The 72,089-nt window shown below is 42.0% G+C and overlaps 2 protein-coding genes across 4 annotated transcripts; one reads left to right on the plus strand and one right to left on the minus strand.

Moving 5' to 3' along the window:
- Positions 1–21,020: 21,020 nt before the first annotated feature.
- il17rel (interleukin 17 receptor E-like) lies at positions 21,021–43,637 on the minus strand. Of its 3 annotated transcripts, XM_042078658.1 has the most exons (18): positions 43,343–43,637; positions 41,859–41,886; positions 41,442–41,585; positions 40,902–41,008; positions 38,246–38,360; positions 37,948–37,992; positions 36,487–36,626; positions 35,604–35,675; positions 35,463–35,517; positions 35,170–35,330; positions 34,703–34,747; positions 34,529–34,586; positions 33,826–33,971; positions 33,420–33,485; positions 24,369–24,426; positions 22,084–22,227; positions 21,893–21,955; positions 21,021–21,792 (listed from the first exon to the last, which is right to left on the minus strand). In XM_042078658.1, the coding sequence occupies exons 1-18, from the start codon at positions 43,439–43,441 to the stop codon at positions 21,605–21,607; spliced, it is 1,734 nt and encodes a 577-aa protein (XP_041934592.1). In that variant the 5' UTR covers positions 43,442–43,637; the 3' UTR covers positions 21,021–21,604. The 3 variants fall into 3 exon arrangements, 2 of the variants coding, with proteins under 2 accessions (XP_041934592.1, XP_041934593.1); XM_042078659.1 differs by lacking the exon at positions 37,948–37,992; XR_006026410.1 differs by lacking the exons at positions 21,021–21,792; positions 21,893–21,955; positions 22,084–22,227 and adding exons at positions 22,595–22,658; positions 23,494–24,306 and having other exon boundaries at positions 24,339–24,426.
- Positions 43,638–51,746: 8,109 nt separating this feature from the next.
- LOC121697236 (protein phosphatase 1H-like) lies at positions 51,747–67,121 on the plus strand. Its single transcript, XM_042078660.1, has 10 exons — positions 51,747–52,427; positions 55,585–55,753; positions 58,614–58,964; positions 62,334–62,446; positions 62,940–63,024; positions 63,253–63,371; positions 65,088–65,151; positions 65,260–65,367; positions 66,060–66,211; positions 66,907–67,121. The coding sequence occupies exons 1-10, from the start codon at positions 52,195–52,197 to the stop codon at positions 67,052–67,054; spliced, it is 1,542 nt and encodes a 513-aa protein (XP_041934594.1). The 5' UTR covers positions 51,747–52,194; the 3' UTR covers positions 67,055–67,121.
- The last annotated feature ends 4,968 nt before the right edge of the window (positions 67,122–72,089 follow it).

Raw genomic sequence — 72,089 nt, forward strand, 5'->3', positions numbered from 1 at the left:
CTTTTTCCAATGCAATGAGATGGACAGAGAGAAACACAGAGAGCTAGTGTGTGAACAAGCGCGCCGTTCTTCCAGAAACACAAACATTTGTTTTTTTCCCCTTTCAGCCTCAATTCAGATCTGTGAGGACTATTGCTTATTTTAGCACTGTGCCACTCTGAACGAAACACAGTGGAGCCTAATCTGGTCAGCTGGAAACAAGGACAATCATTTGTTACATATAAAACAATTAACAAAACAGCCAGAACAGAAGATGTGATTGGTGGGGAACAGGGATCCTATTTCTGTGTTTTTTTGTAGGGATGCTTCCATCTTGATCTTCACCATCACGATAATCACCATCATATTTATCTTTTTTCATCAGAAACAAAAAGAAAACAAAAGCTCTTTAGCTTTAGGCCTTGTTTCCCCATAATCACTGTGTGTTCAAATGTGGCACAAACAGCACAGACATGGCTGCATATGCACAGTCCCAGTGATGGTGTCTTTTAATCACTGACCCCCAGATGAACTCCTCCGCCTTCTGTCTTTGCAGGATTACATTTCCTGAAATGCGCTGTGCAGGTCAAGCTGGGGACTTTTACTTACATTGCAAATGATGAGCTTTAGAAGGTTATCCGCGCCTACCACCTCAAATTCAAACATGACGTGTGTCCACTTTTAAGCTTTACCTAGCTGAGATTAAATTAACCTAATTGTTGTACATACGATTAGGAATTTTAATTAATGATATAACAAAAAGAAAGAAATATGTTTCAAAAAAGTTACATTAGAGGTCATTCCATTTTCTATTTGTTTTGCTTTTTCCATTTCAAGACCTCAGGGAGAATCACAAAGAAGAATCCAGAAGGCTGTTTTCTTTCTCATGACCACCCAGCTTCCCTGCAAAAGGTCATATGGAATTAGCCTGCATTTTACTGATGTCTGTCAGGTGTTGGCCTGCAGCTAATGTCTGGAGGTTGAGCAGGCTTTCTATACATTCCTTTGACAGGAAATTTTTTTGCAGGTAAATGTCAAACTGCACTTATCTGTGACCGCGGTAGATATTTGCATAAAGTACAGCTTTTCTGCAGAAGTAGGCCATTTGAATATAGGCAGGGGCATGACAAGGCCAGTCCATAACAATTCTCCTTGAGGCCTCTCCTAAGTGCGCTGCACTGGATTACAAGTGAAAAAAGAAGCAACTATCCAGTCTTCTCCAACTAGATTATTAGAGTAGTTGCCTTGATTCCTAGAACTGTCATGTTTTTTTTTTTTGGGGGGGGGTTAGTTAAAGAAGACTATACAATTTGTTTTAATGTTCGGATAGAATGTCTACTGTACATACAATATATACAGTCAACTTGTATGAATAGCCAGCCCATAATCAGTTTGCTAGAGAGCATATCTGTCTTTGTCCTCACACGAGATGGCCAAGCAGGCCATTATCATTCTCCTTGCATTATTGATCGGCAGTCGTGCCACCTCATGATGTGCTGTTTGACATTCTTGCCAGAAATGACCATGAGGGAACGTTCTGGCACCAGACTTGGCCTGTATCAAAACAGTGTGGAGGCTGAGGGGTGTTGAGCCCAGGCAGTGACGTTAATAATGTGTGATTGGAGTGTTGCTAATGCCGCTCTTTTCATGAGCCTCATCCATGAGAGGACGTTGGAGAGGAGTGAAGTTTAGCTGTCTGTGTGTGTGTGTGTGTAGCTGGGGGATGGGGGGTCTGCCAAGAAACACAACAGGGTTATGTGGGGGGGGGGGGGGGTTGGCTTCATCCCCTTGTCAGGCCCCACATCAGTGGAAAAGAACAATTTGTGTTTTGGAACCTGAGCGATGTTCTAGCCCTGTGTGTGTGTATGAGTGTTAGTGTGTGTGTCTGTCTTGTGCAAGTGTTGTGTAACTTTATTAATGCCTGAGTTTGGGACACAGGGATTGGCTCACATGGAGCCCTCCCTCCTCTGATGTCCTACTCCTCAAAACAAGGGATAGTCAGACGCTCAAATGGGGATCACCATGGCAACCTGCTTGCTTCACTGCGACTGTGTTCCACTGGAATTCCAAATAGAGTCTCGTTTCCCTCCACACAGCAGAAAAAAGAGCACCTGTATTAGCTCCCATCACAATTTTCGTTTTTCTCGCGTATGTCTTTGAATCTGGATAAGTGCTTGCATTTAAAAGATGTCAAATATTAATATTTTTGTGGTATTATATCACCATCTCTAATGTTTTCTGCTGTTCCTTTATATATACTGATCAGTCTCCTCAGAATTGTATTCCTGAAAGTATTTAGTATTCCTGAAACAGTAATAAACAGTGATGTTGGACCTCTTTCCTGACACAAATTAAAGTAGATATGGGTTGGGTCAATACATAGTGTCTCAAAGCTGATCGTAAAGAGCCTGACCGATAGCTTCCCGCATCCATCACCCACGTCACCAGTCATATGTGTTTCTGTAAATATGGCCTCTATCTTCTGGACCATTTCCTAGGAAACACAGTGGTGTCGGCTGTGGCTGCGTCATTTACCGGACGCGAGGGCTGGCGGCACGCTGCTGTACTCTCCTTGCTTGGCTGACCTGCAGCACAGTGACTCACTCCTTCCCCCCTTTCTCAGTGCGGCCACGGCAGCGTCACGTTTTCAGTGGCATCTCCTTCTCTATAACCCCCCCCAGCCCCAGCTGCAGAAGCCCTTTTTGAGTCTAAGAGGTGCAGTCACCCCAGCCATCATAGGCGTCTCTAAATGCCAGGAGGGCGCGCCGAGAGGGCTAGGTGTGGAGAGAGTGCGCTAGATTTGTGACGGGGAGGGGAGGGGAGGGGAGTGGAGAGAATGAGGCAGAGTAGAGCTCATAGGAGAGACAGGTTTTGTATCGCTGTAGAGTGCGGTGCGGACGAGAGAGAGAGAGAGAGAGCGGGGGTGGGGCGGTGGCCGAGAGAGAGAGAGAGAGCGGGAGAGCCCTGCTGCTGTATGCGGAGAAACTCCACGCCCCCAGAATCCCCCGCTAGAAGCAGCAGCAGCAGCAGCATACTAAACAGAGAGAACAGACATCTCCCTTACTCCATGTGACTGAGGGATGGGTGCTCTGTGTGTGGGAGGGATGCTCACGACTAAAAATGAGCATCACGTATGGGTCTCGCCGAGAGATGGCAAGAAGATAAACAGACATTTGGAAAGACGGAGAGAGAGAGGCACTGATGGTGAAATGTAGAGAGCCATGAAGAGGTAGAGAGAGGGATGCAGGGGAGGAAGGGAACAGGAGTGGGTGTGTGAGAGAGAGAGAAAGAGAGAGGGGGGAAGAGGGGGCTGCAGTGCAACACTGTCTGAATAATTCATGGCCAGTCTGAATGTGCCGTCTCAGACAGGGAGAGGCAGTGCAGCAGTCTGAACTCAATGTCCCCCGACGCCACAGTCACGTCCTCACCGTCTCCACACACACACACACACACACACAGACACACAGACGTACACAAATATACACTCTAAAAGAAACCCACACAGAGCAAACAGGCACCACCAACATGTTCCTTTGAGGAAAAGAGAAGGTTGGCATGACATTTAGCAACATTTTGTGAATATATGTTTTTGTGAACTCTGACACAAAGCATGTTATTATTGTCGGGACATCTTACTTCACATGCCAGGTTGTGTGTGTAGCCTATGTGTGTCTGTGTGGTAAATCTAGCCCACATACGTCTTGCCTTACTCTACAGATGTGTAAAAATGGCAGTTAGTTTCAAGAGTGCAGCACGCACATCCAAGTAGTTGAGTACTGGGTGCTGGACAGGAAGGCACAAGCAAGTAGAAGAACGTTGAGTCCGCACACCAGAATCTGCTCCTAGGCATTTTTTTTATTTGTAGGCTATATCACCACATGTGACGTTTTGGGCCCCAGATGTCTGATGAAGGGCTGGGGCCCGAAACATCACATGTGGTGATATAGCCTACAAACGTCACATGTGGTGAAATAGCATACAAATATGTTCTATAGCAGCTAGAGTCCTCAGGTAACTATGCCAAGATCCTTTTTTATTGATTATAGTTCTGCTTTTAACACAATTTTACCCACCAAACTGTTTAAACAACTTCAACAGATGAGTGTGCATGACTCTCTCTGTCATTGGATACTGGACTTTCTGCTGCATAGGAAACAAGTGGTTAGAGTAAACAGCAAAACCTCCAGGGTCAAATACATCAGCACTGGCGCCCCTCAGGGATGTGTCTTATCCCCCCTACTGTACTCACTGTACACAAATGATTGTGTATCACATACAGACTCTGTCAAGATGTATACATTTACAGATGACACAACATTGGTAGGGCTTATCTCTAAAGACGATGACGTGGCTTACAGGAACTAGGTCATTACACTAGTGGAATGGTGCTCCCACCACAATTTAGAACTAATTGTTTTAAAAACCAAAGAAATGGTAGTGGATTTTCGCCGCAAGGGGCTAGTGTCCCAGCCCCTGACCATCAATGGGGTAGAGGTGGAACGGGTGGGCAGCTTTAGGTTCTTAGGGACCATAGTCTCATCCTCTATGAAATGGGGAGACAACCTGAGATGTGTCATGAGCAAAGCCCACCAGAGGCTCTTTTTTCTCCGGCAGCTGAGAACATTTGGGGTGGCCTGCAAGGGGATGCGCAAATTCTATCGCGCCACTATTGAGAGTATTTTCTCCTTCTCTATTACTGTCTGGTATGGAAATGCCACTGTTCAGAACAGGCTACAGCTAGACAGAATAGTTCACACGGCCGAGAAGATCATAGGTTGCAAACTCACCCCCTTAGCAGAAATCTACAAGGCCCACATGCAACGCAAGAGCCTGAAAATCCTGCTGGATGCAACTCATCCTGCCAACCACCTCCTTAAGATCCTCCCATCAGGTAGAAGGCTTAGGGCTATTAACACAAAGACCTCCCGCTTTTTAAATAGCACATACTGTAGTGTGATCAGATTTTTAAATAACTCTCCACCCTTGCACCAATACCTTATGGAAGCAGATCAAGCCAGCATAGGTCTTGGATAGTGTGTTTTTGCTTTTTAGCAATATGTTTTAAATTGTATTCATGCTATATGCCACAGTACTATACAGTATATTTATTTTATTTATTTTATTTATTGTCATCATCACCCTATGACATTTGCACTTTTGGAAGTGAACTTAATTCCTGAACTTTGGGTAAACTTCCACTAAAATGTCAACTGCCACTTTTGACTCTTGCCTATGTAGGGACGAGCCATGGATGAATGTACTATGTCTGATGTCTATGTCTATGTCTATGTCTTTGGCTTCTTATCTCTGTTTGGTGTTGTCTTGTCTGCTGTACTGTAGAGCACACTGCAGCAAATTCCTACCAACTTCTGTTGTATGGCAATTAAAGTATCGAATCTTGAATCTCTAAAAAAAACGCTAAGGAGCAGATTCTGGTGTGCGGACTCAACGTTCTTCTACTTAAAAATTGCAGGTAAACATGATCTTTGTTGTATATCCACACAGACATACCCTCGAGTCTAATCAGTTTTAGAATTCAATCTTTCATCAATTATTCATCTCAACAGAAGATCAACAGAGCATGCTGGGGGTATGAAATGGCGAGGATCAAAAATAGCCTGACCCACTCTGCGCAGGGAAGCCCCATGGCAGCCCAAGTCCATGGAGGGTTTGAGGAAGCCTTTGGAGGTCAACAGGAGTCCTCCATCGGCCCATGTGAGGGTGGTGGTGTCACCAGTGCATGAACACAGAGAGGTGTCTGGCGTGGAACAGAGAGGGGCATCTTATCTGCGTGCAGAGCATGTGTTTCTGGAGCATGTGTTTGACTGTGACCTTAGCCCTAAAGCAGGCTTTCATAAGCCATACGCCCTCAGTGATGTGATATGTTTTGGGCCTAATGGTTAACACTCCAGTGAAGATACCAGTGAAATGAAAGGGGGGCTGATGGAAAGGAAAGGAGCGAGAGAGAGAGAGAGAGAGAGAGAGAGAGAGAGAGAGAGAGAGAGAGAGAGCGCAATCTTTCACCACTCCCAGCATTGTAACCAGTTGAGTCACAATGTCCTGGAACTTGTCCTGGAGAGTCTTGGCTGAGCCCTGGAAGGCTTGTGGTGACATTTCATGGGTGTTCAGGTCACGTTTCCATCTCTTACAACCAAGAAAGGACATCTTCCCCTCGTCTGCCTGTCTTTGGGAGAGGGGGGTAGTGAGGGGCTGAAGAGTGTCTGAGCCACAGCTGACCAAATAGGGCACTGGAGCGATAAGATGCCTTCTCACCCCAGCAAGCTCCACCAAAACAACAGATGGGACATACCACATTGTCTTTTGAAACTATGATCAGACACCCTTCATTATAAGGGAGAACAAAATGGATGCATATATTCCCCCCTTCTCCCAGTAGTTTGCCTTCTTCTATGTAACTGGCCTTTCAGACTACAAATGTCTAATGAAAGCAAAAAAGTATTAGAAGTCTAATGCTAGCACTGACTTCTTTAAGATAGCAGGGGAAGAGCGGGACCTTTTTTGCAACTGACTGCAGGCAGGCCTGATGTGGTGCATAATCTCATTAGCTGCTTGTGAGAGAATTTAATGATGTTGAAAAAGACATTTAGATAAAAGCCGCTCCCGCTCCACTCTGTACTTTGATGGACACCACTGGTGAAAGGGTGGTCTCTGAGAAAGATTCTCTTGGGGTTTTGGAGATCTGGAGATGATTGAATGGACATTTTTTAACCTGAAGCAGTTAGAGTTGTTTCTGTCTTCCTGGGTAGCTCCAGTAGAGCTCAAAGATGATCTGATGCGGTCATGAGAACTGTCTTGACCACAGCACTCCAGCTGCGTGCCCTGTGAAGTTCCTGTGGTTTCTGCAGCAGACATCTGAACCCCTAATCCATTTAGGAACGTTTAATGAGAAAACGTGAAAGCCCTTAAAGGTATCTGATATCAAGGATCCCACCTGTCTACAGCAAGCTTTCTAGTAGACTGTGCTTTGTTGAAGAGTGCTAGTAAAACAGGGCTGTTTTCAAAATGCTCAGCCTTTGTGGGCACTTTGTGTTTGTCTTTGGACAGACATCGCCTTCCTTTCTCTCCACATAACTGTATTAGGTGGACGGGGATGATGTTAATGTTGCTTGACATTTTCATAGCCGACCCCTGACCACCACACAAAAGCCACTTTGAAATTCACCAACGAAACAGTCGAGGGCAACATCTAAGGGTTGCCATGGTAACTAAGCCAAGCACTCACGTTCCTGTGTGAGCATTCAGCCCCAGCGGTTCCTGTGTGCTAACACTGACACTCAGCATGCACGCAGGCATGGGGGCCTGGCTGGTCAACAGGGAAGAGCACATGCACACACACTCAACAGCATTCACATGCTTACTGTTAACACAATGTATGTGTACAAATACAACAGATATCTCCTGGGACAGACGGAAACAAACTCTTACACTGACAGACATGACCACATAAAATCATCCCTTCCGTTTGCACTCATGTGTTCTCATTGCCAAGACTCTAGGGCTTTGCTGAAATTTATTGGGTGGGTCAGCAATTCTGCATCTCGGGCTATTGACTCGAGAGTGGTCCAATATGCTCTCTTGGGGTGTGTCTGGCCAGAGTTTGACCTTTTTTTTTTTTGTGCAAAGATGTCCTTTATGGGCTCCAATCTGGTGTTCAGCCCTGAGCAAACTGGTCCTTTTCCAGGCATTCTTCTCAGAGGGGAAAGGTCAGTACAATCTTCTCCTCTCCTGTTCTCCGGCGCTTGACCTTAATGTAACCTAAGGGACATGAATGTCAGCGTTCAGTGGCATTTACAGCACATTGTCGCTCTGGCTCCTCTGCGTTATTACTCCAGGGATGAAGGTCATCCAAATGACCCATCAGAGCACTCCAGCATCCCTAGAGCAGAGCAGCTCTGCCGGTATAATCACTCACACGCACATGCGGTTTATGCTTGTATGTTGCCATTCTGACGTGTGTGCGAGTAGCTGCAATTTATCAATGTATTGATCCTGTGTGATGGCGGCATAAGCATGCATGCGTTGATAACTTATGTATGGTGCCTGGCCCCCGAAGAGTGCTGTCCACAGGAGGGCTGGTTTAACCAGGGCTGATTGACAGCTTGTCATGCAAATCAGCATTCTCCCTCCCTGGGTTTTTAACCAGCGGCTACCCATCTGCCCATCAGCATCTGGCCCTCATCTCCTCCTCACTGATTACTGATGACTGATATTCCCTGCTAATATTTACATTACATTACAATGGTGTTCTTACATTGGTTTTAACTGCAATTGAAAGCCTTAGTTTGATGCAGGCTGTCTCATGGTCTTTATTAAGGTTATAGGCAGGTTGGGACTGAGCAGTGATTTGTGGAGCCACCTGGAATTCGGACATGAGCCAGTCTGAGCCCACCACTATGGCAGGAGCAAGGCAGCTAGAATTCCTGGCATTTGGCATTGGCTCTTGCTGCCAACCCTGTAGACTCTTTCTGGGAAGGCCTCATACTCGGGATCAGAGACCACAGCTATGAGTGTGGTCCAGGGGAGAGCCTCACATTTAAGTGCTAAATTATTTCTTCCATCTTCCTAGAGGTTGAGACACACACTCACACACACATTGATTAAAAAAAAATCCGTATTTCTCAGAAATTTCCAGTATTTCAGTTTTGTTCAGTGTATTGTAATTGTAGTATTAGTCCATTAATCTGACTCTGTTTTGGCTCTGCTGTCTGTGGTAATTATTTCCCTCGAGTAAAAACAAAATGCAATTCCTCAATCCAGGCACACTGCTGACCATTAGCCATCAATTTTAATTATGTTGTCTTCCCTCTTACTCCATTGCTCATCATGGCTTACGATGGGTGACCGTAAACACTGGCCGCATGTCAGAGATTTCGTAGAGACACACACAATGTCCATACAGTATTACATGGTGTGGGTTTGAGGAGGGAGAATTCCCAGAAACTCTTGTCGACTCATGCAAGGGTTCACCTTAGGTCCCCTGTTACTGTAACAACTCACAAAGGCCCACCACCACCACCACCCCCACCACCATCACCACCATCACCATCACCACCATCACCATCACCACCACCACCACCACCTTTCCCTCTGCCTTTGTATGCAACCTACTACTTCATCAAAGTGATTAAATGAAAATACCTCCTGCACAACAATGTGAAGAATTAAGTTGGGTAATAGGATTAAGGGCTGCTGCCTGAGGGCCCGAGTTTGAGTGTTAGAAGGGTTTATCCCCCGAAAAGACAAAAAGGCTACAGATGGCCCTGTTGTCTTCAGGATCGGAGAGATGAAGACCTCCCCTCCTCCCCTTCACTTATATGAGTGGAGATCTGGATAAATCAGCCAAGTAGAAAAAAAAGCCCATCGTTGGCGGCAGATTTGGTGACCTCTGTAATTCCTGTAAGTGTGCTGGCCGGAACATGCACTTGAGTGACCTGAGGTCAGCTCACACACACACACACGGGCCCAGCTCACACACACACACACACACGGGCCCAGACACCTGGGAGAGGTTCCCCCCGTGGTGTGTCCGGAATCACAAAACAAATCTATTCCCGCTCTGGAGCCCTGCGGAAAACAAATGAATTCAGCTCGGCCTCCGTGATGCCCCGCCGCGCTGACCTGACCCTGGGGACGCGTCACCTGTGCCCGCCAGATCAAACACTTCCAAAACAACCATGACTTTCCAGAGGAGGAGAACGTGCTCATCGTGGCCTCAAAACACCACCTGATCACCCACCAATCAGAAAGCAGTGGCAAAAATAAACACGGTCAGTTCACCTCAGATGACTGTGCTGTGTGCTATTAAAAATAAACATTGTATTTTTTAATGTCTGCCTGCCCTGTCCCTTTTGGCGCACATCCTCGTTTGACAGCACAGTGCTCCTTCATCTGTCTTTCGTCTCTTCCCCAAGATGACCCCATGCGTGGGTCCGTCTCAAACCCATCTACTGCTCCGGTGTTGGAGTTGCGCATCTGCAGGAGTGGAGCCTCCCACTCCTCCATGACCCGCTGGCCCCAGCACTCAGTCCGCATCCTGTCACATCCATCACTCCCTCTGCCCCTGGGATTGATCTGACTATTGATTTTGGCAACTCTATATGCGGCCATCTTCTCCAGAAATGGGCCTGTCAGACCGTTGTTTTATGGATTTTCAAGTCCAGCCATTTTGCCCGGTTTGAGTAAAAGGGGAAATTGTGTTTTTGCTGCACAGAGCGCTATAGATCAGTGTTAGGCGGCTCTCAGTGGATGTTGTGTGTACTTGTGACCACATAGATACGCACCGCATCCATCATAGGCATATACATTTCATACTCACAATGGTGTGGTCTGTGAGAGCCTACAGAGACATCATGTGTTTAAGAGTTTCCATTGGAGATTTGAACTGTCTTATTTGATTTGTTTCTCACAAGAACTCTGGATTAAATGGACCCATCCCATTTAACAGTTAGATGGGCATGAGTTGAAAGAGCAAACACAGGTCTAGTGGCATTAATAAACTACTTGTTTCTATTCTAGCATTGGAAAGTATTTTGCAGGGGGGGAAAAAACCTGTTTGCTTTTTGGTTCATATATGTATAGGCCTATGGTAAATATATGATATATACAAATATTTGCCTATGTACCTGGTAGAAATGGTCTGGATACTTTTGAAATTAACTATTTAATCTGCATATATTATATGAAGCATTATGGATACAAAGCCTTTCTGTTTATTAGTATGGTAAAAGAAAAGATTGTTTCTTATTTTACTGAACTTAGGTCTGTTCATCTTTAAATGAGGAAACGGTAGAGTCTGTAGGCAATTCAACAACCCCCACACACCCCCTTCCACACACACATTCTCTTTCTCACTTACACACATGCCTGCACACACACACACACACACACAGGAGCGCCGTTTACAATGTCGAATGGAAAAAGAGACACGTTTCAATTAGCAGCTCAATCCAAACATGGGGGCATAAACAGTGGAGCTCTGGTTACGCGCCTGTCGGCAGCAGCAGCTGAATGGGCCCATAGAGCTGCTAACCACAGGCTCCCCATTACACCCAGCCAGAGTCACCACCGGCTCGGCTTGGAGACAGGCAGTCTACAACACCGGTGGGGGAGCATTCTCACACTGACAGTACAGGGCTGTGTGCGCGCGTGCGTGCGTGCGTTTGACGTGGAGGTATAGAATGCCACTCTGTGTATGATGCAGAGGAGGAGGGGCCAGGGATCCCCTGTGTTCTTCCTGACAGCTCTTCATATGGAATGGAAAAATGAACTGGAAAGAAGGAGGGGGGTGTGAAAGAAAGAGATGCAGAATGAGAGAGATGGTTTATATGAAAACAGGGCTCCACTGTGACTCACCGATGGTTGATCTTCATCCCTCCATCCCTGTCTATCCCTCTCTCTCTCTCTCTCTCTCTGTCTCTCTCTCTCTCTCTCTCTCTCTCTCTCCCTCTCTCTCTCTCTCTGTCTCTCTCTCTCTCTCTGTCTCTCTCTCTCTCTCCCTCCCTCTCTCTCTCTCTCTCTCTCTCTCTCTCTCTCCCTCCTTTCCCTCTCTCCCTGTCTCTGGTCTATAGGCTTGTTTTCCTCTGTATGGCCCTTGTAATGTTGATGGGGGGGGGGGGGGACATGCCCTAAAAAGGAAACTCTATAGCATTACTCTTCTTGGCTCAGGAGCCAGGCTCATCTCAGAAGCTTGAATAATAGTTTGATTGTATTACAGATGTGTTGTAATGTCTGGAGCTCTGAGCACTCATTTACTGTGTGTGTGTGTGTGCCTGTATATCTGTCTGTGTACATGTGGATATCTGTGAATTCTGTGCGTTCATCTGTCTAGCTACTGTATATGAATGTGTCCCTGAGGGTTGACAAACAGGAGCCAGGGTTTTTGGTCACCACTCCACAACATTAGCATGCAGCCGAGAGGCCTCCTCTCCTCCCCCTTCCCTCCTCACACGTGCTGCTGGGCTCCTGGAGACCCTCAGCAATATGGATTTAATTAGAGCCATTATCCTAATCATAGGCTTTACATGACAGCCCGTGCTGTGGGACAACACAGGGCGCCAGAGGAGAGGAAATGAAAGTAGGATGGGTGGCAAGGAGAGGAGTGTGTGTCTTAGACAGTCAATATATGAATATCTTCATTTCTAGATAGATGGGTTTATAGATACATGGAATAAGAGAGAGAGGGAGAGAGAGAGAGAGAGATACATTACATTAGGCTGATGCTTTTTAATCCAAGCGACTCCTAACAGGGAAACAGTCAAGGTAGAGTGCGATAAGGACAAGTTAGTGCAGCAGTGAGTGCTACTTTCATACAGTCAAGTGTCTGTTCTAGTCAGGTGGTAAGTGCTAGGATTAGCAAGTCTGGTTGTAGGTGGTGCTACGAGAGGAGCTACTCTCTGAAGAGCTGGGTCTTCAGGAGATAGGGATATAGAGAGATAGATGTCTAAGCACAGATACGACAGTTAATGATAACATTGACAGAAGTGTTTCTCAGCTACTCTTAGTGATGGAGCTCTGTGTGTGTCGGTGTGTGCATGTGACTGTCTGTGTGTGTGTCTGTGTGTGTGTGAGTGAATGTGAAGAAGTGTTTCTGAGCTACTCTTAGTGATGGAGCTCTGTGTATGTCGGTGTGTGCATGTGACTGTCCGTGTGTGTGTGAGTGAATTTGAAGAAGAGAATGCTGTTTTTTAGCCAGTGACCGTGACCATGTGAGTTCATGTGGTCTGACAAAGAGCAGTGGAGGTGAGCCCCACCTCTCAGGAGCCTGCGGTCATTAGCGGCGCTGTCTGGGGAGCAGCCCGTGTAGCTCACTGTGACAGAGCTACAAACTCCCACTGCCTGCCTCTCGCCCTCCACCACCCTCTCGCCTTCCTCCACCCTTTCACCCTCCACCCTCTCGCCCTCCACCACCCTCTCGCCTTCCTCCACCCTTTCACCCTCCACCCTCTCGCCCTCCTCCACCCTCCACCTCCACCCTCTCGCCCTCCACCCTCTCACCCGCCTCTCGCCCTCCACCCTCTCGCCCTCCACCTCCACCCTCTCGCCCTCCACCCTCTCACCATCCACCCTCTCACCATCCACCCTCTCACCCTTCTCCACCCTCTCGCCCTCCTCCACCCTCTCGCCCTCCACCCTCTCGCCCTCCACCTCCACCCTCTCGCCCTCCACCCTCTCACCATCCACCCTCTCACCATCCACCCTCTCACCCTTCTCCACCCTCTCGCCCTCCTCCACCCTCTCGCCCTCCACCCTCTCGCCCTCCACCCTCTCGCCCTCCTCTCGCCCTCCACCCTCTCGCCCTCCTCCACCCTCTCGCCCTCTCGCCCTCCACCTCCACCCTCTCGCCCTCCTCTCGCCCTCCACCCTCTCACCCTCTCACCCTCTCGCCCTCCACCTCCACCCTCTCGCCCTCCACCTCCACCCTCTCGCCCTCCTCTCGCCCTCCACCCTCTCGCCCTTCTCCACCCTCCTCTCGCCCTTCTCCACCCTCCTCTCGCCCTCCACCCTCTCGCCCTCCACCCTCTCGCCCTCCACCCTCTCACCCTCCACCCTCCTCTCACCCTCCACCCTCCTCTCACCCTCCACCTCCACCCTCCTCTCCCCCTCCACCCTTCTCCACCCTCCTCTCACCCTCCACCCTCTCTTCCTCTTTCCTGCTCTGTCAGTCTCCCTTCCACTCGCTCTCACACACACTCACTCTCTCTATTACACACACACACACACACACACACACACACACACACACGCACTACACACACACGCGCGCACATTTAACCCAGGCCACGCACCCTGCTGGTGTGTGAGTGATAGGTGACACGCCGCACCTGTCTCCGGTGGGCTAATGGAGTTTTGAGAGGAGCGGCATGTGCTCTTTAGGCCCCTAGGGGGTTGATGATGGAGCACTCCTTGGTGACTGCCCCCCTGCCTACCTCCTGAACGCTAATTGCCCCCCCCCCCCCCCCCCGCTCCCTCCATAAAGCCCCTGAGCTGGCAGGAGTGGAGAGCCCAGGGGGGGGAAGAGAGAGGGGAGAGGTGGGGGTGGGGTGGCTCAGAGGGGCTTGCTGTGTACCATCTGTTCCAGCTTCTGACCTCCTACACCCACACCCACCCCCACCCTCCTCAGGGACTCCCTCCTTTTGCGACAGACTTTCAAGTGATCTTGTGGGAGGCTGCCACCATCGATAGGTGCTGGACACACCCATCTCAACATATGCATGTACATACATACATACATACATACATAGATAGATACATACACAGCCAAATGCACACACATAGACCACTACATCCCCCCAGTGGGTTCTTATATGAACACATGCACATACTCACTGGCACACAAAAGTGCATAGACAAAGGCCTGGTAACAAGTGTCTAGCACTATTGTTTCGCAGGTCATTGTTCTGCAGTCAGAAATGAGACATTTTGCATCAGCCTGTGAATGACAGGACAATGAAAAGAGTTGACACTGTGTATGAGGACCACATTCACACTGAGCATGCCCAGTAGGAACACTGGTGTTAGTCAGCTCAGTGTCCACAGAACTCCACTGTCTCAGTATTCCATACATATTTACAATAGATACTCAGGGCTGTGAGCAATCCCTGGCTTAGTGGGAAATATCCTTGTTTCTTTTTTCAGTTTTTCAGATTGTTTATGAAAAATGGAAAATATGTTGAAAATGTTTTCACACACATGGTATTAGTTCCAGAACTAAGCTACAGAACACATACACACACATAAACCCTACAACCTATCTGTAGTTGCTTACGTGGTTGTTACCAGTAGTCCATAATAGGCTTTGGCATTAAATGTTAACTGTTCCCTCCTGGGAATTCCAGTCTAATTACATGGTGATCTTCCTGTGGTGCAGCGCTCAGCCCTGTACAGGAGCTTCTCTAGGGACCTGCTCCTCATTACAGCCCACGGATGAGGAACAGCACACGAGAGGGGTGGACGCTTTTAACACGTGCGCCCAATTGAAAGCAGTGCTTTTTTACCTTCGGTATCAGCCACCATTAAAAACTTATACTCCATGTCTGAGGTAATAATTTAAAAGCAGATTTGTTTTGAGTGAGCAGTTTTGATGGACCATACAGTAGATAAAAGCAGGGAAAATGGTACCTTTGTCATTCCATTCAAACGCTGTCCTCGTCCTCTCTATTGGCAGACAGTATATATGTGTGCAAGTGAATTGGTGAAGGTGTCAGACTAAGAGCGATCTGCCTCCATCCCCTGCTGCTTTGTCACCCTTCCTCCCACACACTCCCTCGTTCCTCTCCCTGTCTCTGAGGGTGGGTGATGGCTTCCAGACAAGGCTGCAGTCTGCCAGGGAATGCCATTGTGTGGAGGGCTAAGAGAGGTGTCTGATGCCCTGCCAAGCGGCAAGCAGCCATTATCACCCGAGGGCTGATAACCACAGGGAGAGCTATGGAGGACCAGCCGGGGCCTCTGAGGCAGCCACTAACCCAGAGTCGTCTTCTCTCTCTCTCTCTCTCTCTCTCTCTCTCTCTCTCTCTCTCTCTCTCTCTCTCTCTCTCTCTCTAATGAAAGGAAGAAAATGAAATGATTGGGGAAAAACTAAAGTATAAAAAGAAGGAATAACTCCCCAAAGGATAAAATAAATAAATAAAAGACAAAAACATAAACTTTGTGTGAGTGTGGTGGCATCACTGGTTTGAGGTTGTATCTCTTCTTTTGTGGCATGCCGATATATACAGTATATATATATATACTTCTCTAGCCTGGATTCTTGACTGTTCTATCACTCTCTCTCTGCCATCAAATCTCTTCGCCTTCTCTGCAGCTCTACGGTCATGTGAATCAGGTCCCTCTTCTCAAACATATAAATTGGTAGAAAAAATAGACATTTCAGATCACAAACGTGTGTTTTGTTCCTGTTGTCAAACCTCTGGTTACCATGAGGAGCCACCTGTCCACCTGTCCTTCTGTGTGTGGGGGCACTGAGCAGCTCTGCAGTTGTGTGGCCAGAACTCTGAGTGACCTTTAGCTGGCTACGGGTCAAATGGTGCTCTCCAACAGATGGTCATTCTCAGCTGTGTGTGTGTGTGTGTGAAAGAAAGAGTTTGGGGTCTGTGTGGAGTGGCTAGGGAGAAGCTAGAGGGACAAGAGTTTGTCATTGTTCGCTCACATGGCTAACATGACAACAAACACAAGCAAAGGGTCATAAGCGTGAGGCGTGTGCCATGGGTCAGTAGGGTCAAAGGTCAATGAAACCACAAAGCTGCCTTGTCTGCTGAGGTCAGCAGTCTCAGGGGGAATCTGTGCCTTTCATGACTCTTTATTGGTTTGCCATACGTGACCTGGCATTTATTAATCACATTTTTATATTTAACTACCTGACTGACTATATAAAAGGTAGTTACTGATACAGGAACAAAGAGTTAATAGAACAGAAATTCCATTAATGTGAGACTTGTTTAAACTTTCTATTTGAGGATTTTAATTTATGTTGATAGGGCAGTTGTAGCAATAGTAGTGAGTTTGTAGATGGATAGAGATCTAGTGTCACACTGCAAACTACAACGGCCTAGTCAAAAGACTAAGAAGGTTACAAATGCACAGGGAAAGTCAGATGAAAGACACTTATCAGTTAGTGGAGTACTTCTCATTGCTCACTGTGTGTGTGTGTCTGTCTTTTTCTTTGTCTTTTCTTTGTCTTTGGCTGGGTGTGCAATTGCAGTTACACAGTTAACACATAGGTATGTGAATGTTTATGTCTATCTGTGTATGGGGGTAGGGGCTGAGAGAAAGAATGTGTATATGTAGGTATAGGGAAAAAAAACCCTGTCAAAATATTTCACTTCAATATAAGCAGGGCTAACATGTGCACAAGGTCATGTTAAGATGGCCCTGTTGACTGGGTGGTAATAAGCAGCAGCGATGCAGCAGGCTGTCTCTTTGTATGGCATGGTTTAGTCAAGATGACTCAATCTTCCTTCACTGGGTCTTCAGGACCCAGACTTTTTCTCTTGATGCAATTTGAGAGCTGAGTGTAGATAAGAAAGATGTGAGCTGTCTTTGTGCTCAAGTCTGACCCTTACCTGTCTGCTTCGAAACCTTCTTCAGTGTACCTGACTGTAACCTCATCACGGGACATGTCTGTGACAGTCCGCTACAATCCTGTTATCTTTCTCTCACACTCTTTCCACCTCATCAACTCGTCAACCCCCAAATTCCTTCCCCGTGACATCAGTGGCTCCGCACGCGCCCAGTTTGTTAGTTTAGTGTAAAGCTCTCCTGTTTGGTGTCACTCTGGCCCGTGATTGCCGGTCTGGAACAACACCATGCTGGTATGCATGGAATGTTGAAAAACATGGATTAGCTCATCCATTTGTTGTCTCAGCTCGCCGTCTGTGATTCTTGTGCTCCATTGTGGACATCTCTCATGGGTGTCTCCTCTGGGGCCCGTACGAGCAGTAGCAATGCATCTTCAACTCTTAGTCCATGTCAACGGCGTGGTTGTCTGCCCTGTGGGTGATGGTGACTAGACCCCTGCTCCTCCTCCTCCATGTCTCAGTCCAGACAGACTGAGGCAAGACAAATATTGAGCGCATTTATATGCTGTGTTGATGGGAACGGTCTGATACTGTCCGCTGCATTCTGATGATCTCATTTGATGTCTGGTTTTTGTAAGACCTAAAAATTGTTTGAATGATGTAACAGTTTACAGGCTGCTTCTACATGTTGTTCTCTACATGACACTGTCATTTAATATGTAAGCAAACATTTATGTTACAGGACATGCTGTAAAATGCCTTTTTATTGTTTTGTCTTTGGTTTTGCTGAAGTTGAAGTAATCAGCCACTCTTCATTGGTTTTGGCAAATTTACCATGGTAAACACTGCCATCTGCTGGTCGGGTTAGGAATGTTGATATTATATGTTTAATGTCTGAAATTCTGTAGATGTCCAGTGGGGGGTGACCTTTATCCATAAATACTTTTGTAGCACACAGTGGTGATGGTCGAAAAGCTATCTTTCACAGTTGTCAACTATGAATTGCCAATTATGTAGGTATTTGGTTAATTGGTTTGTGTCATGATAAAACATAAAAAATATGTTCTGCCTCACTTGCTCTCCTATGACGGTAAACTAAATATCTTTGGTGTATGGGTGAAACAAGGCATCTTGGGCTTCATTTGATAATCTTGGATCAACATTAATCAATGAATCGAAAAAATAATCAATATATTTTAGTTGCAGTTGTAACTGTGATCAAGGCTTTTGGACAGTATATGGTCCTTGTGCATGTCATGTGGTCAATGACAAAGTATGTCATGACAAAGCAAGCACCGTATCCTACAAAAATGGGAAGGGTGTAGCCTACTTACACATCTGCTTCTACATGAAAGATAGTAGATTATTATATCATGATTGCTGTTTGCTGTAGGCCTACCCATACTTATTTGAGTTAAACTTTAACTTTGTATACACAATGACTAGAGTTTGCAAATGCAATGATTAGTTCAATTAAACAATCTATAGTTTATAAGGTCAGTAAAAAGGATCCTGTTGTATAAATGAATGGCTACTGAATTTATTATAGCAAGAACTTGTTACATAACAGGCATACTCGCACATAAGACATGTAAATACTCGCACATAAGACATGTAAATGTTTCATTTCTGTGTCATCAAGTGCCACACGGAACACTGAATGGAGGTTGAGTCAGTACAACTACAGTAATGTTCAGAATATTAGCCACATTGTGTATAAACAATAGTGTTTTATGCAAATAAAAAAGCAGTGTATGGACCGTATGTTTCAAGCATTTTGTATGAAACATTGCTTACTACTGTATAAGTAATCAGAATGAATGAATCAGAAGAATAACAACATAAATACATTCCCATGTATATCCCACCCCTGTGTATGTACCTCCTAGCTGAAGAAAATGTTGAAAATCAATGTACATTTAATAGCACACTGTAAGAGTGTGCTCTCATGCAAAACAAACGATAACATATTTAATAGCACGCTGTAAGAGTGTGCTCTCATGCAAAACAAACGATAACATATTTAATAGCACGCTGTAAGAGTGTGCTCTCATGCAAAACAAACGATAACATATTTAATAGCACGCTGTAAGAGTGTGCTCTCATGCAAAACAAACGATAACATATTTAATAGCACGCTGTAAGAGTGTGCTCTCATGCAAAACAAACGATAACATATTTAATAGCACACTGTAAGAGTGTGCTCTCATGCAAAACAAACGATAACATATTTAATAGCACACTGTAAGAGTGTGCTCTCATGCAAAACAAACGATAACATATTTAATAGCACACTGTAAGAGTGTGCTCTCATGCAAAACAAACGATAACATATTTAATAGCACACTGTAAGAGTGTGCTCTCATGCAAAACAAACGATAACATATTTAATAGCACACTGTAAGAGTGTGCTCTCATGCAAAACAAACAATAACATATTGAAGCCAAGAAAGGAAGAGACATCAACAAATTCTTGTAATTACGGTCGTAAAGTATCCTCGTATTCATTTGCATTCTCAGCCAATGATAAGGAAGTGAAGTGTGCTGACGATTTCTCATTGAGATTTTACAGGAAGTTTGTGTCTGTGACGCATTTCTGTTTTGCATGGACTGAGCTGTTAAGGGAGTTAGGGCGTTGCCACAAATAAGGAAGATACACGAATCTTCCTGGTTCTGAATCACACCTGCTTATATTTACTTAGGCAAAGTAAAGAGATAACAGACTGATGATGAGACAAATAAACTGATGAGTGACCACTAGCAGAAAAGCAGTAGTTCATCAGATAGATAGATAGATAGATAGATAGATAGATAGATAGATAACATACACTACAACATAAACAGAATGATAAATTAACAAATCCACATGACTAAAAAGAACTGTTAAAAGATACTAAATATACTAAAACAAGGATCCACATGAATGTACTAAGGATGTATAAGCATGAGGCGCTTGCAGTGACAGGGCAGGGACTGACCCTGTGATTCAGTATGCAGAATAATGATGTGTATCATTATAGCATGTTGTATGTTTTAGTGTTGGTATACATTACCAATGTTGGTGCTTAGGCCTAATAGGGCAAAAATGGGCAGCCGTGGCCTACTGGTTAGCGCTTCGGACTTGTAATCGGAGGGTTGCCGGTTCGAACCCCGACCAGTAGGCACGGCTGAAGTGCCCTTGAGCAAGGCACTGCTCCTTGAGCGCCGCTGTTGTTGCAGGCAGCTCACTGCGCCGGGATTAGTGTGTGCTTCACCTCACTGTGTGTTCACTGTGTGCTGAGTGTGTTTCACTAATTCACGTATTGGGATAAATGCAGAGACCAAATTTCCATCACCGGATCAAAAGAGTACATATACTTATACTTAATAGGTCTTCCAACTGATCTACAGGAAAAGACATGGACCTACTAGGCCTGTGTATTGGCAAGAATCTGGTGATACGATACTATACTTATCACAATACAGGGGTTATGATTCAATACATTACAATATATTTCGATACTGTGCGTAAATGTAATATAATGCATTGTATTTTTAAGTTTAATTTTAGAAAAACTGTGATATTATAATGAAGACACCTGTTTTCCCTTGACATTTTTTCAGTAGCAGAGCTGTTATTCGCAGAAAGTTGGTAAACAAGCTAAGCTAGGGGGGTCCGCCAGCACTTCTTTTAGGCGAGGATGCTAGTGGTGCATCTAATCTAGTGGTGGATGGTTTAAACACAACTTAGGCGAACAACAGTCTATCACAAATCCTTTTCATGTAAACTTATTACTTGTAAACTTTTCATGTAAACTTATTAAAAACTCAAAATTATGTTTTTGAAAATCTATACACTATTGCAAAATAAAATATTGTGATACTCACGTCGTGTATCGATTTTTTTCTTACACCCCTAGGAAATACTTCTTATTAGTGAGTGCCGGTAAGTGTTAATGTTGCTGAAACATAAATGCAAGAACTCAAGTGTTTTATCAAATTTGTTTTATTAACAGGCTTCACATCATTCTCAATACAGCAATGACATTATCCTTCCCATCCTTCCATGCACCTAGAGCACCATGCCGTAGGTGGAGTTGTTTATAGCGCGGTCCAAGACACTATGTTTGTTTACCATTAAAAGACCTGTGTCAGTGTATGAACAAAGAGGTGTATGGGATTAGAATGGTGGACTACACCTTTAGGGTTTCAGTGGTCATTCTCTCAGAGTGCCACTGTAAAAGAGCTATTCTTACTCTCAGATGACCCATCATGAATATATGAATAAATAAATATAAACTTTAAAAAATAGATAACAAAAATAAATCTTTCATACAATTTCTAGTGCAATGCTTATGTACATACTGAATCAGATAACCATACCAGGCTCTCAATTCACAAATGTCTTTCATCAAGCCAGACATGACTAGAAGTGTTGAAATGCTGAAATGTTTGAAGACTACAACTACAACTACAAAAAATATATCATAAATGGGTTACACTCTCAAATTAGGTTTGAACGTACACTAGTTTGAACAATTCTTGGATCCTTGCAGGCTTAAATGAAAAACTCACCCACATGAAGTAGTGACATTACAGTGACAGAAATACAATTAAACTGCTGTTAAATCTTTTTTGACCCAATTCAATATATTTTTATTTTCATTCTCAAAATTATCCTCAGTAGTTGGGTAATTATAGTAAATGCGTGGCAGTGCTTTTTGAGGAGAAGATGGAGAAGATTTCACTGAGCCTGCAATAAATGACTTTGACCTTGAATAAACAGATGCTGAGCATTGGGCTGAAAAAGGAAAGAGAAACATATATTGTCAAATGATGACAGTTTGTCTTTAGGCACAGAATGGATAGGCTATTACTATCTATTCACAAAACCCACCTACCAGCATTAAGTTGACCAGCACCAACATTGCTGCACAACGTCCCACCGCATAGTCTCAGATAAACTAAACCAATACATCATATGTTAGCACACACTATATATAATACCTCCATGTTAGTAGAGATGTCTTATTTTAGCAGAACATTAGCACTAAGGTTATTTCCACAGCGTTAAAAAGAGAGATGTACCTACGTATGATAGTTGTGAGTGCGATTCCAACCACGAAGAGCACCACGAGTAGTGCAGTCAGCAGTCCCACAGCTGGTGCAACTATCCACACAGTCTCCCAGTGGCTACTGGTGGGCGCAAAGGCTGGTGCCTCTCCAGTCGGAGCTACTGTATAATGAGGGGGACACACCAGTCAAAATCTTTTATACAACAATTGGGTTCTATGGAACTATTTATTTGTTTCTGATTGGCCGAGAGACGTTCCATGAGTTGGAATATCCCTGGACATTTCAACTCAGACTTTGCACAGCTAATAATAAATCACTCAGTTAATGTTAGTCATGTCACATATCGTCCAGGACCTTCCAGATCCTGAGCCGGGTTTTCCTGTATCGATAGATAGATGGATGGATGGATGGATGGATACTTTATTGATCCCCAAGGGGAAATTCAAGAAATCTACCTGTATCTACCTGGCTGGCTGCACTTTTAAGGTGCTCCATTCCCAGGTGATCAACTCCATGTCATGTTTTTCTGCTGCTGACCTACTGCATCTCCTGTCTCCCTGCTTTGCTGCTTAGCACACCTGTGTCTGATTACTATGGTGGATTTTCATGATTTAAAGAGACGTAATCATGGGTTTCATAATGGTTTATAATATTGCATGGGTTTTCATGTTTTAGAAGAATGTAGTCATGAGTGTCATAAGTTTTTATGTCACTGCATGTGCTGTGAGCAGGGTGAGGTCATTGTATCTTGTGTAGGCCAGACCAACTATCAGAGGAGTGGGGTGAGTGGAAAAGTACTGGGGGTACCAGGATGAGAGCATCTCCTCCTTACATGGTCAAGAGAAGGGGGTGTTATCCAGCTGGTGAGCACTGGATATGACAGGAAGTAGGAGGCCGTTGTGTCTTATGATTTAGGGCCTGTCCAGCTAGGAAGAGAATCAGATAAGAAGGCCCTATTTCCCCAAACTGGAAAGAACCAGAAAACCTCTATTTTACATATGTTTCCTATGCATTAGACAGGTTTGCATATAGTTTTATGCATGATGGGAAGATGGTTTCCACCAATGTAAGCGACCCTGCTTAATGCTGATTGGTGAAAGGTGTTCTTGGGGATGACGTGAGAGGGTGGCACTTCTCGAGGGCCAAGGGGTATAAAATATAGTGTATAGCCCTCCGTAGGCAGATTTCGTCGGGGGCCCCAGCTGATGACATCTCCTCCCTATTGCTTTGATGGTTGGTCTGGACTTTGGTTAGGCTGTACTATCATTGCAATATGGAGAATAAAGATCAACAGTCTTCAGAAAGTCTTCTGTCTACATTGTCTCCTTCAGACGCCTTGTTCCAGAGTGCTAAATTACTAAATAGTCAAGTGGTAATTGTTAATTGGAAAATTGGATTCAGAAGTGGACTTTTTCCACGACATTACTTAAATCAGGCACAGTATTTAGGCCGGGCTCTTGGAATCCATCAGTGCAGGGTTATCGTGCCACGCCATCTTGTTGCTACTGCTGCTCTTTCCCTGTGGAATTACTTTTTGACCTTGTTGGACTGAACTTTGTTACTAAACTTTGGACTGTTATCTGACCATGATTTTGGGGATTACTGCTTTTGGACCTGGACCTTGTGTGTTGTCTTCACTCATTGACTTTCATTTTTTGCTCTGCCATTTCCTGCGGTTTTTCTTGAAGCGGTTCTTGTTTCCACTGAACATTAAATTACAGTTAAACCTGTTACCATTTTTGCTTGTGTCCTACTTTGTTCTGGGTCCAACCAGTACCTCTGCCCTACCGGACGTAACAAGTCATAAATAAAGAAATTGTGATTAATAAACCTCTGGTCACATATGGCAGTCATGAAAGGCAAAGAGCCCCCTGAGACTGCTGACCTCAACAGAGAAGGCAGAAGGCTTGGTAGTTTCACTGACCCTATTGACTCCTGGCACACACCTCACATATGAAGTTGTGTTTGTGTTGTTTGTCACGTCAGCCACATGAACAAGCAATGAGTCTCATTCCTCTAGCCTCTCCTTAACCACTCCACACGCCACTCATGTAACAAAATACATTGGTGAGGACATCAACACTTTTATCCTCATCAGATAAGGATTGTGAATGGTTGAATTCTGGCATAATCTCTTTTCTATCAAAAATACTAAAAGCCTTTTCCCTTTTACAACATTTAAGATAATAAAGATTTGATAAGGTATGTTCTACCCAACATACAAAGGTTTCAGGCCCAGTCCCTACTCAGCTAAACAGTTCAATTCATCAGCAAGTTACATAGTTCAACAGTTGAACCTACAGGATTTGAAGTCACAGTGGAGAATTGTGGCGGCATACTTCACATCAACTCTTTTTACCTGTGAAAACAGGAGAATGGATATTATGAGAATGCTTCTGATAAATATGCTCTATACACACACACACACACACACACGTTGTGTATATATAATATATATATATATATATATATATATATATATATATATATATATATATATATATATATACATATATACAGGGGGCGCAGGAGATATTTTGAAAGTGAGGGGGACCAAATTGTGAACACAAACCCATAGTGAGATCAGATTTCAAGATATCAGATCGCCACCTCTGGCCCACTTTCGACCATTAACTTGCGAGAATATTAAGATAATACCATTGATTGTTTTCAAAATATTTTTTGATAAAAATGGTCAAAACTGTGAGATGAGCACAACGCCAGATCTGCCCTCAGACCAGCTTCTTGCTATGTGCAATTCTACTTTTATTTATTTATTTTAGATTTATTTTCATTTATTATTTGGGCCAATGGTAGAATACTCTAAAAGCAACATGGGATGTTGATATTTTATGAAGCCATGAATGAATCATCATGCCTATGATCCAAACATAGACTACATGATCAAATAGCCTAGTTAGGTCTATACCTAAATTGTCTGGTATAAACCAAATCAACTCTCCACTTTGTGTTTGCAGTTAATATTTATGCAACGTTAGAACATGTTGGCTTAACAAGTTACCTGTCCAGAACACAGAAAATTGCAACAGAAAGTTGACTAGCCTACTACTATTTGTTCCAACAGCATTTAAACAAAGCATTTATAAAATAAAATTAAAACTCTAGTAACTGTACCACATTATCCCAAGCTTCAAAGAGCTCCTCACGTCTGTGACAGGCAGACGTGACGCCGCTAAATTCTCAGCTTGTTTATACCCCACACTGAACGGTAAGAACGCTATAGGCCCATCAATCTGGGGTGTGGTAGCCTGCTCTCTGGGATGTATACCAAGGTAATTGACGTATCCAATTTGTGTCTTGAAACTAAGTTTGAAGCCTGCGCTCCCGCACTACCAGACTCACCAACAGCTTCATACACCAAGCTGTAAGGATGCTGAACTCTCTCCCTCCTCTCCCCCCTCCACCCTCAGCTACATAACATCCTGGACATTGGACCCACAAATGGCCGCCTGCACTACTCCACTTGCACACTTTGCAACTGAAAACACAGCACTTCTGCTGCTCTTACATAACTTGCACCACTATGCCACTTTCTTTCTTACTTAGGTCAAACAGAACTACCCCAGCCTTTGATTGGCCTGACTTTGCACTAGTATTTTATTGACTGTCTATGCACAATTTCGACCAAATTTTGCTGCTCCTATTTTTTCATTATATGTGCCCTCTTATTTACTTATTTACTTACTTTTTTGTTTACTTGAATGTTATGTTTGTCTGTGGACTTAAATTGGTAAAATATGTCTTGTCTTCACCGTGGGATAGTGAGAAACGTAATTTCGATCTCTTTGTATGTCAGGAACATGTGAAGAAATTGACAATAAAGCTGACTTTGACTTTGACTTTGACTTTGAAATAAATGTCTTAGAACAAAAACGTTGTGTATAGACTTGTATTTTATAGTTAGGCTAGTAGTGAAAATGAGTTGATCAGTAGGCTAGTTGAGTTTGTTATTCATAAACATAACAGCTAATGTCATGTTGAGCAGGAGACTATAGGCTACCATAAATCCTCAAATTATGCCCGGGATTGATTCTATTTATAGCCGGACATAAAGGCAGGTTCCCATATACAAGACGGGGTAACAATTGCCTATACCAACAATTGCCATCAGTCCACCAGCACTAGAAGACATTGTTTCGATTTAAGTCAATGAAATAACACCTCTTCTTGATATTTTATTATATTGTTGGTTGGATTAATAGCCTACGGTTGGCAAAGAAAAGTCGTTTTCCTACCATGGGTCTTCAACACACGTTTTCAAGCTCACTCTCTTGCTGCCCCTTTCGAGGTAATTGCCAGGCTGAAGCCTACTACATTTAAAGATAATTGTTGCGCGACTCAAGGCATTCCAGCCTACGAATTTAATAAAAAGTACTAAATCATGCATAATTAAACAATAACTCAATTTAGGCTACATGGCTACGCAAAAAGGTTTCTATTAAGCTACAGCACAACCCCTTTTTTTTATTCAATGAATGGCTGCCTTGTCTTACAATAATCAGCGCCACTTGTTTCACTTCAGTGTCACAATCCCCACACTTTTTCAACTGCATGAAACATAACAGTGAACCATCAAATATCTCCCAGATTTCAGTGCCCATCAGTCTCAACATTTAGCAATATAATCCAACAGTCCAAAAGTAAATTAAATCCCAAACCAAACCGAAAATGTTATGCTTTTGATAGCCTACCGGTATGCCGCTCCAAACGAAACGCATGTCTAAATGCAGGTTAGAAATTAAAAAAGCCTGCCTTGAATAGCCTACCAGCTTACCTCAAATAAAGATGCTGTGCTTTGCAAAAGACCCCAGCCATAATTTGAGGATTTACGCTAAGCAAGTAGCCTGGACTATTTTATGATGGTTGTTAGTAGACAAACTGGCTTCAGATATCCAACAGAGTGAATATGAGATTGTGCCGTCTTACACTGTAGATAGCTGTGGTTAGTGATGTGATGCTGTTAATGGGGAGTTTTACATAGTTAGCGCAAACCCTATAGGTTATTATTTATTTGGCGTACCTATAAGTCTTCAGCACTGCGGGGGACATATCCCCCACGTCCCCCGTGCCGTCTCTTCAGCACTGCGGGGGACATATCCCCACGTCCCCCGTGCCTCCTGCGCCCCTGCATATATATATCTGTCAATTTTCACCTGACATTAGTATTAAATCAGGTAATCCACACAAAAAAAATCCAAACATTAAAGTCCATAAATAAAGTTATGTGTAATGAAGTGGACTGATACAGGAAAATAGTATTTCACACGCCTACAAACATTTCTTAAATACTTTGTGGAAAAGCCTGTTTGTAATGACAGCTTTAAGACATTTCCTGTATGACGAAACGTATAAGTCGCAGTATTCAGGTGTGTCTTTAAATCTTGAAGATTCCAGGGGTTGTAGCATCCCTTTTGTGAATCCTGATTTTTAGTTCCTTCCAGAAATCTTCAAAACTCAGGGCCTTGATTTCCTTTCTCTGAAACCAATTGAGAGTTTCCTTTGCTGTATGCTTTGGATCTTGGTTCTGCTGGAAGGTCCACCCACATCTCATCCTCATCCTGGTGAATTCACCCGGAAAAAATGGCTCCATTCTTCACTCCTTTAACTGTATGAAGTCTGCCAGTACCATGAGATGAAAAACTATGGAGTCAAAATAGGGTCTTAATATTGAGAGCTTGTGTAAAGATGTTCACATGTGTAATAAAGTTTTGCAGCTGTGCAAAAGGAGTTCTGTATGTGCATTTCGTACCTGTAGAAATATTTTGTACATGTGTGAAAAAAATATGTACCTGTAGAAATATTACTTGTGTGAAAGAAATGTGTATTTGTAGAAATGTTTTGTACATATGTGGGGGGGAATGCGGATCTGTAAAAATATTTTGTACACGTGTGCTACTAGGGCTAATGTAACTCGTCCGTTTGTACGTTGCCCAGCGAATAAGTAGGCTTAATTCTTACATGTCTTAAGTTAAAGAATTGAAAGAAATAGGAAATAAAGAAAACGCTTGATGGTTTATCCATTTACATTCAAACGGTTTATCCATTTACATTCAAATCTTGCCATAGACTTTGCCTAAGCGCTTGCTTGCTTGGTAGTCTACCGTCCTGTTCAGTCTATGGTTGCTATAGCAACCGCTGCTGTGCTTCATAAACTGACGAGATAACCGTGCAATTGACCGATCCCAAGCCCCTCCTCCCATTGTCAGTCCCATAGTTACTGTTGCTAAGTCGGACAAGTTTGCAGGAAAGTGTGCGAGAACGCGTGTTCAACATGGGGACGCAGCACCCCCATTTAGCCGAGTGCAACAGTGTATGCTGGATTTCTGGGCGTCAAGTAATCTTGATATATTCAAAAAACAGAGGCCAGAAAGGCCTTCAGTATGCAGATGGACACATTCACAATGTCTGCTGTTATCAACGAGGTGGAACACCACAAATTGAGGACAAACAAATCCGGTGTCGTGGATCTTAATGGGATGCATGTTAACTGGGGATAAACAATTAGCACGTTATCACGAGCAGGTAGTTTACCTTATTTGCTGCAGATGTGACTGATTCAATAAACAGGTCTGTGCAAAAATATGGTGTTGACGTGTCCATAACAAAATCTAACCATATTTCGAGGATTAATAGAAGACTGGACCAAGTGCTGCAGATCCAAGTTCCCACGCAACTTGGGAGAGTGACTAGCCAAGCAGCTCATGTTGGGGAGGTGGAGAGATAGCTTCTCTTCGGTAGGCCCGATAGCCTACTTATTATTTTGAATGGCTGCTTTAGAAGGAAGAGTTCAAATAAACATGATACAAGTGTATTGAAAAGAAACCACTCCGAGTTCAAACCCATGCCTATCACGTTTGACATATCTGCAGTTTGCAGACGTGATTTGTCTTGCACTAGACTTGCCCGCTTATGCTATAATTAATTTAAACGTGGGCAATGTAGTAGCCTAGGTCTAATATGGGCGATTTCGAGACTGCATAGTTTTGAATCTGCACATGATTCGATCTTTAGAAGACATTGGCTATCTCTCGTTCAGCCATCAATAATGCATCGCAGTATAGGCTATTATTGCGTTTGTTGAAAAAAGGATCATTAGCTTATTTCTGTGAACAGTCTTCTATCCCAAGTTAAACATGGCAAGGTAGCAAAGCTGAAAGTATTCTTGTTGTGTGTAAGGCGATACGTGATTGAAGGTGTATTCTTTTGCGCGTCTTCCAATCGTATGCATATGCGAGTTCAGTTCCTGCAAGGTAGGTATAATTTTTTGCGTAGGCTTATGTTGTCGTTTCATCAGTGGAAACCAGATTTAGTTATGTTTTTGTGTGTAGCCTAGTTATGAACACAAATAAATGGAACATTTTCGTACACACTCAGATTTCTTTACTGAAAAGTAGCAGCCTATCCGTTATGCAAAGTTAGGCCTATGTGTGTTAACGTTTCACACGGTCAGGATATCGGATGTCACTTCTACAAGTATCCCAGGCTTATCTTTGAACCTTTTTGAGCTCTTTAGTTATTTAGTTACTTAAGCTACTCGCAAAAGAAGCATTATAGCATTCGCATAACTGGCGTATTGTCATACCGAATGGCCACTAGAAAATTCAAAATTGACCGAGGTTGACCGAGGTCCTCCGAAGTCCTCATTGTGACATAGCAAAAGGGGGCGGGGCTTGGGATCGGTCAATTGTGGTGAAATACTCCCGAAACACAAACAAAACAAAACAAAACAAAATGTACCTATGTAGGAAAATGGAATATTGTTGTATTCCAAACAATAAACCAACAGTCCTGGAAGGGCATTACTACGGTTAAATCTCACTATAATCTCCTAGCTGTGGATGTCCCATTACAACCCATTCATTAGATTTGTCTTTTTGCCGTCCACTAGGCTATTATTATAGGACTTTTGACCCTAATTTGCAAAGGGTGATAAAATAAACGTATTCTCATATCAAATAATAATAGCAGATAAACATAAATGTGAGTACAGTATTACTGTTTTATAATCATGAATGACACCACTGAATCACCTTTTCGGAAATGGAATGAATAATTAAACTATTTCGTCAACATTACTGCTAGCTAGAAGCTAACCTACAGTATAACGTTACAGTCTAAAAAGCGGATGGGAATAGCTAACGTTAACATTACGGCTCCGCTTCAACCCTTTTTGCGATCGCAGTATAAAGCTGCCACATCACTCTTAATTAAGTTATAATCTTGCAACCCCAATCAAAGAGTATACCAGAGAATTTCTAATGAGACATTATAGACGGGCTTTGAGTATAGAGCTGGTAAGTCCCGCCCTTTCCGCTGGACCTCTAGATTGAAAAATCGTCAATGCAAGTGAATGTGAGAAAATAATTATTTTCTGGTCCCGTTTGATTTGTGCCATGAATGTGAACATATGTCGTCTGTGAATTTTTAATATAATTTTTCATGTTACGAGTTTGACAGTATATTATATGATTCTTCGGCTATCAGTTGTGGAAAAGACATAACGAGAAAGACTACATGTCGCCTGTGACGTGAGCTAGCTTTAATCGCTAACATTAAATGAGATGCTAGTTTTTGTAACGGCAGGAATAAACACACATGGTAACAAAAATATTTGAAACATGTCTAGCTTCACTCAACACATTAACACTACGATACAGTGTGATTGTAAAGTTGTATGGTTCACTGTGTTCAAAGTCGATCTTAATAACCCTCTACATCTCGACCAACTGATGGTTGTTATGGGAAACTAGTGATCTGTCGTCTAGCGGAAAGTTGTAGTCCACAAAGTGCTCTCACAAAGTTTAACCGCATCAAACTTCTACCCGCTCAATTGTAGCATTCTTTACACGAAAATTTATATTAAAAATTCACAGACAACATATGTTCACATTCATGGCAAAATTAAAACGGGACAAGAAAATAATTATTTTCTCACATTCACTTGCATTAACGATTTTTCAATCTAGAGGTCCAGCAAAGGGCGGGACTTACCAGCTCTATACTCTTTGATATGTTTAGCACCAAAATCTGGGTGGTCGGTGGGAAACGCTGATTGGTTGGCAGTAAGCAATGTGCTGATTGGCTCTTCAGAAAGGCAGTAAAATTAGGGTCAAAAGTCCGTACGCATTGTAAATCAGTTTCACAAGCTCATACTTTCAGGGCTAGTCCACACATACGAAACCGATCTTTTTTTCCTCCGTCTTCCCTGAAACCGCATCAAGAATATTTGCGTCCAAACGGATCCATCTCAACACGACTCAACACGTTACTTCATACCCCAGGCCTATAGGTGGCACTGTTTCTTTACAGAAAGTGACCAAAGTTTATGCTTTACAAACAGACAGAATAGGCTATGACGAAATGGCTAGTGTAAGGAAACCAGAATTGTTTGTGTGGACTGATGGTGAACTGTCAACTGTAGTCAACTGTAAAACTAATAAACTTTATTTTACGGTTTGTGAAGGGTGCAGTCCCGTCCTTTATTTGGCTAACTCAGGTAGGCCTACTAATCACCTTTACTTTCTTTGGTTGTAGGATAGTCCGTGATTCACATTAGTTTTGGCTATCAACGCAATTAGGCTACTAAACGCAAGGCTTAAACAAGTTCTAGGCTATTCTGTCGCCACATTTATAATATTGCTATAAAACCTTCGTTAGTAACAGTCAATACGTTTGCCTGCATCAAATCGCGCATTTGCATTCAGTGTGCTACCATCAGCTTAACGTGAGTTCTAAGCGTCTTTGTATGCTTATATCTGATTTCACTCGACTGAATGCATGTATATATGTTGTAAGACATGTAAAATAAATGAATGACACTGGCACTATGCACAAATTAATGTAGCCTAAACACCGCACTTTCCTAATAACTCAAGTTCTCTCGCGTCACTGACAGTAGCTAGAATGCATTAAAAAACACTGGGAAAAAACAGTGTTCAGTCCACCAAGTCATAAGCTATCGGCGCTGCGCAGCACCAGTTGTGATATTTATCTTACGGAGTGTAATCGTAGGTAATGGACGGGCCCTCAGTGTTGCGCAAGAAAAGAATCACGTAGCGTCGCGTAGGAGTAGGCTATTATACACACACATACAAAGTATTTGTGCAGGTACATATTTTCCCCCACGTGTACAAAATATTTTTACAGATACACATTTCTTTCACACAAGTACATAATATTTCTACAGGTACAGTACATCTTTTTTTCACACATGTACAAAATATTTCTACAGGTACGAAATGTCTTTGCACATGAAGAACTCCTTTTGCACAGCTGCAAAACTTTATTACACATGTGAACATCTTTTCACAAGCTCTCAATATTAAAGACCCTATTTTGACTCCATAAAAAACAGCCCCTCACCATGATGCCTCCAGCTCCAAACCTTACTGTTGGTATGGTATTTTTAGGGTAATGCACAATGCTATTTCTCCTCCAAACATGATGTGTGACATCCAAAAAGTTTTGCTCTTTTTCTGACCAGACTATATTTTCTCAGTATTGTATAGGCTTGTCCAAATGTTGTGTGGCAAACTTTAAACAAGTTTCGACATGTTTGTCCTTAGTAATGGAGTGGTGCGGGGTGAGCGTGCATATGGAGGTGGAGTGCATTACCTATGGTTTTCTCTCTAACAGTTGTACCTGCTGCCGTCAGTTTTTGCTCTTGGGCTACTCTTCTGACTATCCTTCTGATTCCCTGGTCAGAAATGTTGCGAGGAGCTCCTGTGTATGGCCGGTTGATGATGCAGTTCCTTCCACTTGCAGATAATGGCCCCAATGCTGCTTACTGGAAGATTTTGAAGTTTTGAAATGCATCTGTAACCAGTTCCATCTTTATGTTTTGAAACAGTAAGGTTGCGAAGGTCTTGGAGAGCTCTTTGCTTTTATCCATCATTAGATGTTTCTTGTGTGACACCTTGGTGACTAAAACCTTTTTATAGCCCATCAATACGTACAAACCCAGCTTATATTAATTTGCACAGATAGGAGGGATAAGTACTCTCTAACTACTTACAGATTCCAGCTCGTTCCTTGCCTTGTTGTACTGTTTTTTCTTAGTGTGTTCAATACTATTTTCCTCTGTCATTTCACTTTATTACACATATCTCTACTTGTGGACTTTAATGTTTGGATTTGATTTATATGTGTGGATTACCTGAGTTAATACTAACGTCTGATAAAAATTTCATGCGAATAGCCTCACTGGATGTATACTTACTGAAAACAATGTTGACGCGTTCAATACTTAATCCCCCGCTGTACATATATCATACATTCCCCCGCTGTACATATATCATACATTCTTTAGGGCAGAGAATAAAAGCAGCAAACCTGAATGCAACAATTTTGACCACACATGCTGAAGGTGAGGTTGGGTACCACCGATTGATATTTCTCCTGTTAAGAGCAAATTTAGTCATTCAGTTCTCAGTACAAAGACATTTTTCCAAAATATCAAATTTAACATTTTCAACACCAATGTGGGACACATGATTAAACTTTCCATAAAGACCACTGGTCTATAAATAATGTAAAAATTATGCTTTATGTTTTTTTTTTCGTACGTCTCAACCCATCCCCAGCAAATAAATCAGTCTGAATGGAAGTAGATTATTACTTTAAAATAAACAGTGTTCTACAAAGTGTTCTAATCACTTCTTCAATCATGCAGATTTTAATCTGTACCTTGTCATAAATTGATCAAATAGCCATATGAAACTGGACATGAAAGACTCACAACATTGAGGGTGATAGCATCTTTGTTTTCCTCACATGCTGAGGGCCCAGTCATGTGACAGAAACTTATCAAAAGCGTAGGTCTGATCTTTGATGTCACTACCAGCTGCGTCTTGCCATTTTCCATGGCCACTCCTATGTCCCATGCTATGAAGGTAATAAACATGCATGATAAGATCATCCTGGTAACTCTCAATTTATGTTCTTTTCAGGATAGAGCATATCCAAATAATGAGTGTGTTGTCAGGACCTGTTTGTGGTACGCATCTAACTTAACAGCAACGTAGTTTTGTTTTTCCCTCTCAAAATGGCCTCAAACACATTTTGATGGCTCACTGATTTATAATAGGGAGAAGGGCGTCTCTGCCATTGCACTATGTACTGTAGCCTTGTGTAGGCCTACTGTGTTGCATAGTGACCCTAGTCCTCATTATTTGACACACCCTTTAGCATTACTTTCTAACGTTGAAGGTATCACTCTCATTCATTCAGCCTTATCATTAAGGGTAATTCTCATTTTCATAGACTTTCATGGAAGGCTGCACATTGAAAAATGGTGCGAAAGGGGTACACATACATTGAAATGGTTGAATACAATTTGGGGGTTAAATACAATTTGTTATATTGTGTTGCTTTAAGGTGGGTGTGACATTAAGATTCGCTTTAAATAGAAAATGAGGTCATAGGTAATAATAGGAACCTACCTGTAAAACCACTGCCAGCAAATGGACACTTTATCCAGGTAGCTGTTTTTGTAGTAAACTAAACCAAAGAGCACAGGTATTATTACACTGACGTCAGCACTGAGTGACTCCACTGCTGCTTGATGTCATTATGGAAATAAAACTACAGACACAAAGACGTTCCCAGAATTTCACCTTCATGCAAAGTTGTGGGTGTGGATCCACTGTGGAGAACAAAACCTGCAACGAAATCCAAAATAAAACATGAATATGCAGTAAGCCTATATTTATTACTAGTTGTGTTGTACAGGCCTCACACCTCAATCACAAGAAGAATGAAGAAAAGAAATGCAGTCCCATGTATAACCCGTCCCTGTATATTAACATCTAGGTAAAAAAAATAAATAAATAGAAAATCAATGTATAAATTTACATCTGGCAGCTATTTGAACGGTATTGCTGGACAACCACATAACTGGTTCCATGTGTTCTGATTGGATGATGAAAATATGTCTGTGGATGTGGAAAAAACCCAAATAGATTGGAGATGTGCCAATAACATTGCACTTGTCACACTCAAGAATGTTGCCCAACATAGCTCAAAAAGTTGCCTTGTGCATCATCAGTGTAGGAACATATAAATCGAGACTACTATCTCTCACCTTCGTCTTGGAAACAGATTGCGTGGCTTTGGGCAGATTCTCACAGACCTCTCCGTTTCTTTGACACAAAGTGACATCAACGTCAGTCTGACATGCCGGTTCCCATGATAACATCTGCTCTACTGAATCAAAGGCCACGCCTGACCACAACTCCTCCATATCTGAGAGAGACCATTGAACAAATCAGATCATATACAAGATCAACTTTTGTTGTAGCAACACCAATGTGTCAACACGAAATGTGCCAACACAACCATTTTATTGAAATTCTCAGAAAAGGATGTTTAACATACTATTTTTAAAGGGACAGACTTGTACTCGAGGTGCATCAAACACAGAGGACCAACCCTGTAAAATGAAAGAGAATCTCATGATTTTCATATAGTTTATTTTCATGATAATATGCAACCAAGAGTTACACTGTTATTACTTACCTCAATACACAAACAAGGCAGTGGTCTGGCATACTGCAGTGTCACATTCTTTATCGGATCTTCCTTTTTTAACTGGAAATATAAACACAAAACATCTGTCAATTGCGTAATGGAAGACATTACCGCTAGCTGCAGTATGCAGTATGAACATGCAAATGACCTCATATTCTCAGAAAACCATTTCATGGAAGGTGAGCTAGAAACCCACCCAGTAAACACCTTGAGGGGCAAAAGATTTTGGCAACTTCTAAATATATTCTTATTTGAGCGTGAATAGGACAATATGGTGATAAAAAAACAAAAAAAGTAGTAATAGTTTGTGCTTCCTAAATGTTAAACAATGGCTTGAAAAATGCAATGACAAGGTATTTGTACAGTATATTTTATTATTCTGGTGGTTATATAACTTGATTTAGTCCTACCAGTTTTAACTGTCATTTGCAAGGCTTGTATCAACAGATAACTACTTCACATTTTTTGATGTGCAGTGTGGCTTTGTGTGTTCTGCATGGAATAGTTCTGCTTTTTATAGCATTTGTTTTGTGTTTGTCTGGTGTTACTGAGTAATTCTATAGTGTGAAGGATCACCACAAGCATTGGAATCCATATTTTACTATGAACAGTTCCAGTTCCCATTCAATATTTAATGATTGGACCTAGTAATGTGAATAAGTTGTTTACTAAACAGGCCTAGTAATGTGAATAAGTTGTTTACTAAACAGGCTGAAGTTTCATTTGCATATATCAGTCATCATTTGCAGCATTTTAACAAATGTAATATGATACCCATCCATTATGAGATTTTTTTTTAAGTAACATTTTTTAGGATGTAGAATGATAACGGATATTGAGTTTTGTCAAGATAAAAAAACGATGTACTCACAAGTACATAGGTTCCAGTTCCACGACAGAAGTATCCCTTGTGACACAGCCTGAGGTTGTAGTCTGTGTTCTCCAGCATGTTGGTCACTGATACAGACAGCGCTCTTCTCTCAGTGTCCAGCTGGTATGTGATTTTCCCTACTACCACAGTGACATGATGATTATAGATTCCAGTGAGAAATAAGTGGTCTTGTATACAAAGCTAGGAAATTATTTTTAAAAATGTACAGTACTGTGCAAAATGTTTAAGCTGCTATTAGATTTGCTGCTTTAGCAATATTCTGACGACCACATATATTTATTTCTCATTCTCTTTATTAGAATACAATAAGAATATACAGGAAAAATATACACACTATTTAAAAAATAACACACAAAAATGTGTACATGGCTCTGGTTACAGTTTTAGGCCATCATTAGATTTGTTGTTTGAGCAGTGTTATAATGGGCAGTGTCATAAGGGGACAGCTGGTTCACTGTGTACATATTTCCTGTATTTTCTGGTTGTATTCTAATAAAGAAAATGAAAAATGTTTTGTCCTTAAGCAGTCTAAAGGCTCTATTTTAACGATATGAAACACACGGTCTGAACCAGAATGTTTAAATACGTTTAGGGTGTGGCCAATCCAAAATTGCTATCCTGAGGACATAAAAAGTTCACCAGATGCCAGGTGCATTGTTCAAAAGGGTTGTTATGTTTTTTAATGGATGTGTTTTTGGCGTAACATCCATTAAACCAATGAGAGTCTGTCATTTTCTTCATGAGCAAGGGAAGCGTTGGTATTTTAACAGTCAGTGCATCTGAAGGAATCTGATTCCATGTGATACTGTGTATGCAACACCAGGATTCCACTAAACTTAAACCAGGATACTTACACCTTGCTTTACTAAAACATGCTTGTGACTAGTAGAGTATAGCCTACATGCATCTGCAGTCGTCTATTATTTGAACTCATCCAAACTGAAATTAACTTGGTGGGCTGTGGTCTCATAGACAACGACAAAAGACTTTTACAATTAGTTATTTACTTTCACTATTGACTGACAAGGGGTTACAATTGAAAACATAGTATTGCTTTTTTCAGGCTAACACCAATAATGTTTAAATGACGGAATAAAAATCTTCAGTTGCCTGGGACTCATCGCTAAAGGCTGCTTACATTTTGTTACGGCCCTCAAGATAGCTGTGCTTGTGCACTTTTCGCTTTAGACCAGGTTTTTCTTGGTCAGTGACATAATGATTTTTAGTGGATGTAAGACAGCGATTTTTGGATCATGCACCTGACCACACCTATTTCTTTAATTGACACGCCTGTGGGCGTAATGTTCAAATGAACTGGAGCACATGGAGAAAAAGTTATCACTGGCTTGGGTGTAGGATAGGAACAAGACTTGCTTGGCGCCACATTGCGCTGGGTGTAAGAGAGTGCTCTAAGACTGCTCCCAAGTTCTTGGAAATTACCAATGCATTCTGGGATGTTGTTTTGAAGATCAGCGTGGTTGCATCCTGAAATGAGAATAATGACCATACACATGACATGCCTTTTTTACTTTGGTGAATAGCTCAGTGATTTGTGTCATGGAAAATTGAGTCATTTCATCAGATACTACCATCACACAGTACTGTGACATTTCTTCAGATGCCACACACAGTTGTAGGATCACAGTTGCAGAATGTTGATTGGATAATTGTAATCTAGATAGAATTCATATCATACAATAAGCTATGCTAGATCAGGCATGTGCGTGATTACCCTTACCTGGAACATTGTAGGTTTTGGAAACACTCAAATGACAGAAATCAGGGCTTGTTTTCAGTGTAACATGGACGTTTTGTCCTACAGCCACTTCAAAGCAGTTGTCTTGAACTTGAACCTGATGTGAAGAGGACCAAATATGTGTACATGTATATACACGTGTGAAATATGTCATAACTAGATGTACAGCATAGCGGTACAAAATATGACCGCCGCTCAGTCCTGTACATCCGTTCCGCGAAAAGAAATCACACTTCAATTTGTCTCCATATTTTACTCCATCCCCCACTCTTGAAACTTCTGTGCTTGTTTGGCATGCCTGAGTGTGTGTGTGCGGCTGCACAGAAAGTAGCCTACTGGTGCTGAAAAGGTGAATAGATTGTAGAATAGCCAAAGAAGATGTAGCATTGTTATAAAACCTTTAAAATCTCTAAACAATCACAAGTAGGGCAGTTCATCACAGTTCATCCATTGCAACTGGATTGATGAAAGGTCACTTACACCTGTAGGCTACATTGTATTTGGGAAAAGCAAAAGGTATCAGCATAATGTTATTTATTTATTTATTTCTAAACAAAAAATATCTCTGTCAGTTCCATGCCATTTTCAACAGCTATCAAAAACAAAGGTCATTTTTGGATGGATGGATTCTTTGTGAATGTTTCTTCTTCTACATAAGATTTTAGTCATCTTTAGTTCATGTGATACTTTATTGTCAATGCACAAATTAAGTAACAGTAGTCTGAAACGTTATTGTTAATGCACAAATTAAGTAACAGTAGTCTGAAACGAAATGCTGTTTTACATCTAACCAGTGGTGCAAATAACTGTCATGTCCAAATGGGCCTTGATGAAATGCGTCGCTAGACTGTTCATACACATTTTAACGGGCCAAAGTTGAAGAGCTGTTGTCCGTTATTGTTCGTGCAAATATAGGCTGATTCATGTTCCCTTGAATTGTGTAACTGAGGTCCATGGCTAGTCTGGCTTTCACCAGACCAAGCTCAATCTTTTAAGAAATCAAAAAATACATAGCGGGCAGATCAGGCTGGGTTCACCCAGCTACAGGTAGGCTTATAAGGTAGGCCTATTTACAACATAAATTGTCAATAGGCTATGCTGGCGACACAAATAAAATCTCCTTTGGAAACAATGGCTCACGCCTTACAGTATCAAGCGGACTTAAACTGCCATATCGTGGCGAAAAGTTGTAATAAAATTCACACAACTCCATGAGTCAAGGAAAGCGCGAATGAAGTAGTCATTTCTAAATGGGACCCACTACACAGTAGCTTAAGGTGTGTTGCTAAAGCAGCCATAATGAAATGAAGGTGTCATTGTTTGGATACTTCACACACACGTGCTTTTTAATTTCACAGACTACAACTACCAAGCTGGAATCAAAGCACATCGATTCCCCTCTCACACCCTGCATGCACTTAAAACAAAATAAACAGGCTTCTCAGTCTTACATTACAGAATTACATTTCATGTGAACATCGTCCTATCCTTATTAGACGTTCTCTGCGGTAAACTACAGTCCTTGTAGGAAGCGTCCATTGTTTTTCCAACCTACTTTTAACTTCCAACAAAATTATGTCTCACTGCAACGATGCGCCATCTAGTGGACAAACGACTACTTATCGCCAATACTGGAAATGCAGCCATGATGATGATGATGAATATTTATTTTGGCTTTCTTTTAATCCTACTAAATTTGTAATTATGTATCTGCCGTTCTAATACCGATAGTATGTGTGTGCCTGTGTGTGTGTGCATGTATATGTGTGCACCGCCATCTACAGGCCAATGAGTGTACAGTCACTAAATGTACACATAACCTAATTTTTTTTAGACCCCCCCCATGGATGAAATTCTACGAAACTTGGCATACCCCCAGAGAATGCCAGGTCAATCATACACATACAATTTGGTGCAGTTCTGAACATCTTAACTGAAGATAGGGGCGATTAAAGCAGAATAATATTGCATTTTCATTTTTTACCGGGGGGGGTGCAAATCACAAATAAGTGATTATGGGCCAGGTTGATGTGGGCTCTTGAGACCAACATACCATTAAAGATTCTTCATCCTCAGTGCCACGGTTCAGGTAGTTATTTAGGAAAAACTGCTTTTTTTGTGGTTCGGGGGGCCCAGCATGGGGGGGGGAGTGGCCCCCGGGGACGAAACGAAATTTTTCCGTAAAAGTCTAGTGGGGCTACATACCCACCAAATTTCATGTGCCCCGGTGGTTCGGTGTCCCGGGTATCGTTGACCAAAAATTCAGGAAGTAGATGACGGGGGGGGGGGGGGGGGGGACTTTGACAATCCCTATATGACCGCTTCGCTAGCGGCGATCATAAAAAGCAACAGCAATGAAGATGATTGATTAAAGAATCTGTTGGCATTTGTGAGTGCCCGCATCAACATTGTGGATGTTGATTGGCAGCGGTGAGTAATCCCCTTCCTACAGCTCAAGGCATGAACATACTTGTGCAGTGTATATCTGAAATTACATATGGGAAATCCCTGAAGGCTGAACTGTCTAAGTCACATTAATTTGGAAATTATCCATACCTCATACCATAGTCACAGACTATTTTACATACTGTACAGTATATGTTAACATGCAATTCTGGATCTGACTGAGGCATTGTACCTGCTGTGTACTGAGGTGCTTCCGAACTGCTTTAGGGAAGGTATGGGTCCTGCAGCGTTCCATCATGCCTGCTGCAACTGTGCATATGGAAACACCCTTCACATGTTCTGAGAAAGGAATCACACTCATCATTACTTCCTCAGCCAAACCTCACAAAGGTAAGTGATTACATGCTGCCTTGTACAAGGAAGGGGCTGCCTGGGGTACACATGCATCATTATTTATTTTCCTATCTTATATGCCCCACGAGCAGTATGTAAAGTATGAGAGCCACTGATGTCAAAATCTCCAGAAAAAGCAATAAGGGACTTCCCCCTTTGGGTTCACACAATTTTCACTGGAAGGCTGTGCTTTTACAATAGCTAACTTGCATACGCGTCACAGATTCTAACAGGAAAACTTCACAGTACAAGGTTCCCTTTTTTTCAAAGTGTCATGACCTCCAGGCAGCCGACCATTCAACTTCCAGTGAAACTCATATGATCCTGACAGGCGGCAACTCAGTCAGGAAATGTTACTCAGTGAGAAAGTGCTACATACCATTCATCAACAAAGTACTCCTCACTTGGAGGAAAAGTGAGCACTGCTGTGGCCCTTCACATTTCATTACTGTAGAGACACTCATGTCGAGGGACACATTGTCTTGGAGGCCTTTGGGAGGTTTCTTGCATTGTGGAAAATATACTGTTTTAAACACACAAAAAAAATACCTCAAACTTTGGTTCATGAAATACTTTGTGTTACATCAATTTCATCATTTTTTTTTTTTACATTTTGGAAAGAACATATTGGTCAGATATTTATGGAAATTACATTCTTTAAGATCATGAACAGAAATCTGTAGTATTATAGGGAGGGAGCTCAGAAGTTTGGCACATCTAACCAAACTTTAAATTCAGCTTGTCTAATGACACTCAAGGGTGTGAAAACGGCAGAAAATAGGAAAATAATACTCACAGTCAGACTTTGTTTTACAGCGCAATCCCTGTCAAGGAGACAACATTGAAACACTGAAATGAGCATTTGAGGACAGGAGTTATTGAATCAGCACCAAAAAGGCTTTCTCTGAGTTTACGATTTGCATGTCCTTGCTGGTGGTGGTTGGAGATTACACATGTATGAGGAAACGTTTAACTGTAGGGGTTTGCCCAGATGACTGTAGACTATATCCTGGTTACATTGACATTGAGTGTTGCTTCTCCACTACCCTTTAGAGTAGGTGCATCTGTCAACCTCATAATAAAATGTTATCTGAAGCTACTGTAATTTTAGTTATTTACTGTGGAGCGCACATTTTCTGAACTGACTCTGCCCTCTTAGAAGAAGTTTGGTCTGAATCAATATCTTCCTTTACTCCCTTACACAAATAACAATCTCCCTCTCCCTCCATCTCTCTCTCTCTCTTTCTCACCTGGCATTGAGCCACAGCTTGTTGATATGGCAGTCACACACATTCAACCGTAATGACGGCACACCCTGGAATGCCTTACACATCCTCCAACCAGACTCATGGACATTCATGGATGCCCACACACACACGAGTGCTTCACCCATCTCTGGGGTTCATCATCACACAGGGGTAAACCTAACCTGGGGGTCCCTCCTGTCATAGGACCATGGTTCACACTATCACTCTAACCTTTTCATTCTTTCACTAAGCTCACTTTAAACATACTCACTAGTCTAGACCGGTCTTGATTTGGATGAAGTGTTATGACCTGAACAGAACTGACTTGTAAGCCAAGCAAAGTAGTTACATAGTGTGCAGTATACAAATGGCAAATTGGAGCTAGGAAGATCCATCTACATTTTTATTCACTTAGCACCATTTAACAATCAACAGGTTGTACAGAGCCCAGGATCACTTGGACATAAAGTAAAAGAGGAGTAAATTCCTCTGATACAGATAAACAACCCTATGAGTCATAAATTCACCTGATAGCTATGACTCAGCTTAAGAGTTTCAGAGATCAAATATAACAGCTCCGTCACCATGAGTCATCTACGCATGGTTATCAAAGGATGTCGTAATCAAATTATTGTTCGTATGATGATGGTCATATTTTAAATTTGAAGTGTAGTCATTGCTATATATGGAAAGTGATAGAGACTAAGTATAGACACCATGTTTTCACAGACATATAAAAGCATTATGCATTGCACATGCATAAAATGGATGTGCATCCAAATAATGTTGGAGTGGTGCTGCGTATTAGATCTCCTTAATATACAATATTGACCAGTCAAGTGCTACAGTAGATTTTTGCATTGATGTCATTCATTGGTGGGTGGAAGCATAGTAGTCATAGCTATGTATGAAAAGTGATTGAACATGCATAACATGTATTAGCAAACTTTTTGTGAAACACCAGTACAGTTTGATCAAGGCTCTTTAGTTTTACAGAGAACAGTAGACATAAATACAAATGAAAGTACCCTACCTGATTACAGTGTGATCCACAACGCTGGATGGTCTCAATCCTGTAACCATGTGACAGACAACTGTAGAGACTTAGGAGCCACAATACAGCAGATCTCATCTTGTCTTAAGCTTTGCTATACTGTCTAATCAGACACCTGTCCTAACAGTGGAATAAAGTGAAATGATCTTCAATTCATTTTAAATAAAACCTGGTTTTCAGGGGTGGCAAGTATTAATATTCCTGTTAAATATCTCTAATAGTATTTCTTAACAGTCCTGGCAACCTGTACCAAACAAATCTCAAGAAAGTTATGTGTGCCGTAGTAACTCCTCCCCCATATGTTTCTTTCTCCTCCCTGCTCTCCCACACACACACACCCCCCGGCAGTAACTTCCCATTCTTTAGGTAAAACACTTCCAGGCATGCTGATGTTGAAATATATTTGTGTTTCTTTTAAAATACTATAATGGCAACCTGTGAGATGTTGCTCCACTCACTGTCACAGGTAAAGAGAAGTCTTAGGTTCAATAAAAGGTCACACTCTGCTAAAATGGGAAGACAGAAGTTTGTTAAAGAGCAATATTAAATTCCTCATTGTTCTTGACATTGAGGACATTGTTTCAAAAGGTCACTGTCACATGAACTAATACTGTATATGCTATGTCATTGTTAGACATGCTTAAGCTTTTAAACTGAGGCACTTACTGATAAAACTGCCTCTGAAAGGACTGATACTCTGCTGTTAAGATGACATAGGAACCGTTATTGTGGACACATGTGTTTACTAAAATGTAACAAAATGTGGATGCATTAAGCAATAGCATTAAGACTGCTTAATCCACTCACAAGGCCACATGCATGTCAAAGGCACACAAATTAGAAGCATTTTCTGGCAAGACACCATTGCTGGGAAATGGGCTTGTTCCGGCAAGCTGTAGCATATGCTCAGTGCTCTATTCATGTTGACTAAAGAGGAGTCTGCTTCCTGATGGACATCATGTAAACTGAGATTTCCATGAGGAGTTACAGTATGTGACTCAGGTAATGACTTAGGTTCTTAAGAAACAACTTGCTTCAAAAGAAATGGCTGAAGTCAAAGGTTGCCTCTCACCATGGCCCTTATTTAAATGGCAGGTTTATCAACATGCAAACTTGTGGGAGCATTGAGCTGACTCATCAATGTTTGCAGTTAAGGTCTTGCCCCTGGTGTTAAATTAGCAAATAGATTTTGCTGTGTTACCTATAATTACCTTTAATAAAAATATTACCTATTATTATTAAATTACCTTTAGTTAAAGTTCAAATTAGCGCCAATTGAATTTAAGTATGAGGACCTTCAGGTTTTAACAAGGTGCAGTCTCAGACTGAATGACTGACCTTTTGTGGTAAATTGCCTAATAAGAACTCATTTGAGGAGTAGCGCCACCTAGTGAATGACATCTATGCAAAAACGTAGCACTTCACTGGTCAATATTATGCGACAAGGAGACGCAAATTTCATAACACACACCACTCCAACATTATGAAAAATGCACATCACATTTCTGTACGTCCATATACAATTGACACATTTCGATATTTCAAGAACTGTTTGACCTACTATTTTGAAATGTTGATAGGCTGTACTTAATATCTTGTCATCACTACCAAAATCTTGGATACATGTAAAATTGCAATACCTGCTTGGGCCTCAATGATTGCCACTTGCAGATATAATTAAACATATTATTAGGATAGTGACCCATGTCAGTGTAGACCCATGCCAATACTCTGTGTAGTATTGTTTTCAAGATATTCCTAACTTCAAGTAATATATCCCTTATCCCCAACCCATTTCCCCAAATAGGAAATATAAAACAGACTGAATTAGCCACATGAATAACTTCAATTATATTATTTCATAATTATATTAAACATATGAACATTCTACAATGGCTTATGATAACAAGGGTAAGGGTTCCATCTACTGGAAGCATTTATGCATTACCTTCCAAAATGACTGGGAACAACAGACTGCTTTTTTTTTTAATCTTTAAATATGATCTGTACCTCTCACTTTGAATTTGCCATTAAACAACTAGTTCAAACAGTCATAGATTTGTACAGTATGTATAGTACATACTGACTGACATACACATGTACAGAGTAAATACCAGTGTTTCTGCACCTCCTCTTATTCTTCATTAGCAGGGCAGGAGGAAGACACCATGGTTATTATGCCCAGTGTTCCTAAATGACCAGTATACAGAATAGCTCCTGACTCTGAGGGGTCTGCGTGATCTTCTCATTGTTCCACAAGACTAGTTGTTTTTGTATTTGACAAGCAATAACAGACATTTGGTCCAGAACATGCAAGGAGCCTGGTAAATAAGGAAACTCTCCAGGGCATGTCTGTGCAGTTCCTGTAATCTACCCTGTCTCCTAAGTGGTTCTGGAAATGTAGGGGAGTGGCTAAGATGAACCTGCTTAAATCAAACCAGAAGATTGTTTATGTTACTGTAACTTCTATTGCTTTAATAAATATTACTATATGGCTCTTCAGAGTGCTGCAGAAAGTTCCATTCACATGAATGGGCCTTCCCAACGTTCGGAGGTCTGCTAAATCCGTATAATGACTTATGTTAAGTCTGACTGTTAAGTATATGATGACCGCTGTCAATGGCAACAGGTTTTGTGCTTCTGATTCACGTCTTTAATATCATTCCTTGTGTAGTTGGTTAGCTTATCACAATGGAACTTCATTGAAAGTGAAGGTCAGCAAGTAAAGACACCTGAAACTTTCAAGTTCTATTTGTGTGGCAAACTATTTGTTTTCTCAGCAGAAGCCACAAAAAGGTAACAAAATCATTTTGTGGGCCCGCTTCGCGTCGGGGTCCTGTTCGTCTAGTCGGGACTTATGTAAGGGATAACGGCCGCCAAATTGTCGGAATTAATAGACGCGGTGAATGCAAAGAACTCAGCCCGAGTGGTGGACAGTTAGCTTGTTTACAGTTGATTCCAAAAGCCTGCTTCCATGCTCAACAGTCATTCTGCTATGGTTGTTATAGTTATGGACCCTTTCAAGAGAGTTCCATTATCAGCATCATAGTTGGCCCCACAAGGCTTCCGTTTTAACATTCCATATGTTATCTTAATGCAGAGGAAGTAGATTGGGGCCCAAATAGAACGTTCAAGCATTGTTTTTGTTTACCTTGTTGAAAGGGTCTATACCAGAGAGGGTTAAAGGTGCAATTTGTAGGATTGTTACCAAACGTTCTGTAGGCCAAAATCAAAACACTGGTGAACGTTCTCAAGACTACCAGACGCGAGCCTCTTCTGGGTTGCCAGATGTAATGAAGACTTAGCTAACGTTCGTTGACCTGCAGCTGCTTTAACGTTTCTCCAACCATGACCCAGCTACACATTACGAAAACAGTGAAAACAAAAAATACCTCTCTAACCAACGTAACATATTTAGCTGAAGTTAGCGATGCAGATGAAGTTTAGCCTAGGCTACCTGTTGTGGAGAAATATGGCCAGCTCTGCGTCAGACTTGATATTCTTCGTTTGATGAAGACGTCACCATCTCAGGAAGCTCCTCCGATGTCCACTTAATGTGTTTCTTGTTTTAATTTTGGAAATTTGCCTGCCTCTCGTAGGCGTTCATGACTACAACTGACAAATGTTGACAGTTGGCCTTTGCTAAAGGCAAGCACAAACTCCGTTGCCATTGACAGCGGTCATAATTTTTTAATAATGACCGCTAGAACTTTGGGAAATCCCATTCAAGTCAATGGAGCGTTCTACTTGCCTTGTGAAGAGCCGTGTAATAATCAGAATTAATGGCCACCCCACCAGCCAATCAAAAAAGAGTATTTCTTTTCTCCGGGTGATAATTTTCCAATGATGACCGACGGACAACAAACCTCCGCTGGCGCGTTTGGATGCGATCCGCCCTGCCGGGAATTTTTAATTGAATAATGACCAGTGTTCTATAGGTCTACATTATACCTAACATATTCATCACTGCCAACATGTCACATGTTGTGAATGTCCGTGCTTTGTAATAACATAATGTCATGCCATGTCGACTGACATGGACTGACATTGCAAAGATAATGTCATGCCATGTCGACTGACATGGTATAATTACATGATTCCATACAAGTAGGCTAGTAGGCAATTTGGGGGGTCGGGGAAGAGTGAAGTTGCAAGGCTGGTTCTCAGTACAGGTAGGTACAGCTGTGAAAGGCACGCTTTTGTCCCTATTACAAGTTAGTTTACCATCAAAATGAAACTTGCAACTTGCAACTTTAACATTGGACTGCCCATAGCAATCTGCATCAATAACAAGCCATAGCAATCAGCAACCTGGAAGACATTGGCCAATCAGAGCAAAGCCAATTTTGTATGTAAAGTTTAAAGCCCCCCCTTTTCTTTTACTATGGCACATAAGCTCTTAATAGGTTGAACGGCACTTCTGCCGCACTTTGAGCAGGTCTTACAGCTTGTAAAATAGCCATAGGAAGTTGCTGTTTGGGTAGGAACAGGAATTCAGGGCTCTCTTTCTACTGCTGTTGATGCATTCCCTTTATATTGTATCAATGTCATTCCCTCTCTATTGTATATGTTTATAGTTTGTTGCAAAGATGCACATTTAGTTAATGTATTATTGTGCTTCTCAACGGTCCGTGTAACGCTTTGCAGTGCTTTGTTCTATTTGTTCCATCCATCGGGTCCAAATAAAAAATGTGTTCAATAATCCAATTTTCAATTTGTTTTAACTGGTCAGCAAATAGATAATTGCTGCTATTTTCTAAATGTGTCATTAGTCACGCAAGATAAAGAAAACAGAAACTGGATTGGAAACAAAAGTAAAATTCAGTTAATATTGGATTTTGGCCCCCTTTTTTTTTACTGTTTTTGTTGGGCTGAACCACGCGTAGGGGTGGGTGACCTGATAGATATTGGCGCGCGGTGTTGGTGATCACATTTTATCAGCGGATGTAGAGCATAGACTGTAAAAAATAGATGTAGAGATGGAGGGCTATCAAACACAGTTCCGCTTGCATCAAGGTGCCAAGCGATTGATAATGTCAGCTCGAGATCAGAACTTCAGATGCAGAGGGAGACATTGCTGCGTCCTGACACTTATGAGTAGGCCTACGTGAGCCCTAGTAGCCTACAGGCCAATGTAGGCTATTTGCTGTTGAAATTAATAAATGGATAAACGGATAAATTAGGCTCACCGTTGTGTCTTCGTTTAGCCTAATGAAACCTAGTCTAGCGTAAAGCGTTAAATAAGCAAAAATACCATGTCAAACAGTGCTCGGGGTAGCCTGTATAGCCCGGTATAGCCAAGACTGACGTCGATGACATTCTGCTTTGGGGAATTATTTGCTATGGCATGGCTATGGTATTCAAATATAGGCTACTGTAGATATGTTCAACATAGGCTGAAAGTTATGTTTAACGTGCCTTCTCCCAAAAAGTTTGTCATTAATCTCTAAAGTAATGAGTCAAAATCACAAACAACATCAGGCGGCGCTCCCTTCCACCATCTAGCCTGGCCCAGCTAGATGGTGTTCTCCCCCCGGTGTTCGTGGTTCAGTCCAATCACAAGGGCAAAAAAGGAAAATTAGAAAATTGACGCATCATTTCAATTTTTAACTTCTGAACAGAAAACCGTAACTGTGCTCAATTGAAAATCAAAATAAGCAACAATAACCCATTTACTGTGCCGTCCTAAAGAATGGATAACGGATTTTTAAGCCTATTTTTATATTTTTTCATGTGAATTCTGCAAATAGAACATAGCACTGCAAAGCGTTACACGGACCCTCAACTATAGGGAGACCCCGAGAGCAAATCTTTAGTGCTGCTTTAATATCCAAACAAAAGTACAGCTGCAAAATCAGTCTACAGAGTTTTCAGAGCATGTTAGAACATTATGAGAAATATGAGCCAAGCCATTTTCTCAACAAAAAACCTGGCTGACTTTACAAAAGAATCCCAGCAATGTAATAGAATAATTGAGGGGAATTGACAGGTTGAGGGGACTTACAACTCTCATGCCCCTCCCTCACTACCACCGAGCACCCTCTAATCGAGTTTGTGCTTGTCAGTGCGCACCAGACTGCACCAGACTGACAAATAACAGGCTCTAGGTGGAGGTAGAAGTGCGGGGGGTTTTCTAAAACTGGCTGATTTATGTTGTTCTGTCAGAGCATAGTGTCGGTTTCAGATTGCCAACTGCAGCTAATCTTGAGGGTGTTGACAACACGCTTTGTTCACCTCCACACTCCTGTAAGGGAGGCGCGTAGCAATTGTCCAGTCGCATTAGGAGACAATGTAAGTGCCTGGAGGTGAAAAAAAGTGTTTCAGTTCCCGCTAAGCTGAACCAGTTGTTTGACTTCAAGAACATCAATGCCGACAACAAGTTTTTTCCTGAAAAATATGCTAATTACTCCATTGACATGGTGCTTCCTTCCAGGCAAGATGGAAATTGAGCATGCAAACCATTTTTAAATACAGGTGGTGGCTCAACTTACCCACTGGCTACCTGCTTTCCTCTACCCTCAAAGGGAAACTCTTTTGCTGTAACAATGCAAGCTATGGTATACTGAAAGTTAACCACTGATAATCTGTAATTTAGTCAGCTATTACTACCGATATACCTATTACACGTCACACTGAATTCATGGAATGAGCTATTCATGCTTATTTGCAAGTACACATTGGGGGTTTGTCCCCGCTGTACACAATTCTTTATCTGATTTCATGACAACAGATAACAAATTGAACATGTTTCTATAAGGGGCTCAGGAGATTTGTTCTGTGGAGATACATACACACAGTTTGCATGATCTCACATGCACATTGCATGTATATATCACATGCAGATCTTACCACAAATCTACTCAAAAATATTTATTTAATGCTGCACTGCCATATTTTCTGAATGCCAGGCAGAATTCCTGAAACAAAAATGTTTAACTACTGTACATGAATTGTGACTGAAAACATACAGTAATATTAGTATGGAAACCATTCTGATAATAATACAGAAATATTAGTATAAGTAAATGAAGCAACATCAAATGTCATGACTATTTTACTGATAAAAGATCTCAGAATGCCAAGAGAAGAGTTAGAGAGTGAACCATACAAAACCACTCTAACACACTGGACGCACCTGAGGTCTGCAGATGGACCTTAAAACCAGCCAGCTCGGAGTTATCATCACAATGCTGTGTTGGCCTACATGTTCACTGGCAGGGGGGAAAGAACATATTCACCCTGTACACTTCTGACTTCAGCTACAACTCTGAGTCTTGCCACATGCAGAATTTTTCGGACGACACTGCAATTCTGGGGCGTACTGTATCAGGGATGGACAGGATGACAAGTACAGGAACCTGGTGGATGACTTGGTGGGCAATGGTGCAGGCTCAACCATCTGCAGCTGAACGCAACAAAGACCAAGAAGTTGGTGGCGGATTTCAGGAGATCTAAGCCACATAATGCTGCCAGTCTCCATTGAAGGGGTTAATGTGGAGGTGGTCAGCCCATATAAGTACCTGGGGGTACACATGGACAATAAACTGGACTGGTCAGCCAACACAGATGCACTGTATCAGAAAGGGCAGAGTCGGCTTTACTTCCTGAAGAGGCTGCGGTCATTCAATGTCTGCAGTAAGCTCCTCTGGATGTTTTACCAGTCAGTCATTGCCAGTGTCCTCTTTTGTACTGTGGTGTGCTGGGGAGGCAGCATTAAGGAGAGGGACGCTGGGCGAACTGAACAGGCGGGTAAGGAAAGCTGGCTCTGCTGTTGGCATTGAGCTGGAGTCACTCAAAACAACTGCAGAGAAATGGACCATGAGTAGGATGCTCATGGCGATCATGGACAATGACTGCCACCCACTACACAGCACATTCATTAAACAGAGGAGCATGTTCAGTGGCAGACTTCTGTCACTTTCATGTTCAACAGACAGGTTGAGGAGGTCCTTTGTCCCCAGGGCCATCCAACTCTTCAGTGCCACACAAAAGGGGAGAAATGGACTTTTCAGCATGAGCCTGTCTCTCTCAGCCCCTACAATTATATCACTTCCTCTGCTGTCCACCTGACTGTCTTACATCTACATCTTATTCCCTGTTATATTGTTCTTAACGTATATTATTTTTTTCTTGTTTGTCGAGCAATTCTATTATGTTACATTCACTATCACCATTGCACACACTCTACCATCTCCCTTGGGATGAATGAAGTATCTATCTATCCATCCTAAGGAATTGGTGTAAATGGAGAACAGAAGGGGCCATACTTTTCCTTGAAGTAGCCTACACGTGTGGTGAGGTTATGAGGCTTTGATGTCTGTCACACTGAATGAACGTCCTTTGAGGTAGGATGCCTTGATGCAAACTATTTAGTTTTCCCTGAAATTCTTGGCTCAGTGTGTGCGCGCGGACGTGTGTGAGGGGGCGCGCGCGCGCACACGAGAGAGAGAGATAGAAAGAGAGAGGGAGTCGTTCAGAGCATCTCCATTCTAAAACAAAATATATTCCGCTGCATTTCAATTTCCTCACTAAGTAAATATGTAGGGGTATCTTGTACAGTGTCTCCAGGTGAAGTTACCTTTACCCACAGCTGTCAGACAGAGCTAAAACCGTAGTCCTGAGACCAAATCCTGTCCTTCTGTCACATGACCGCTAATCGTAAGTAAGCATTTCCGCGTTCACGAGATCTCTTGCAGCTACTGAATGAAGCCTTGGACTGGGATTAATTTTTCTGCATCGTGCTGTGGTCCAAACGCATTGCCGAGCTGGGGGGAAATTCGGGGAAGGGAAGCCGTGCAACGCATCGCACGGATACACGGCGCGGTGCCAACATGCTCACACGGGTGAAATCTGCGGTGGCCAATTTTATGGGAGGCATCATGGCTGGTGCTTCCAACGGTGACCACCTCAGTGGCGTAGACCTGCCACTGAAATTCCCTTACATGAGACCAGAGTTTCTTGGGCTGTCACCGGATGAAATAGAGTGCTCCGCAGATCATATCGCTCGTCCCATCCTCATTTTGAAAGAATCTAAAAGATTGCCATGGGCTACCGGTTACGCAGAGTGAGTAGGCTATTCTACGTCCATCTTATACTAAGTGCGATCCGCTATAGCCTACGGCTTCGGAAGCAGACTAACCTAGCTGTAAGATATAACCCATAATGACCTGCCGTTTCAGTTTGCAGCCGACTGTTCAAGTGTTGCATCTGTTTTGCTCAAGTGATTTGTCTTCCCATAATATGCATGCACCAATCATTTATGGAGAGGTGCTATAGGTATCCTGCAAGCATCGCGTGATTCAAAGAAACTGTGGTCCCGTGAGAATCCTGCAGCTGAAGGGAATTATGTTATTTATGGCACCTGTTCCTCAGTGAGTTGTATGCATACAGTCTTGAAAAATTGCTTCTGAGTGCATGTATGTCTACTTGCTGCGCAGTATAGTCAGGATGCTGGCGTTGTTTATGCAAAATTACTGTTTTTGCAATACAGCCTACATGTTGGAGACAATGCCTGATGTGTCAATTACTAATGAACTAAACGACCAAACGCGGGTCATTTCTTTACTGTACTCAAACGTCAGAAATACATTACATTTGATCACCAAGAAGTATGTTATCACTCATCAGAATGGAGAGTTCAAGTCCTTAACATCAACAAGCGTCTGCGTGTGGTTAGTTGCGTCACACAGGGCCTATCCTCCTGTCCTTCTCTTAGGATTTTTTTTGTTTGTCATGCACATTTTAAACACAGGGAAAATATAGAATTTAGTGATTACAAGGCTAAAAATGATCAAGTAAGCTTAAACCACGATGCAATGCATGTAGTTGCAGTGCAGTATCTTAGCCTAATCATTATTTAGATTAAGTGATGGTGTAGGCAATAGAGGGAGAGATAAAGTAATCTGTTTGCTCAGTAACTTGTTTTGCTCTTGGCAAAAGGATAAGTGATGCTCCAACCAGTATTTCTCTGTGCAGAAGTGAAGTCACAAGTATGAACTCAGATCATGGGCCCAAAGGAGCAAGCCCAGTATATCAGACTGCTCAGTAATGTAGTAGGGATGAAAACATATGGGATGCAGAATGATGAATAGTCTAATATTCTCAGCCTTGATATCCATACTATAGTAGTAGTATACTGTTTATTTTGTTTGCTGTGCTTGTTACAGTTCATCACACCTTCTCTATATTAAACATAACTATTTACAACTAACACCTTCTTTTAAATGACAGTTAAGCAGGTTGTGTTTTACTGTATGATATAGGCTGACTTCTGATGGCCATTGCTTGCCTTTTCTTTGTCTTCAGATTGTGTTCTTTATGAGAGCACATGTATCATGGTCCTGTTTGTAACTGCACTGTGCTGATTGTTTGACAAACAGACTGCTGTAGGGGGATAATAGGCTCAGTGCTAGCAGACACCCACCGATCCGGACTAAGAATAGACCTGCCACTCTCTCAATTCACTCCGTACATCCATCTGTCACTGATGAAGCTGTTGTCATCAATGACATCATACTTCTGTGGTTTTATTGAAATGAACAAAACAAAGAGGTTTCTGAAATTCAGTTAGTATCATTTTAAAGCAACACCAAAGAACTTTTCCTCTGTCGCACGCATGCTAATTGTTTACCCAGCACTGGCTTTGAAATAACGATATCAGACAAGGTAGAATATGTTGCATGATTTTATGAAAGTACGATGTATTGCGACATCAGATGCAAGTCAAATTTGTAGTTTCTTATGTCTCATTCCATCGAACTACAGAACCGCTACCCGATCTGGCAAACTTACATAGTGCGGTTATAGCCGATAGAGTGCCGCGAATGCAGAAGTGTTCACCCTGTTACGAGTTGATTAACCACTGAAACAATTTTGGAAACATTATTTTAAGGTACAAAAAACTCTTTGGTGTTGCTTTAACAGTCCTTTAGAAATGTATTACCCTCATGATTCATGATTAGCACTAGTTTAGAAAGATGCCATTTTAGCAGCTTCCAGCAAGAAAATATGACCATATAATCACCACATTTGAACATTGTAAAATGTAAAATTGTTCATTAGAGTTTGTTTGCATTAGTTTGGATTTTATCAGATAACCCAAAAGCATTCACATGAGTGGATGTGATCAGTCATTGTAATTCACTGACTCCTTCTCACAATGGTACCACATCAAAACAACAAGAGTTGACACAAAGTGTCTTGCACTTTGAGAAAAAAAACTATTTGCAATACAAGTAAACATAAATAAAATGAATAGAGAAAATACATGTTGAAACCATAATTAAGAGAAATATCAGAAAATGAAATCCTTTTAGTGAGGGACTAAACAGCTTACAGTTGAGGGATACTACTAGTAAAATGCCATTTATTAGACTGAATTAGTCCCCTAACAGGAATAACAGAAGGAAGAGATCCAGTATAATCTCATCTTGGGCAGGTGTGTTTTCATTCACATTGGAATAAACAGGGTGGTGCAGTATAGAGTAGTGTCCTCTGTGTAGAGTTTCCCTGGTTTTGGACAGGACTGTTGCATTCCACTTTGAAAATATCCCTCTATTCTATTTGAAATGCTGCGGTCATGACTCCCACCTGCAAATTCCAGGCAGTGCATGTGAATGGTTCTTGTTTGTAGAAGGACTTCTTTATTCTTGAAGGTGAAACGGGTCGATTTTCAAGAAAGGCGCTAGTTGCACAGCAGTAATTGGTTGCACAGTAGCTTGTACTGAACCTGTTGCTTTGTTTGTTACCACTTCAAACAGTTACGCTGCACAGATCTTCGGTTCTTAATTCGGCTTAATGCATTTTTGTTGATGTTTTGGTGTTGATCTGATCTGGAGGTTAGCGTTAGGGTTGAGTGCATGCCTGATGTACCGTGTATGTTTGTTCTTGCAAGGTAATAAATGTGTTGATTTGTCTGGGTTTGGGTGGTGTTGGTTTGTGATGTGTGTTTGGTGTTTTTCTGAAAACTTCCAGGGGTCCTTGGCTCTTGGTGGGTGGGTAGTATGGGATTAGAGTTGTAGGGCTGTGTGTGTGTGTGTGTGTGTGTGTGTGTCTCTGTGTGTGTGTGTGGTGTGTGTGTGTGTGTGTGTGTCTCTGTGTGTGTGTGTGTGTCTGTGTGTGTGTGTGTGTGTGTGTCTCTGTGTGTGTGTGTGTGTGTGTGTGCACTTGTGTGCGCACATTGTTGTGAGTCATGTTTTTTTGATGTGTGTTTTCTCTTGTAGGGTGATAAATGCAGGGAAGAGCTCTCTTAATGAGGACCAGGCGTGCTGCGAGGTGGTGGTGGTGCCGAAGCGCTCAACAGGAGGCTGCTCCACCCCCAGCAGAACCCCGACAGCCAAGAGGAGATCTTCTCTGCCCAGCGGAGAGGGCCTCAGTCTCAGGGAGCAGCCGGTGAGGGAGAACAGGCACACACACATCCGTTTCAATTAGAACTAATGGACATTTTCAGACAATGCCAGACAGACACACCATAATGACGTACTTTATGATCTGTGATGAGCTTACAGAGGTTTACAGTCTTGTTGATGTTAGAGCAGAGGTAAATCTGAGGTGCTGGATACACAACCACAAGGATTCTACGTGGTTGCTTAGGATTAGACATTGATTGTTCATACTCGGTTAATGCCATTGTATGGCACCCTACCATTGTTTTCAGGGAAAGGAATTACTGGGTAAAACAGATGTTGCTGCTTAATGCTTCCCGTCATCAGTTCATTTCTTTTTAAATGCTGCTAACTTTCTAACACAGACGTTGACATCTGGTGCATTGTTGCATTTAATGGAATAAAATTAATGTGTTGCTTCCAGTAAACCAATGCAAATACAAGTACAAATACAAATACAAAAAGAAACTTGTTTAAAAGACAAACATTAAGGAAGCAACAAGTGTTGAAAATAAGTTATATCAACATCTTTTCAGGCCGGAGGACTGGTAGCAATGGTATCTGTATTGGCAGAATACTGTACTTAATTCCAGCACATAGGACATTCCTGTTATCTCCTGTAGCCATAAAGTGCAAAAGCAGTTAGAAGCTTGACCAGAGTGGCTTCACAGCTATCGTTATGATGTATGCTATATGTCTTGACCAGGTGGCTTCACAGCTATCGTTATGATGTATGCTATATGTCTTGACCAGAGTGGCTTCACAGCTATCGTTATGATGTATGCTATATGTCTTGACCAGGTGGCTTCACAGCTATCGTTATGATGTATGGTATATGTCTTGACCAGGTGGCTTCACAGCTATTGTTATGATGTATGCTATATGTCTTGACCAGGTGGCTTCACAGCTATCGTTATGATGTATGCTATATGTCTTGACCAGGTGGCTTCACAGCTATCGTTATGATGTATGCTATATACAGGGGCAGCCGTGGCCTACTGGTTAGCACTTTAGACTTGTAACCGGAGGGTTGCCGGTTCGAACCCCGACCAGTAGGCAGGGCTGAAGTGCCCTTGAGCAAGGCACCTAACCTTTCACTGCTCCCCGAGCGCCGCTGTTGTTGCAGGCAGCTCACTGCGCCGGGATTAGTGTGTGCTTCACCTCACTGTGTGTTCACTGTGTGCTGAGTGTGTTTCACTAATTTCACGGATTGGGATAAATGCAGAGACCAAATTTCCCTCACGGGATCAAAAGAGTATATATACTTATACTTATATGTCTTGACTAGGTGGCTTCACAGCTATCGTTATGATGTATGTTATATGTCTTGATACACAAAGCTGCAAAATCTTTATTCTGTTTGTCCCTTTAAGTTTTACATGAATAATATGTTACCTCATCTTCAATTGAGCCAGACGCAGGCCGACAGCCAGATGTTCCTTGTGATTCTCATGAAGGATTGTCATAGGCTTTTGTGACCTTTGATATTTGTTGAGAGGTAGAGGCTACGAAGGAACTGACAGCATGATTTTGGTCTTAGCTGATGACAACTCCCCTGGTATTTCTGGTAGTACTAGTGATAAAATCTACATCTTGTTTTCCTCTCTTTGAGATGAATGAGAGAAACGGTGGAGTAAGCGCTCAAGTGCCCTGTACACCCAGATTGCGCAGATGAATGTGCCACTAATGGCCCTTTGTCATTGTGGTATGACTAAAGACTGAAATAAATAGACAGTTGTACAGAAAAATCATAGTCTCTGCCCAGCTCTAGGGAAACTACTTCTAACGTTTAAAACTTAATGTTCCTGCCATTCTTAATATTTCTTTAAGACTTGTGACTGATCCAATGGTGATGCAGTCATATTTAAAAAAAGAACAGATGTCTAGCATGTCTTGTTGTGAAGATGTGTAGTATTTATCAGTGAGGGAGTGGACTACATGGGTAGCTATAGTATTGATGGGTGAAGCATGGGAATTCTCTAATGGCCACAGTGTGAGCATCTGTGAGGGCAAAAAGACATTTCTGCTCCACTAAATCCATCCAACGCCCTCTGCTTGAAAGTCATGCATTTGTTATCACGCATGACATCACCCTCTGATGTATTGCTCACACATTCATTAAGTCCAGTTTTGTTTAAACAATTCACTGTGTGTCCTACGAAGATGACTGGAACCTTTCCACACTGTTCTGTGCTTAACACAGTGAGAGCTGAGAGCAAGTCATTATTCTAAGAGCTCTAGCGACCTTCTGGTAACCTTTTGATCTACCCCCTCTTTTATGCCTCTCTCCCCTGCAGACATATTTCCACAGATGCGACCTGACAGAGGGCTTGAACATTACAATAGATCCCTTTATCGCTGATGAAACCTGAAGTGGCAATCTTTTATGCCACTTCATTACTGTCTATGCCACAGATATAGGGAGCCTCGTATAAATTGATGTTTATTCAGTTGATCGTCATATGTGTATGATAATCCTCTTATAGATGCCTCTCTACGGACACACATACGGTTCTCTCTTCCTAATGGATATGTGCCAGCGCTTAGAGGCTCTCCATTAGATGGCACAGATGCTCTTGTCATACTGGAAGCAGCGGTCACCAATCTGCCAATCCAGCACGTTTTCCATACAGATAATTGAATTTGATTGCATGTTGCGTTCCTGCTGATATCTAATGTTTACAGCGGGCTGACTGTGGTGAGGCATCATGCATACATGTTACATAACACAGCACATATGTGCAGTCAGTTGCCCTTTGCTAATGTGTTATCAGAGAGAGAGAGAGAGAGAGAGAGAGGTTTGTGGTGTATAAATAAACCCAGTCATAACGTGTTGTGTCTGTGTGGGTATGTGTGTTTGCCTGCAGGACTCTGAGGGACTGGTGTTTCACTACTGGGGCCTGTTTGATGGACATGCAGGCTCAGGGGCGGCCGTGGTTGCCTCCAAGTTAATGCAGCATCACATTGTGGAGCAGCTGCAAGATGTTTTAGACGTGTTGCGCAACTTCTCTTGCCTACCCCCCACCTGCCTGGGAGAGGAGCCCAACAACCACCCGACGCCAGGGACCAATCGGGCCCTCACACGCGCCGCCTCCCTCAGAGGGGCCGCCGGGGCCCCAGGGTCCCCCTGCACCCCTCCTCCACGCTTCTACACAGAGAAGAAGATCCAGCATGAGAGTCTGGTGGTCGGAGCCCTGGAGAACGCCTTCAAAGAGATGGTAAAGGCAGCTGTCACTCAAGACCTCTTAGTGAGGGTGTGCTCTGGTAACCTCACTCTCCCCAGATGAATTTCGTTCCGCCCTAGCTGCGCCTAGCTCCACTCACATCCATCTGGGATCGCTTCCGTTGAGAGTGATTTCGGCACCAGATTGTATGGTAGAGCCAATCAGGACGCAGGGCGGGAGTTTCATAGATGTAACGTAGCATAGAAGCGACTGTGAGACTGTTCTCAGCGTCACGGGTTGGCTTCGATGTGAGTGGTTGAAGTAGAACGTCAATAGATGGCGGACAAGTGGCTTATCCAATCATATGCAAGGATTTTTTGATAAGGCCCAGCCTTCTGAAGCACCACTCCAATGGATCGATCCCAGATGGATGAGTGGAGCTAGGCGGAACAAAATTCATCTGGCGAGAGTCAGGTTAGTGCTCTGGATGTTCTACAAACATCTTGCTATCTCTGTACAGGTGATGCTGACATCCAGCTCACACAGGCTCCTTTTAGTTTTCTACATGAAGGGGATTTCACAATTTCAAATAGCCAGTCAACAATTAGCCACATGATCAATATGAGCGATTAGAGTAGCCTTTTGTAAAATGAGTGTGATTAAAATGGGAAAAAAGTGAGTCATTACCTCTGCCCTTAAGACAATAATGGAATCTTTTTATTGTCCTCATAGGGTCATGCTGTAGCACCTTTTCAAACCAAACACTGCATTTTCCACTCCTTTCTCCTTTCTCCATAGTCATATGTAGCACAGTATTTCAAGTAGGTGGGCTGCTGATCTCTTCAGTGTATGCTGATGGGTAGTGACAAGGCTTTATTACGACAGATACTCCCTCCTTTAATAATTCCATTTTACTCCTCTGTTGCAGAGGAACAGAAATAGAGCTCCTGTGGTTCTTTGCACTGTGCTTGACATTTGAGTCTCAGGATCTCCCATATTCAGCATCGGTAGCTTGTCATTTCCCTGATGTGTCACTGAAACGGTGAGTGCACTCACGTGTGACTGCATCCTGTTTCGTTTTCGGACCTTCCGTTTCCGTAATGGCCTTAATTGCATTACTTCTATCTTCCAGTGAGTTGTGGTCTAAGCCACAGTGTCCATCGGAACTACTGAGTTGCCCTGTACACCTGAAATAATTTCTGATATGACCACTAGATGGTATTGTATGTTCACATAGTGGTATAATCTAAAAAATACCGGTATGACATATTTACATACATATTTACATAAAATGCAGTATAAAAGCAACAGCACAAGGTTTTTTGTCTACTGTAAAGGACATACAGCCATAGCATTACTAAGATGAAAAAATTATCTTGTTGAATTAACAAAGATGAGCAGCTGAAGTGGTTAATTACTGAGGCCACAAATATCAGTACTTCTACTACCACTACTTCTGTTACTACTAATGTTGTTACTACTACTACTACTGTTGTTGTTGCAGGATAATCCTTGTCACAGGATTATACTCACACTCTTTTGATGACCTTCCTTCAAGGTTATTACAGGTGATGGTATCTCATTTGTTCAGTTGTTTCCTTAAAGGCAATGGAAACAACTCTGTATAAATCTTTAAAGTATCTATTGCTAATTTAAGAAAGTTATTCGGAGTGAGAATCACCTGACAGAGTTAAAAGGTGGTCACCAGGCCTGTCCTCATCGGTGATGCTGTATTGGATGGCTGATCAGCAGCCAGGGTAAAAGGTGGGATTGTAGCCCCTCCAACAGCACCTCTGTTCAGACTGTCTGTGTCTGCTCCACTCAGCTCTTTGTCTTCATTGGAGACATCTGAAGTGATCGAGTGGTGGACTGGTGTCTGAGGAACGTCCAGTTAGTGGCTGTGTGACTCACTGGACTATTGTGCCTCTGAGAACCCATTCATAGTCTGATAAAGACACTCAATAAACTGATCTTTGTATTTAAGAGGATGAATTGGGTTGATTGTTGGGTATCTAATAGTGTATAAGGTGTGAATCTCTCTGCATGTGACAGAAATGGAAGTGGTTTGTGTGTGTGTAGTTGGATATTGAGTTTAGACCCTATTTATATCCAGGTGTCTTTCTTAAATGGATATGTTTCCATCCACATTTTTTTTTATTTTGTCCACATGACATATGTAAAAAAAAAAATATATATCTCCCTAATAATTTAGTGTCAACGATTCCTGGGACACTGAAAGACTGGGGTGCACGAAACTTGTTGGGCAAGTAGCCCCACAAGGATGACACGGAACCATTGTTTTTCGCTTTGATCCCTTTGATCCGTCACCCCACCCACCCCACGCTGGAAACACACACAGAGCAGCACACATACAGTATACACAAAAGCAAACGCACACATGCACACACTCATTTACATACACAAAAGTTGCAAGAGTAGGGGATGGAGTAAGAGAGACAAATTGACAAGCGTGATTTATTATTGTGGAGAGAATGTGCAGGACTGAGCGGCGGTCATATTTTGTACCGCTTTGCAATCGCTTTTACAAATTAAAATCGCTGCATCAGTCCGATACAACGCAGAATATGGGAAGAAGCGGGAAGTAGTCATGCAGGGCACCAAGCCGCCGTGACATTCCAGCCCTGCCCCCCTACACACTGGAACACAAACAAAATAATATTGTGACCGTACAGTATGTCCCATTGACATAATTACCATTGTTGCCGTTGCTCTTTTCATGTCGTTGTTTCTAAAGTCTTCATTTGTCTACATGGATCCGAAACCGGCGTTTTACAAAATCTTCACTTAAGAAGGCATTTAAAAAAAATATCTGTTTGAGCTACAGTACTGTGCTTTTTTACAAGTGGACGAAAGCTCCAAACACTTTGAAAAATGTCCATTGAAAAGAGGACGGTTGTCTAAGTGAAGGGCAGCAGGGGGAGCCACTACACCATACCGTGGTTTTGTACTGTCAAAGATCACATCAACCATCTATCTTTCTCCTGGTCAAACACCCAGATGGACAGAGCAATAGTTATTGACGTGTTGACTCCTGTGACTTTTGAGTCTTATTGGTAGTGCAATTTCTCCTTCCAAAACTTGGGAGTGTATGGCAACAGAGGAACTGGTGGAGTCCTCTAGAAGGCTTTAGGTTTGCCAGTGTAGAAAACAGATGACCACATAAGTTCAGTACATATCATAGTCTATATTAATGTGTGTCTGTGCTTGTGTGTATTAATGTGTGTCTGTGCATGTGTGTTTCCAGGGCAGAGACTGCATTTTCATAGAATATTATTAAACTTGAGTCGTTCTAATCATGGGTCTGTGTGTTTCTCCTCACCTTCCTATCTTTGACATTGTGCCTGTATGCATGTACAGTATGTGAACCTGGCCAATGAAGCTGATTGTGATTCTGTGTATTAGGACTCCCAGATTGAGCGGGACAAGGCTGTGTACAACATCACTGGGGGGTGCACTGCCCTGGCTGCGCTATACCTGCTGGGGAAGCTCTACGTGGCTAACGCAGGGGACAGCAGGTAAGATGCCTCTTCAGCGGGAGTATGACAAGGACATCAATAGATTCAGAATGGTCTGATGTCTGCATTTAGGAGGTGCAGTATGTAACTTAACAGTTCTGTTTAAATTAAATGTTTGTGTAACCCAGTATGAGTGTTAATCACTGAATGGGTATGTGAAGCAGGTCATAAAAAGTTATGCTCCAAATATATGCTCAGCCCTCATAACTCTTCACTATAACTCCCACTGGGAGGAGGCCATGTGCTGTATATCTGAGCTCATTGGGTGGCTCTGTCAGTGTGCTATTTAAACACATGAAATGAACTGGAGCAGGTCTCTCCCCCAACCAGTGAAATGGGGTCTTGATTACAGTCCACTCCAGGCACCTCCAAATCATCTCTCTGATGTCGCTCTCGTGGGAGAGTTGTCATTGGTGTGAAGCACACAGCGTAGTGCACTGTTGTGGTTTCTCCGTTCAAGCCTCATTAAAGCGAGCATGTCGCGCCTCCCCAGGGCCATCATTATCAGAAGCGGAGAGGTCATCCCCATGTCCACGGAGTTCACCCCAGAGTCAGAGCGACAGAGACTGCAGTTCCTGGTAATTTTATATTATTTATAATTTTATTATTATTATCTTTTTTTCTCCCTTGAAATAAGTGGAGAAATTCACTGAAAAGCACTCATCCAGTCATTACTGTTTAAACTCCACAAAGGATCTGTTTTGTTGGAAGATGTCGTGGACGTGCCTTGCGCCTGACCTGGCGCGGTGCTTTAGATCTTGCTTGTGCTTGATGTTTTCTGCCATCTCCCCTCCACTCTCTTGTAGGGCTTCATGCAGCCTCACCTGCTGGGAGGGGAGTTCACACACTTGGAGTTCCCTAGACGAGTGCAGAGGAAAGAGGTGGGGAAGAGGATGCTCTACAGAGACTTCACCATGAATGGCTGGTGAGTGACATGCTGATTACTGTGGCCTCCCCCTACAAAACACTATGAGCCTGATCAGGTGTGTAGGTGGAGCAATGCAGGAGAATACTGACTGCGTGGAGAGGACTGGTTAAGGGCGTGACCAGACACCAGTTGAAGTTCACAGATTAATTGGTGATGTTGGGTAACTTTTATTTGTGTTCTCTAAACATCGGATAAGATAAGCAAAGGAACATTTACAATTCGTATCTGTATTCTGAGATACATTGGCAATGGCCAAAATAATTTTGGGTGTGGATGTTTCAAAATCACCACTATTTAGGCTTGATCAGCAGTGAGTCTGTTCAGGGCGTTGATGGTGTTTTTATGGAATAGTACAACCACCTGTACTTGCTGTGTGTTAGTCCATGACCTTGGGGGCATTTGCTCCACATGTTGAGGTCTGCATGGGCAGGGAAGGCAGGGAAGGGAGGGAGGTGCAGATGCAAGGCCATCTCCAAGATTCCGAACGCCATCCAACATATCATATGTAAATCAGGTTTCTCAGCCAAGTATACTTTGTGTATACAAGGAATTTGGTCTCTGCATTCATCCCATCTGTGAATTAGTGAACACACAGAGCACACCCGGAGCAGTGAGCTGCCTTGCTACAGCGGCGCTCGGGGAGCAGTGAGGGGTTAGAAGCCCGAAGCCCTAACCAGTAGGCCACGACTGCCCCAAAATATGTTATGTTGCTCACACAACCACAGATACACACAAGGACATACAACACACATACACTTTCTCTCTCTCTCTCTGACACACACACACACACACACACACACACACACACACACACACACAGTGACAGCTCTCTCACGCACTAATGCGTGTCCTTGGGACGGGCAAAGAGGGCTAAAGTCCAAGCACTTAGCGTTCATGTCTCACCCGGGCAGAGGAGAGGCGCAGCAGGGTGATGGGAAGGACACCGGTTGGGGTGATTACAGTAGTACTCATAGAAAATACTGACCGGCACCACAAACCTAGAGAGGCTTCTGTCCTGGCAGACAATAGGTAGAGACAGGGAAATCATTAAATAGTACAGGAATGTTTCAAATATACAGTATAGATAAAAGAAGTTAACAGTAAATAAAGCTAAAATAAATAATGCAAATCAAACAATAAATAAAAACAATTTAGTGTCTAAGAGATGCTGTTAAGATGCTGAGATGCTGGAGATTTGCATTGGGCAGGAATTCAGTTTACAGTAGACCTACTTTGGACAGGAATTATGTACTTTGTACTAATACATCTTCAAACCCTAAAATAAGGAAAGGCAAGGCACACCTTAAATATCTCTGTATGCTTCTGTTTAGATCCTTTGTAAAATGGTTCTCATATCAGACCATGGTTGACTTGGTCAGTGTTAAATATTTCATAAATCACTCTCTGCATAGCACTCCAGGGAGCTCACAGGAGAAAGTGGGCCTTTTGTTCTCACTTTCATTTTCCCAACATGAAAGAGATCTTATTAGCATATACGGCTTGTCAGTTTATGTTTCAGGCCCTCGAAAGGACAACTCATTTGTCATCTGAATAATGTGGCTGATCCTTCAGTTTCTGATACTAGAATAACTAGAATACTAGAATTTTTCTACCCATTCCAGCAAAATCAAAAGTGCTTACCTAAACTCATTTTATTAAAACTTTATCTCCTATGTCCAGAATCAGACCACATTATTTGTTTTCTTTATTTAGGGCATATAAAACCGTTGACGATGATGACCTGAAGTTCCCTTTAATATATGGAGAAGGAAAGAAGGTAAGAAGTGAGACATGATGTTCATAAAGTTGACTTCAAAAGACAGTCAAGAAATACAATGTAATACCACGTGAGCCTTTAGCAGCACTAACAGTGTTTTTATCCTAGGCACGGGTGATGGCTACTATTGGAGTGACTCGGGGCCTTGGTGACCATGACCTTAAAGTGCACGATTCAAACATTTACATCAAACCCTTTCTCTCCTGCTGTCCCGAGGTGAGATACATTTCATAGGAAAGAGAAAAGGAGTGTTGCAGCTCTAGTTATTTTGTTTTATTGTAGTTTTACACAATGAAAGTAAACATTGAAAGTGCTAGCAGAAGCCCATCATGAGTCTTTTTCGATCCACACTGAATCTGTTCGCCATTGTCAGAAAACTCATGCCCACCTGGCTGTCAGTTTCAAAGACTTCATATCTCTCAGCCTTCATCTTCAAGGTGTCTGATCTTTTTTTTCTGAACTCTCTTGATCTTTAATTCACTACACATTGAGTTCAGCCGAAGTTCAGGAAGCTGCAGACTTCATTGATTTCCTCTGTTCACATATTTGACTTCATATGTGCTGTATCTCATGCCCCTACCTACTTGCGTGGAAACAGGGAATACAACAATAAAATACAAAATCCAGAAGAAAAAAAAAGAATCCAGATATTTTTTGTTAATGTGTATGTTTGTGGACACTTAAGTTGGCTCAGTGTGGGTCTCCTCTTGTGATAACCTGTCTCACTTGAAAGTTAAAACGTTGGTTTCCATAGCAATGACATATCTCAAGTTGAATGACAGTGAAAAGCAGGTCAGTCAATGCCCATGCATTTCCAGTGATTTTGTAAGGTTTGATTCCTATATTCCCAGAAAGCCTATTAACGAAATATGGTGCTGTCACTGACCATATGAAATGTTTATTTTCAGGTGAAAGTGTACAATCTAACCCAGTACGAGCACGGGGCAGATGATGTACTAGTTATGGGAACAGACGGCCTCTGGGATGTCCTGTCTAATGAGGAAGTAGCTGAAGCAGTCACATCTTTCCTGGTCAACTGTGACCCTGATGACTTACACAGGCAAGATTGTGTGCATGTGTGTGTGTGCATGTGTGTGTGCGCATGTGTGTGTGCGTGTGTGTGTGTGCGTGTTTGTGCGCACGCTTATATATTTACTTTCTCAATGGCTTTCAAACTCTACACAGGTGGCACGGATAAAAAGGAGATAACTTTGATAACGTTCTGATGTTTGGCAGCATCATGCTGAGAAGGCTGTTCTTACATCTCCATGGTATTTTCGAGCATAAATGTATACTAGAATCAAGACCCCACTGTTAACAAGATGCTTATATTTTGCTGGAAAATTACGAAATATTGGTCAGTTTAATTTTACAGATTTGTGCGTAATTCAATGGTTAGTTTTCATTGCAGTGGCATAGCTTCAAGTAACATTGTGATGAAAACGTGTGTACACATTTTGCAGCCTATTGAATACTAAATGAGTTCAGATGCACAGTGCTGCAGTACAGTGGTTAATCTAGTGTTGTCAGTAGCCAAAAAAAGCAATGACAAGATAAACAAGTCATAATAATCAGGGATTATGTTGTTTTGTGGGCCTACATGTACAGTACATCTATTAACTATAGCAAACTATGTCCAGGGATCTGCCAATGAGAACAGTTGATTCAAAACAAACTAGGGTGAGTTTTCTGCTTGCAATGATTGATTAAAGGCCCCTTTGGAACCTAAACGTGTCTGTTGCTGCTGATAAACAGGTACACCATGGCCTCCCAGGACCTGGTCATGCGTGCACGAGGAGTTCTGAGGGACCGAGGCTGGAGGATCAGCAATGACCGGCTGGGCTCTGGAGACGACATCTCTGTCTACATCATCCCTTTGATGTATGGTAACCGCCAACCCTAGAACAAGACCCCTCCGACAGACAGAGGGTTCCTACTGCACCCCCCCTCCCCCTCCTCCTGCCCCCCCTCTCCCCCTCCTCCTGCCCCCCTCCCCCTCTCCCTCAGTGTGGTTCATCTCGTGTCCTTGCCGCTGAGGCTCCTTGCCCTTGTCCCATCGTGTGCTTCCCTCTGGAGTCTCTTCCTGTGTGATGAACTGTTACCAATGACAGGCACTTTGTATTTTACTCAACTATGTTTGTCATGTGAGCCCCGACTACTGACTGACCAATGACTATGTGCTTTGACACAGAATGGCCTTTTAAGGTTATATAATGTCCCTCGCAGAACTTCTTCCAGCTTCCCTGAACATGCTGAGTGTAAGTGCAGGTTCTATTCTGTAGTTAGGAAAGCACCGTTTCCCAGCTTTGGTTTGAAGATTAGGCAGCACTTGCATTGCAATGGGGTTATGCAGGAGATACATGGTATGGAGTGAAGAATTTGAGCAAAGTGCAATGACTTAAATGATGCGATATGTGTATGCAGATATGCTTATTTTTATGTTGATGCTATGTGTGCGTGGGGGGAGGGGGTATGCCTTTATATTTTGTCATTACTGTAAAATCTATACATGGGCCAAGTATTGATTATTTATTCTAACATAGAATATGTACTTGAGTTACTCCTGTGTTCTGTACAATAAGGTTACAGACATTTTTGCTGCTGACTTACTCTACCACTCAGTAGGATGGGACTGCTCTCTAAACAAAGTTGTTCACAGCAGCAGGAGTAAGACAGGGTTTATGGAGCTAAATGTAAGGAATGTTAATATAAGGAAGAGCATCAGGCTGGACCAGCAGTTAATGGTATATGTTTTGGCATTTCCATGTGATGGCACTAGGAAAAGAAATCACCGACCTCACCAGAAGCTGTTTTAACTGTTGACTGAAACATTGAGAATTCAATATTACTGAGTATGGAATTTACTATTCAATAGTAAACTTTTTTACTATCATCCATAAGAAAGCATGATGCTCCAGGTGGACATGCTCATTCAGATGACCCTGATATGTGGGTTATATCCCTACCTGACTGAGCAGAACGGGTTTCTTATTTGAAGTTCATCATATTTCCTTAGGCATGATGTACAGCATGGCTTTCGGACATTCTGTCATCAAACTGAATATGGAGATTGAGTGAATGTGATTTTAGAATATCTGTTTTCTATTTTCACTTCTGTATGTGCCATTTCCTGCATGCTGCTGAATGTGAAATTAATATTTACATTACATTGTTTTACAAAACAAAATGTCAGCAAGGGGCAGTAGTTTTGTTAGTATTTTGTTCTAAACTGTATTTACAAGTCTTACGGTACAGTAAGGTGTTTGTGTGTTAATAGCTTTTGTAGAGCAATATAACAAATAGACGGTATCACTGATTTTTACCTGCGAGTGTACAATTCCTTTTATTTTAAGTGTTCAAACTACATTTCAAATGTAGTTCATATTTTTTTGTGTTGGAGTTAAGTTCTCATCTACAATACTGTATTTTTATTCAAAATAATGTATAATGTTATTTATTATTAAGCAAGCTCAAAGTAATGTTTCTCCCTAAATATATATTTATGTATTTAAACTATGGCAGCAAAGTCCTGGATCTACAGACGCTGACACGACGGTCTGACATTTTTTGATTGTTTTCTATGTCATATTTGCACAATTATAGCCTATGTTTCAGGATGAATGGATTGTATTTATTGTTTTTCGTAGAAAAAGATTTTGGGTAGTTTTGGGGAAACTTTTTTAAAGATGGTGCCACTTGAAACCAATTGTGCATGGGAATATGACAAGTTGTTGATGGTGTGCCAGTTTCTATAAAAGGAAGTTTTCTAACTCAGGTTTTTGAACTTGAACATTGAAGTAATCAATGGGTAGCATTTTTTTGTTTGTTTTAAAGTATACCAGAAGGAACTTGGAATCTCTAACATTCAAACACACTTAATTGTGTTTACCCTGTGTAAACAACACCTATGTTTACCCTTCCACTTTTCAATGCAAATTAGTCATCTATTTTTTACACAAAATGAGCTGCCCACATTGTGTCTACTTGAATTCGTCACAGAGCTTCAGTCAGCCCCCATGTGTCTGAACAAATACAGAAAATAGGCACCCACATGGATCTTATATGTGTAAATGTAGGAAATATCCAGATACTAGCTGCATTTTGATGCTAAATTTCGACTACAAAACAGATATGAAAATCCCCACCTCCTTTTAAAAATAAACCTTTTGTGAACTACACAGGAACAATAAAACAAACTGGAGATTGTTATTTAAAAAATATATCTAAATCACGCAACAAACTTACTGGCTTGTTATCAACTGTTGAAAAGATCTGATAAGAAGGCAGGTCAGCCAAGTCTGAAAAGCAAGTAACCAAATAAGATTGATGCTGAGGCAGGGAGTCTACCAAAGATCAAATGACAATTATCAGCCACAATGTGTACATAAATTACTCACACCAGTTAAAACACTGGCTTAACAGTGAATGCTTCAGTTTGGGCTGACATTTTGTCACTTTAAGGTCAGCATGCAACTGGACTGAGCTTTTATAATTGTGTTACGAGGAACAGGAAGAGTCCATTTAAATCGTATCATAAATCATAGTTTATTTTAGCTATGCAAAGACAGTTGATGCTGCTATATCCAGACACATACTATTCAAGATAAAGGTAATGTACTTCCACTCTTACAATTTGTACATTTAGATAACGGTAGAGAAACTCATTCCTATCCTTTTCAGTCTTCCTGGCAACAAAAGGTGAATATTTAGAAAGGGGGTGGAGGCGCAGTTAACTTCATTTTGAGGATGCTGTCATATTTCATCATGATTTGGTCTTTGTAAATGAAAGATGTGCAGAATCTCTTTATAGCATTATGTCTTTGTTTTTTTTGGTTTGGTTTATTTATGGATATAGGAAGACAAAGGGGGTATCCAAGGGATTACATGTAAAAGCGTAAAAACACTTATTTCCAACATGGTCCCTGATGGAAGAGGACAAGACATACAAACACATGCAACAGATATCACATATACACATATAAAATCACATTCCTAAGTCACCTAATTCTCTACTTTATTCCACAGAAAAACCCTTACCCTTTGTTTAAAAACCCTTTTTGTTTCTGCCATTTTAATATTAAATGGAAGGCTATTCCGTAGCATAATCCCTGTATACGTGCCGCGCTCTTTACAGATGGTACCTTACAGGAGCGAACACTTGCTCTTGTGTCATGGGTATGTTGAGTATGCACCATTATAATTTGGGATCCCAAATACTTAGGGGCTACCCCATTGATAATGTTAAACATAACAGTTTTAGCTGTTCAACCCTTAGTTTCACAGGCAGAAAGTCCACTGTCTTAAAATCATTAGAAGTGACATGATACCTACTGTAGGTAATATAAAACGGATCATGTTGTTCTGCATAACCTGCATTTTATTTTTAATTTTTACTGTCAGGCCACTGTACCATGCTGAACAGGCATAGTCAAAATGTCACTGCACAAGCACCAACACAAGGAGTTTTTTAACTTTAAAATCTAATTGCCTTGTGTTACGGTACAACATTTTTAATTTGGAAGCACTTTTATTTAAGAAGTGTCAATCCCACTCTCTCCCAAATAGCTGTATGCAAAAGTTTGGTCACTGTGGAAATAAGTAGTAAATGGTAGGGCTGCACAATTATCGCAAACACAATCGTAATCGCCATATGAACCAACACAATTACGCAATTGCAAAAGCTACAAATAATCATGCTGTTAATTTTGTCACATTTCTGACTTTTATATTCATGTTATCTTCATTGACTGCCATTTCTGGTTGAGTGTGCGTAGTGAGGGGCACAGAATTTCTGATTGGTGAGCTTCAGTCAGTCGGCGGTGCTGTGCTTCTTGTGCAACGGGCATGCTCACCAATCAGGGGTGGCATAAATTAAAGACACAATTGGAATATTGAACTGCATCAATTCAAAAAACATTAAAAAATATATAAATTAAATCGCAAATCGAAATAATCACAATTAGTCTATCGCAATTAGTCTATTGAACAGAATGTTGTGTATGTACATCATGTTTGATTTACCTACTATTTTTTAAACTGACATCGAATTCATGAATCATTTCTTTACCTCATTTCTGTGTTCTGTGCCACTGGCTGCTAAAGAATCCCAAAAGACTATAGATCCACCACATACTTAAAAGTTGTCAACGGGTTATTTTCAAACGCTGCTCTTTTTTTCACCAAAAACACCTTTGGTGATTGTGGACAAATAACACAAATTTCTTTTTTTTTGTTCCATCTGCTTACAGCACTTTCTCCAAAATGACCTGTTGTTGCTTTATAGACATTAATATGGATGTTATTATGGTTTCCCTCTGGTAGCCCTTCCAGGTAGACAATGTTTCTGCAAGCAGCAATTCACAGAATAGTCCAATACCATACCAGTGTCAGATAAATCTTGCTGGGTCATATGACTAACTTGGTTGGCCTTTCTGCCAAGCTGACATACGGTTTCATCTGAGTGTTCTTAATCCTCAAAATCTCGCCTTAACTTCCTGAGTTACCTTTAATAGTCCTCAAGTCAAACTGGAAACTGCAAGCAGGAAATGCTTTGATATCTTTGATATGCTCTGATAGCTTCGTCAGCTTCTGTAAGTGTCCCACGTGCTGGGGAGTCTTCTAAGTGTGTGTGGTTTAGTCACAAATCCGGGTATTCATTTCGGAAAACCTCCTAAAAGAAACCTTGCTATGTTAGGACATATTTGGAATACCTCCCTGACCATCCTTTTAGCCCTTACAAATTAAATAACAGTCTACACACTAGTTAGGATATATGTTCTGGAAGGGTGCCCAAACTTTTGCACATGACATAATTAGTGTTCTATGTATTTCAACAAAATACTTTTTTTTCACAGGGGTGCTCAAACTTTGCATTCCACTGTATATGGTTTGAACCTGTACACATAGAGTACAATTCTTTTGACTACCTTGAGGAGTAT

The sequence above is a fragment of the Alosa sapidissima genome, chromosome 22, assembly GCF_018492685.1.
Source record: "Alosa sapidissima isolate fAloSap1 chromosome 22, fAloSap1.pri, whole genome shotgun sequence".
Classification (NCBI taxonomy): Eukaryota; Metazoa; Chordata; class Actinopteri; order Clupeiformes; family Clupeidae; genus Alosa; species Alosa sapidissima.

Bases quoted from the DNA above. Each gene is read 5' to 3' on its own strand.
- il17rel (XM_042078658.1), bottom strand. From the start codon at position 43,441: ATGAGATCTGCTGTATTGTGGCTCCTAAGTCTCTACAGTTGTCTGTCA. The intron at 41,586-41,858 runs GTGAGTATTATT...TGTTTAAAACAG, and splicing joins CTGTAAAACAAAGTCTGACT to TATATTTTCCACAATGCAAG. The intron at 37,993-38,245 runs GTAAGGGTAATC...TTCTCATTTCAG, and splicing joins CAAAACCTACAATGTTCCAG to GATGCAACCACGCTGATCTT.
- LOC121697236 (XM_042078660.1), top strand. From the start codon at position 52,195: ATGCTCACACGGGTGAAATCTGCGGTGGCCAATTTTATGGGAGGCATC. The intron at 65,368-66,059 runs GTGAGATACATT...GTTTATTTTCAG, and splicing joins TTCTCTCCTGCTGTCCCGAG to GTGAAAGTGTACAATCTAAC. The intron at 66,212-66,906 runs GCAAGATTGTGT...GCTGATAAACAG, and splicing joins GACCCTGATGACTTACACAG to GTACACCATGGCCTCCCAGG.